General features: G+C 36.8%; 1 protein-coding gene across 5 annotated transcripts; it reads left to right on the top strand.

Annotated features, from left to right (window-relative positions):
- The first annotated feature begins 3,809 nt into the window (after positions 1-3,809).
- GDAP1 (ganglioside induced differentiation associated protein 1) lies at positions 3,810-34,325 on the top strand. 5 transcript variants are annotated; one of them, XM_072804180.1, is made up of 6 exons: positions 3,810-3,899; positions 16,622-16,669; positions 26,455-26,628; positions 27,823-27,917; positions 29,963-30,077; positions 31,106-34,325. In XM_072804180.1, the coding sequence occupies exons 3-6, from the start codon at positions 26,472-26,474 to the stop codon at positions 31,486-31,488; spliced, it is 750 nt and encodes a 249-aa protein (XP_072660281.1). In that variant the 5' UTR covers positions 3,810-3,899; positions 16,622-16,669; positions 26,455-26,471; the 3' UTR covers positions 31,489-34,325. The 5 variants fall into 5 exon arrangements, with proteins under 5 accessions (XP_072660281.1, XP_072660282.1, XP_072660278.1 ...); XM_072804177.1 differs by having other exon boundaries at positions 3,881-3,899; positions 16,622-16,814; XM_072804176.1 differs by lacking the exon at positions 3,810-3,899 and adding an exon at positions 15,500-15,745 and having other exon boundaries at positions 16,622-16,814.
- Positions 34,326-64,397: the final 30,072 nt, after the last annotated feature.

Here is a 64,397-nt window from a genome sequence, read left to right as displayed (position 1 = left end):
GCGATGCCTTGATTGAGGGGGCACAGGCTCCAAGCCCGGGCAGCTGGCACCGGAGCCCACGCGTGCCGCTCCTGCAACCCACTGCCTCCCCTACGCTTTCTGCTTCTGTGTCCCTTACAAATGTGATTTGTGTCAGAGCCTATGAAACCCGAAGAGTCATGTTAGCAGAGCGAGAGACCTGAGGATTGCCAAGCGCAGATGACCAGCCAGGTGAGCGCCAACGTGGAGGGATTATGAGCCTTGGTGAAGACCTAACCGGTGGGGAATGACTTGGGGCTAGTGGTAAAGTCAGAGGCACTCCCCTTTGGTGCACCATGTAATGCATGTGGTAATTAGTTATTTATGTGCCTACGTTCTTCATTTAGAAAATCTGTATATAGTTACTTTCCAGGAGCTGTCACCTGTGCCCTGTATCATTGTATCCTTAATAGGAATTTCTGTGGCTTGTCATGTAGTCACTTTCGCGTCACAGAAGGGGAGTGTCTTACTACAAAGAGTGAAGGGATGGAGGCAAGTGAGAATCTTCAAGTGTTCTGGTAACATTTGGGCATTCCCAACACACAGCAGTGGAAAACTCAACATTTGCCAAATTTCCAAGCTGTGTTTATCAGTCAAAGCTCCCCCTTCCTCTCCCCCCTCCCCCCCCCACCACTTTGCAAAGCTTTCCTAAGGAAAGTCACCACCAATAGCAGTTTATGATAATAGTGGGATGGGAACAGTACACGTATAAAACTTAGGACGACAGAATTTAAATCTTTTAAGGCCATAGCATTAAAGCAAATGGGCTGAGACCTCTTAAGAAGTTCTCATTATAACTCTCCTCCTGATAGAGTCTATTTGTATCCCTGGTTTTAGCCTTGCAGACTTGGAGGGAGTGGTGAAAGATGAACGGGCAGTGCTCAGCCACAAGGGGAGAAAAAACGTCATCCGGGCCCCAGAATAGCAACAGCAATAAATATGGTCATGTCGCCCTTCTGCTGAGGCCCAAACGACAGACAGGATCACATTTGCAGCACCAAACAGGCCTACTGGCGACCAGGGGCTGGCTCCAGAGCTGGGAGGAAACGTGTACAAAAACTGATGCTGACCCAGAGCCTTCATTTGGGAGCTGTGACTTAGCTGAAGAAAGAGGAGGGTGCAGAACCCATTGCAGAGCTAGAGGGGGCTCTGCACCCTTCTGGCCACAGGGGAGTAAGTTCTAAATCAGCTTTTAGGACAGCTGGCTTAGGACTCTTGAGAGCTGAGCCGTGAACTTCCTTGCACGTCTGCCTGAGAACTTGCTGTTATCTGCAGCTGCCACAGCCATCAAGGCACATGTGTAATGAGGAAGGTGAAAAAGAGGGCTCTTGTTGGTCATCGGTTATTTAAAGAGGGCCCATCGGATTTCAGCTACTTCATTGAATGGAATCAGCACCTTTGCTCCCCGGAGGTCTTGGAGGAAGGGGCATCTCCCTCCCTTTAAAACTATTCAAGTATCCCTTTCCAGACCAAGCTTCTGGGCTGTAGCTATTTCTGGGAGGCCCCGGTGTTTCATCTTCATCTGTCCCATTTCATGTATATTCCAATTTCATATATTCTATGGCCATGTCTCTTGGGTGGTACCATCTTCACATTCTTTTGCCACTTGGAATGGGAAAAACTGGGCATTTACATTTGCAGAACTTGCATATAGCAATGTGCAAGGCTGAAAAGCTTTTAAGTTGATATATGTATCTGGTTTTTTGGAAACCAAAGGATCACCTGAATTTGACCAGTTTTCCTTTTTCTATTGAACTGCTCTGCTCTAAAAGGATATAATTGCTTGTAAAGCCAGGCTCCTTTTCTCTGTGATCTTTGTGGTTCACTGGTCTCCCCAACCAGTCCCCAGTGTCACTCAGGGAGTCTTTGGCAAAGGTTCATTGTGGTCACATGTCATCCATCTCTCTCATGTAGCATTAACCGGCATAGATTCAATTTCATAGTTTCATTTGTCTCAGTTGTATGCTTAGGATTTAAATTAATCTTTTCTTTATGAACCACAGTATTGCTTTTATTTGAAAAATATGGTTATGTGAAAAATTAAAGCACATGCTGCTTTAGACTGGTATCAGTGTAAAATTCAGCACTTTATTCTATTATCACTATTATCTTATGCTTCTTTAGGATCTTATTAAGACCAACAAGATAAATGAAGTAGTTTTTGAAGCACTGGCTCTCATGTTTGTTCTCTCAACATCCCTGGTGACATTGGTGGTTAAGAAAAAAATATCATCCTAGTGTGTTCAAGTTAGTGCCAAAGGAACATAGACGACTATTTGGTGCTGAGGATATGCTGCTGCCAGTACCTTATCTTGTCCTATTTATACATTAACAAAGCAAAATCTTAGAGCAATCCTTGCAACACATTTTCTTTCTTTATTTTTTTTTAATTTTTTTTCATTTTCTTTCTTTAAATCTTATGTCTCTGAGTTTTTATGCCATTTTTCTCATGTGGCCAGAGACAATGCAGGCATAAATTAACTTCTCCACTTATTGTTTAGTGACTAAAAGAATACAAGAGCAAAGATATTGGAAAAATAAATTCCAGTGTATTATTGAATATTCTAATTTGAATTACAAAGATAAGTGACAAATGATCTTAAATCCCTGGAAAGATTCCTTTGCACATGAAAAGAGAATGTTAAAAGGTGTCTGGGAACACCACCTGAGTCACATTTGGGGAAATGGAGAGAAAAGGCACCTTCCACGGAGAGAATGGTATTCTATGGTTGTGATTAAATGATAAACGGTATACAAGCATGCTGTAAATTAGTAAGAAAGCACTTCACTTTAGGAAATACAACGAATACAAAGCTGCAATTTCACACCCGAGCTTTACGTATCTTCTATGGACTATGCTTTTCCAAGATTGTGTCTAAAATATCCTGGAGGCTTTCAGAACTGAAAACTTTTATAAATAGACCTTTTAATTATTGTAACGTTAAGAAAAGAACATTAGTGATATTATTCAAATGCAAGTCAAGCATACTGATAAGTGACTCCTTTTTTTCTCCTTGACTTCTCTATGCCTAATATTAACGTAATCAACAAAGTGTTCTTTTAGTGATCTGCTCCAGAGGGCAGAGCTTGAGGTCTAGAAATGAACCTGTGTAAATCTATGCATAGAATCTAAATATTTTATTGTTATTTCTTTCATTAGCTATTTTTAATTTCAAAAAGAAAAGAAATATTTAATTTCCACTTAATGCTGATGCTTTCATACGTATTTTTGAAGTACAAATGGGTAATGTTTACATGAACTCATTAGAGAGAATTGCCAAAAATGAAGTTCCAAGGATTAGCCAATCTAGCAGCCAAACTCCTCTGACTGGAGAACATACCACATTAATAGTTAACATTTACCCAGCATAATTACTTTTACCATCCTACCATCATTATGTTAAAATTTTTATATGCCCTATGCTAAACATTGTGTTAAATAACACTTTATAAATCGCGATCAATCCTCAGTCTATCTCAGTGAAAGTGGTTTGATTATTTTTCTTGGTTTATGAGCGAGGAAGCTAACATAGCTGGTGAATGCTGGAGCAAGGATTTGTCTCCATCTCTGACTTTGGAGGCTGAGCTCTTGATTGCTATGCTATGGTCTGCAGTGGAGGGTGACACTAAATTAAGGTGGACAAGTTACACAGTGAATGGAGTGTAACCTCAGGCACTGGGCTCCTACAATGAGAGGATCCCACAGTCCTGGATCACCGTGTCCAAATCCTTCATTGTAAAGTCAAGAAAGGAGACTGAAATCAGATTGTGATGTCATAAATAATGGAGTGCTCATGGGTTGGCCCATATCTAGGCAGAGGCAAGTGGTGAGCCTCTTTGAAGCTGTGGATTGTGGTAGGATGTGCACAAGTTTTGGAGCTGTAAGCCTTGCATTTTAGTTCCTGCTCTACTGCTTATTAGTGGGGCGGTATACGTCACATCTCAGTGCCGATTCCTTATCTCTAAAAGGGGGGTTTGTTGCGAAAATCAAATGAATACTGTTTTTAAAGCACTTTTTAAACTTTTAGAAAGGATATTAGATACTATCAGGGGAATGTTGGTTTAAATTTATTTATTTATTTATTTATTTATTTATTTATTTATTTATGCATTTATTATTATTTTTTCTAATTGCATTGTTTTTTACTGAAGTTTTCAGGTTTTTAAATTTTTTTTATTTTTATAAATTTATTTTTTATTGGTATTCAATTTGCCAACTTATAGAATAACACCCAGTGTTCATCCCGTCAAGTGCCCACCTCAGTGCCCGTCACCCAGTCATCCCCACCCCCTACTCACCTCCCCTTCCACTGCCCCTAGTTCGTTTCCCAGAGTTAGGAGTCTTTATGTTCTGTCTCCCTTTCTGATATTTCCCACTCATTTTTTCTCCTTTCCCCTTTATTACCTTTCACTATTTTTTATATTCCCCAAATGAATGAGACCATATAATGTTTGTCCTTCTCTGATTGACTTATTTCACTCAGCATAATACCCTCCAGTTTCATCCACATCGAAGCAAATGGTGGGTGTTTGTCGTTTCTAATGGCTGAGGAATATTCCATTGTATACATAGACCACAGCTTCTTTATCCATTCATCTTTCGATGGACAGATGGCTCCTCTCATTCCGAGGCTCCTTCCACAGTTTGGCTATTGTGGCCATTGCTGCTATAAACATCGGGGTGCAGGTGTCCCAGCATTTCATTGCATCTGTATCTTTGGGATAAATCCCCAACAGTGCAATTGCTGGGTCGTAGGGCAGGTCTATTTTTAACTCTGAGGAACCTCCACACAGTTTTCCAGAGTGGCTGCACCAGTTCACATTCCCACCAACAGTGCAGGAGGGTTCCCCTTTCTCCACATCCTCTCCAACATTTGTGGTTTCCTGCTTTGTTAATTTTCCCCATTCTCACTGGTGTGAGGTGGTATCTCATTGTGGTTTTGATTTGTATTTCCCTGATGGCAAGTGATGCAGAGCATTTCCTCATGTGCTTGTTGGCCATGTCTATGTCTTCCTCTGTGAGATTTCTGTTCATGTCTTTTGCCCATTTCATGATTGGATTGTTTGTTTCTTTGCTGTGGAGTTTCATAAGTTCTTTATAGATCTTGGAAACTAGCCCTTTATCTGATAGGTCATTTGCAAATATCTTCTCCCATTCTGTAGGTTGTCTTTGAGTTTTGTTGACGGTATCTTTTGCTGTGCAGAAGCTTCTTATCTTGATGAAGTCCCAATGGTTCATTTTTGCTTTTGTTTCTATTGCCTTCAAAAATGAATCTTGCAAGAAGTTCCTGTGGCTAAGTTCAAAAAGGGTGTTGCCTGTGTTCTTCTCTAGGATTTTGATGGAATCTTGTCTCACATTTAGATCTTGCATCCATTTTGAGTTTATCTTTGTGTATGGTGAAAGAGAGTGGTCTAGTTTCATTCTTCTGCATGTGGATGTCCAATTTTCCCAGCACCATTTTTTGAAGAGACTGTCTTTCTTCCAATGGATAGTCTTTCCTCCTTTGTCGAATATTAGTTGACCATAAAGTTGAGGGTCCACTTCTGGATTCTCTATTCTGTTCCATTGATCTATGTGTCTGTTTTTGTGCCAGTACCACACTGTCTTGATGACCACAGCTTTGTAGTACAACCTGAAATATGGCATTGTGATGCCCCCAGCTATGGTTTTCTTTTTTAAAATTCCCCTAGCTCTTCAGGGTCTTTTCTGATTCCACACAAATCTTAAAATAATTTGTTCCAGCTCTCTGAAGAAAGTCCATGGTATTTTGATAGGGATTGCATTAAATGTGTACATTGCCCTGGGTAACACTGACATTTTCACTATCTTAATTCTTCCAATCCATGAGCATGGAATATTTTTCCATCTCTTTGTGTCTTCCTCAATTTCTTTCAGAAGTGATCTATAGTTTTTAGGGTATAGATCCTTTACCTCCTTGGTTAGGTTTATTCCTAGGTATCTTATGCTTTTGGGTGCAATTGTAAATGGGATTGACTCCTTAATTTCTCTTTCTTCAGTCTCATTGTTAGTGTATAGAAATGCCATTGATTTCTGGGCATTGATTTTGTATCCTGCCACACTGCCAAATTGCTGTATGAGTTCTAGCAATCTTGGGGTGGAGTCTTTTGGGTTTTCTATGTAGAGTATCATGTCATCGGCGAAGAGGGAGAGTTTGACTTCTTCTTTGCCAATTTGAATGCCTTTTATTTCTTTTTGTTGTCTGATTGCTGAGGCTAGGACTTCCAGTACTATGTTGAACAGCAGTGGTGAAAGTGGACATCCCTGTCTTGTTCCTGATCTTAGGGGAAAGGCTCCCAGTGCTTCCCCATTGAGAATGATATTTGCTGTGGGTTTTTCGTAGATAGCTTTTAAGATGTTGAGGAATGTTCCCTCTATCCCTACACTCTGAAGAATTTTGATCAGGAATGGATGCTGTATTTTGTCAAATGCTTTCTCTGCATCTATTGAGAGGATCATATGCTTCTTGTTTTTTCTCTTGCTGATATGATGAATCACATTGATTGTTTTACGAGTGTTGAACCAGCCTTGCATCCTGGGGATAAATCCTACTTGGTCATAGTGAATAATTTTCTTAATGTATTGTTGTATCCTATTGGCTAGTATCTTGTTGAGAATTTTTGCATCCATGTTCATCAGGGATATTGGCTGTAATTCTCCTTTTTGGTGGGGTCTTTGTTTGGTTTTGGAATTAAGGTGATGCTGGCCTCATAGAACGAGTTTGGAAGTACTCCATCTCTTTCTATCGTTCTGAACAGCTTTAGGAGAATAGGTATGGTTTCTTCTTTAAACGTTTGATAGAATTCCCCTGGGAAGCCATCTGGCCCTGGACTTTTGTGTCTTGGGAGGTTTTTGATGACTGCTTCAATTTTTTCCCCGGTTATTGGCCTGTTCAGGTTTTCTATTTCTTCCTGATCCAGTTTTGGTAGTTTGTGGCTTTCCAGAAATGCGTCCATTTCTTCTAGATTGCCTAATTTATTGGCATATAGCTGTTCATAATATGTTCTTAAAATTGTTTGTATTTCCTTGGTGTTGGTAGTGATCTCTCCTTTCTCATTCATGATTTTATTAATTTGAGTCTTCTCTCTCTTCTTTTTAATAAGGCTGGCTAATGGTTTATCTATCTTATTAATTCTTTCAAAGAACCAACTCCTGGTTTTGTTGATCTGTTCCACAGTTCTCGTCTCTATTTCATTGAGTTCTGCTCGAATCTTTATTAACTCTCTTCTTCTGCTGGGTGTAGGATCTATTTGCTGTTTTTTCTCTAGCTCCTTTAGGTGTAAGGTTAGCTTTTGTATTTGAGTTCTTCCTAGTTTTTGGATGGCTGCTTGTACTGCGATGTATTTCCCCCTCAGGACTGCTTTTGCTGTATCCCAAAGATTTTGAATGGTTGTATCTTCATTCTCATTATTTCCATGAATCTTTTTAATTCTTCCTTAATTTACTGGTTGACCCTTTCATCTTTTAGCAGGATGGTCCTTAACCTCCACGTGTTTGAAATCCTTCCAAACTTCTTGCTGTGATTTAGTTCTAATTTCAAGGCATTATGGTCTGAGAATATGCAAGGGACGATCCCAATCTTTTGGTATTGGTTCAGACCTGATTTGTGTTGGTTCAAATTTATAAGTGTTAGTTTAGTTTTAGGAGGATATTCTTTCCATCCTGTTATTCCTCCTTTTTTCTATGAGCTCTAAACAGCCTTGGGCAAAAAATTCTTGAATTAAAACAATTAGGGACTGAAGATAATAAGCAATATTTGCATATAGACTAGTGAAATCAGACCTGATGACCTCATGGTTATCCCGCATATACTGAGCCTGCATCTTGCAGTGGTAAGAACATGACCTCTAGACCAGACTTCTGGGGTTGATAATGTGAATTTGAGAAATTTCCTGACATGTCAGTGCCTCAATATCCTCATCTATAAAATGGAGATGATACTTCTCCCTGTCTTAAGGGATTTTGCAAGTGTTAAATACAATCTACACATAAGTGCTCAAAATAGTTCCTGGCACACAGTAAACACTCCAAAAAATATTAGCAACCATCTAGGGAAAAGACATCTTAGCTTATATTATATATTAATCCATATTCATGTGTTTATTCTGAAATGTACATCATTCATCACAGTTGAGATAAATGAGAGGGAGTGGACATATATGTCAAATTTTTTCTACTGGAAATATAGCTCAAAGTGAATACTCTAGTTAAAAATAAAGATTTTAGTACATTAACCTTAGTAGTCATTCTTTTAGAGACTAGAAAATTAATCAAATTATTTTAAGTCTACAGTAACCTCACAACTAGAGCCTTCTGAATTAATAAGTTGCACTTGGTATTAAATATGATTGCTCTGGGATGCAAGAAAGACCAGAAGTAACATTTTAGAGTTTCAAAAGTACATCGGGGCTATTCTAAGGTCATTGAGGGTTTTGCTTAGAAGCTTGCAGGGGGTAAGCTACATTTTTTGAGGGGAAAGTGGAGGGGTCTTGGCATCTTGAGCCTATAAACTATAACTGGTGATTTGGCACCATGGGGTTTTATCAGGCTATTTTGTGGAAGTGGTTTCAAAGCATCTGACCTTTTTTTTCTAGATACTGGAAGCAGTCAGATACTGTAAGTTGTGTTTTCATATGCAATTCTGCTCTATAAATTTTACAGATGGGGCAAATTCAAATGGAGAATTGGAATGGTTCATCAATTTTACACTGCATTGGTAGTTTCTCAAGCCCCAAGTGCATCAGGAAAATCTGGAGGGCTTTTTAAAACACCAATTGCTCCAGAATTTCTGATTCAGTAGAATGTGCCTTTCTTTCTTTCTTCTTTCTTTCTTTCTTTCTTTCTTTCTTTCTTTCTTTCTTTCTTTCTTTCTTTCTTTCTCTTTCTTTCTTTCTTTCTTTCTTTCTTTCTTCTTTTCTTTCTTTCTTTCTTTCTTTCTTTCTTTCTTCTTTCTTTCTTCTTCTTCTTCTTCTTCTTCTTCTTCTTCTTCTTCTTCTTCTTCCTTTTTCTTCTTCTTCTTCTTCTTCTTCTTCTTCTTCTTCTTCTTCTTCTTCATTTTATTTATCATGAGAGACACAGAGAGAAAGGCAGAGACATAGGGAGAGACATAGGCAGAGGGAGAAGCAGGCTCCCTGTGGGGAGCCTGATGCGGAACTCAATCCTAGGACCCGGGGATCACAACCTGAGCTAAAGGCAGATGCTCAACCACTGAGCCATCCAGGTGCCCCAGAATGTACATTTCTAATAAGTTGTCAGGTAATGTTGATCTGTTTGTCAGGGGACCACACTCTGAGAACCACTACAATAAATCAAATACAGGGGCCATATTCATTAGAGATTAGAGCTCTGGCTAGAGTTCATTGCAATTCTTTTTACTAAATCAATGTACCCCATGAGCCAACTTTTATCTCATTCAATTAGATAATACTTAGAGTTTTGTAGATGCTTGAGAATGTCAGACAACAGGAACTATTCACATTTGAGATAAAAAAAAATTCTCAAAAGTAATTTCTAAAGAAGGACCTGCATTTTTCTTATATGCGTACTAATTACAAATTCTGTGCAATTCATGTGTGTCAGATGACTAGCATGGGTCAAAGCAGAGCAGGCTAAGTAGCTTCTGGGTGCTTAGTGTTAATGCTGCTCTATCAGGAAGAACTGGAGACAGTTCTCTTTTTCTACATTTGTGTAAAGGATTTTTTTCCCTCATTTTGGAAAATCTGATTTTGAATGAGATAGCTTAATTAGTTAAATATATTCTCTTGAGAATATCATCATTTCTGTTTTTTAATTTGTAAAGCAAAAAAAAAAAAAAAGAGAGAAAAGCAAATTATTCTTAAAAAAATAGAGACCTCTTGTGGTCATTCATAAAAGTACTTTAAAAAACAGAAACCTAGAGTATGAACAATTTGTCAAAAAGTTTCAAGATCTCTGGCTTAGGTGACATACATTTAAAAAAATATGAATTAATACCTGCCAATATAGATGAGTGATAGGACTTTGAATAATCGCTTTTATAAACATATACATCATTCCGCCATGATAGTTCTTTATGACAAATCAAGACTTGATTGAAGCAGAAGACACTAAAAGATACATATTATAACTATCTAGATCAAGGAATTTTTCCAAACTGGTTATGTATGTGTATCCAGAATATCTGGAGTATTTTTATCATAATTTTATAAGTAAAGTGACTCAGGCTAAGAAAGTTTACGTGATCTATTATTTCAAACATCAATCAAATTCACTTGCACTTCATTCCTTCAAATATTTAAATGAATTAAGAATATCAATGAATATTAACATAAAAGGCAGTTCATTTTCAGAGCCATGATCCATAGTCCAGATTTGTAAATACCAAATTCTGTCAATTGTAATTGTCTTTACACACAGAATTTCTAGGGCAGTAAACTAAACAGGCTATAATTTGTTATTACTTATTATTTTTTGTTTCTGTCTTTATTTGTCACTGTTGGTGCTGGTGATGACTACTTACTCTTTTTTTCTATGAATTAAAAAGCATTTTGGAGCATCCTTTATGCACCAAGCACTATTTTGGGTTCTTGGCGATACTGAAATTAACAACATTGGGTCCTTGGCCTTAAAAGACTCAGAATGTAACACATGAGAAAGAAATTTGTCCCAGGCTGTGTATAGCTTTAAAGTCCACAACTTTCTCTCTTTGGCTTCAAACTAGCATACTGTAGTAGAAAATAACACCTTGACAAGTAGTCTGAAAAGTCATGTTTGAGTTACAGCTCTTTCACTTACTCTAGGATTTCAGACTGTTCCCTCAATCACTAAACCTTATTTCCTCAACTCTAAATTAGGAATGGTAGCTGCCTCACAGGCTATTATGAGGATCAAATGAGACTGTAAGAAAGTGGTCCGTGATCTTTAATGCAAAAGTTCTGCATTTTGCCTTTTGTTTATAAGGTATTATTAGTGTTAAATACCAATGTAATAATGCACTCTGTTTACTATGACTCATGGTTTTGCTGCTGGGAAGATGTGCTAGAGAAAGTGCTCAGTTCGAAAGTTGGCTGATAAATGTGTGCATATCTACTTTTTCCCTAAACACAGTGAAGAGAATGAAAAGGAAATAGGGTGTGGTTGTCTGAGAAATGGAGGAGAAAGCAGAACCAATGCTGGTTGGGATAGGAAAAGGTACCATATACAGATTAACATGCAAACTTACACATTCTCAAATATACTTATGGTTCTCCTGATCGTTATCATCTTCAAAACAATTTATTCAACATTAAGTAAAATATGTGCATTTAGTGGTGTACTGGTAAATGTTTAACAACCAACTTTCCTGAGAAAACAAACACATGATAGATAGTACTTGCTGGTTTCTGTAGTGTAAATACCCCTACCATTCAAGTTATTAACATGGTATCACTGAACAAGGAGATAGAAGAGATGCACTGTAGCATACCCATATAAATAACTTCCATCATACAAATATAATAGATATAAATAAATTCAAGAATACAAATATATTAGACAAAAGAAATTCAAGAGTATAGAAAATAATAAATGTAATAAAACAGGAATTGGTGTGTTTTGAGTACTTGCTAGCTGTATTTTGTAAGTAATTCATTTAAAAGCAATTCAATTTTTTGTAATAACTGGGTTGAACATCCAGCTTATAAAATTCCTGAAAATTTAATAATCAGCTCTCATGGGCCTGTATGAGCAAGAGACGGCACAACACTGGATATATTGGTAATTGCACTAGTATGGTAGTAGTTACAGTAAAGATCATCACCTCTTCTGGGAAGACTATTTGTATTAGGTAGCTTTGTCTATATTCCTATTATAATCTCCTAGGTATCAAAGCAATCTCCACACATGTTGAAATCTCATTTCTCTTTCTCCACACTTGAGTTCCCAGTGACTACGATGTTTAAGTCTGTATCTTCTGTGTCTAGCACTGTTCCTGGGACAGGTAAGGTCAACAATGCATATTGAAGAAATAAATTGACCTGGATCCAGGTCCTGTTCTCCAGAAACCCACAGCTTATGTTATGATGTACAAAAACACACAATTACAGAATACCCGTGCAATTTAGTCAACTCTATGAGTGAACAAGTAAACAGATAATAGGGTTTTCATATTACCTACAAGTGGCTTTTAGTGAGATGGAAAATAACAGGAGTTATGGATCAATGAAAGTAGATGTAACAGTTTTTTTTCCTACTCCTATCATGATTTAAGACAAAACAAAAAACCCAGAACACCACTATGTTTCCTTATCTAATCTGCTGAATGATATTCTTTTAACACTCAAATCTTTAAGAGGTAAAAGCAGCATATATTCATTTATAGGAAAATTACTATATGTAGAGAATAAGCAAAAGCCATTTATATCTTCCAAGATTGATATATTAGTGTAGGTTAAGACGATAGCACCTGGAAGTCACAAAAAATAACAGTGGCTTGAACAATATGCCTTATTTTTTCTTCAAGTAAATGTTTGGCAGTTTGCGGACTGAGATTGGTGTGGTGGTTCTGCTCCCATGTCGTTAGGGGTTCACTTTCTCTCCTGCTCATGGCTTTGGCCATCTCTGGGATGTGGTCCCATTTCTTATGGTCCAAAATAAGCATCCAGGGGATTCCTTGGTGGCTCAGTGGTTTAGCGCCTGCCCTCAGCCCAGGGTGTGATCCTGGAGACCCGGGATCGAGTCCCATGTCGGGCTCCCTGCATGGAGCCCGCTTCTCCCTCTGCCTGTGTCTCTGCCTCTCTCTCTCTTTCTCTCTCTCATTAATAAATAAATAAAATCTTTTAAAAAAATCCCCAAAAACAAAATAAGCATTCACCCTCCCAGAAGCAAGATGAAATAAAGAGGAAGCACAGGACTAACAGTTTTCTTAGGGAAACTTCCCATAACTTTCCCTGGGGCATGTCCATTATCCCATTTATTTTATTTATTTATTTATTTATTTATTTATTTATTTATTTATTATTTTTTTTATTGGTGTTCAATTTACTAACATACAGAATAACCCCCAGTGCCCGTCACCCATTCACTCCCACCCCCCGCCCTCCTCCCCTTCTACCACCCCTACCTAGTTCGTTTCCCAGAGTTAGCAGTCTTTACGTTCTGTCTCCCTTTCTGATATTTCCCACACATTTCTTCTCCCTTCCCTTATATTCCCTTTCACTATTATTTATATTCCCCACATGAATGAGAACATATAATGTTTGTCCTTCTCCGACTGACTTACTTCACTCAGCATAATACCCTCCAGTTCCATCCACGTTGAAGCAAATGGTGGGTATTTGTCATTTCTAATAGCTGAGTAATATTCCATTGTATACATAAACCACATCTTCTTTATCCATTCGTCTTTCGTTGGACACCGAGGCTCCTTCCACAGTTTGGCTATCGTGGCCATTGCTGCTATAAACATCGGGGTGCAGGTGTCCCGGCGTTTCACTGCATCTGTATCTTTGGGGTAATATCCCATTTATTAGATGGAATCATAAAATCACATTTAGGTACAATGGAGTCAGGGAAATGCAGTCTTTATTCTCAGCACCTATGTGCTTAGCTAAAAATTTCTATTACCATCGGTGAAAGAGAAAATAGAATTTTAGGGTCAGCTGCTGGAGTTTGCTAAAATTTATTTCCTTAAATTGCAAATAGAAGAAGTGCTAGGTTAGAAGTTTTGCCTATTTTCAAGATTTTTGATGCATATGGATAAATTTCCCTTCAGAAATCATGTACACATTTTTACTCCCATGGACATCTATAAATGCTTAATATTAAAAACCAACACAATAATCAATTCATTTAATGTTTGCTGTAAGGCTTTGTGACTGGGAAGATGTGATAGAGAAAGTACTCAGTGTTTTATATGCATGGGATTTATTGTGAGAACCCTTTCAGTGGCAAGTGACAGATGACCTGCCAAGAGTGTTGAATCTATTTAGCTATTGAAGTGATTGAATTAATTAAGGAAAGTTAACTGTATAGTATGTTGGAATCTGAGGTTGAAGAATTTAAAATAAAGCTTTATTTTAAAGAATTAAAATAAAGAATGGCAATAAAGCTTTATTTTAAAGAATTAAAATAAAGAATGGCAATGGAGGATTATATAGTTGTAAAAATTTTGAGGCCTTAAGAGGCTATATTCCAGGCAATGTCTTAAGTGCTTTATATACATTCTCTTATTGAATTCCCACTGTGGGAATATATATTTATATATATATCCATATTTTACACATGAGGAAGTGAAGGCTCAAGAGAGATCAAGTTAGGGGTGGAACCATAATTTAAACCTCATTCTATTTTCAAAGTTTGCTTTTTCTCTTCTACTTTGAAGACCAAACTGATAAAAAAACAAATTTGATAAGGATCATTTTTGCTATAGCATTTGAATTAACTCACAGGTATGAAAGACATTTTAAAATCTTTAAAAATCATAAAAGAATTTATAGAATAACAAATGCAATATTGTAAAGGGGAGGAAGGGGCTCATGAGATTTTTGTCTCTTTTGACCTGAGTTACATCCTTGCCTCTCTTTTCTCATAGAGCCTTGTGTTCACTCTAAGATTGACAGTTCTCAACTCTATTGTTGTCTATTTATTTTGTTGTCTCTGCCACCAGACATATATTGAGTGTCAGATCTTTGTATTCCTAGAGCCTGGCACAATGTTTAGAATGTAATAGGCGCTCAATAAGTATTTACTGAATGAATTATACATTCATTTTACAGTCATATCAATACATATTTGCTGATGGAGAATTTTTATTAATTTACTATGCCAAATTTTAAGAGGTGTACAATAGTTAGACTAGTATAAAACTATGATTTTTCATCCAGCTATACGAGAGTTATTTATAAAACAACTGAATTTGTGAATACTATTGAGTGGCTACAACATGTGAAGCTATTTTGAGTGTTGGACATTGTATTTACTCATTTGTCAGGAAAACCTTATGAGGGAAATAGAACTATTACCTCCATTTCAAAAAGCAAGACGTGAACCCAAGTAGTTCTGCCCTAAAAATTCATGGTTTAGCAACTAGGCTATTTTTTAAAAAAATGAGATCTGTTGTCATTTATTATTATTTTGCATGACTCCACAAGCGCATCTTCTAATGAAAACTCCAAGATCCTTATACTGTGTTGTCCATCCGAGCTTCCCTTCCGTGAAGGGCGCTAATCCTCCAAAAGGAAGTTGCTGCTTTTATTATACTTGAGCAACTTCTATTCCACCCCCCCAAACCAATGAGTAATTTGCAATCAACATTATGCATTACTCATTTTAGTAATCAGGGACTCTTATTTTGGATCGCTTCGCCTGCACAAGTCCACTTGCACCTCCTATGTGACTTCCAAACGCCAGAGGCTTTCTGGCACGGAGACGCGCCCCCCACATCTTCGCAGACCCCGCCTGGCAGGCTTTTTGCCTGCAAAACTACACTTCCCAGTGGCCTGTTCGTCCGCGCGAAATCGTCTTTGCAGGCTCCCGGCGGCATCGCGGAAAACCTAATGACGCTGTGCGGGGCGGTGCGGGTGGGAAAAACACTGGGCTGACGGGCGAGGCCCCGCAGCGCTCCCGCACCCCAGGATGGCTCGGAGGCAGGAGGAGCAGACAGGGGGCGCGCCCTTGATGGCGGAAGGCAAGGCGGACGCGGAGGTTAGGCTCATTCTGTACCACTGGACACATTCTTTCAGCTCTCAAAAGGTAAAGGCCTCTGCCGGGGCGGGCGGCGCCGATCAGGTTTCAGCACCGGGACAGCTCCCCGGGGCCCTCCGGGCACTCGGCCTCCAGAACCGGGCCTCCCCGGGCGCAGCATCCCTTCGAGCGCACTTAGTCTGAGATGCAAAGGCCATGACTCAGGCTCTGCCGCGGATGAAATGCGACAGAAAAGCATCTACTTTAGGTGTTTGGGCGGAAGGCCTTGTCCCCTGGGCCTTGGAGAGCGAGGCAGAAGAAAGCGCCTTCCTGCAACCGCATCATCTTCTTTTACCCTTTGTACGCATTTGCTCTCCTCCACAAGGCCTAGCACGTCTAGATATCAGATTCTTTTTTTTAAATAATTTATTTTTTGTTGGTGTTCAATTTGCCAACATAGAGCATAACACTCAGTGCTCATCCCATCAAGTGCCCCCTCAGTGCCCGTCACCCAGTCACCCCCACCCACCTCCCTTTCTACCACCCCTTGTTCGTTTCCCGGAGTTAGGAGTCTCTCACGTTCTGTCTCCCTCTCTGATATTTCCCACTCATTTTTTCTCCTTTCCCCTTTATTCCCTTTCACTATTTTTTTGTCTGGGGAGGACACATAATTAGGTTTAGGACGCAAAGAAAGTACTGATGATGGGAGAGTCACTGTGGAATAAATCAATACAGCCAGAATTATTTTCGTTCCTCATTTTGTTGTCCTAATTTATATGATTAAGATGCTAGAATATATCTCACTTGTTAATTCCGAGGACAGGAATAGTTAAAGAGGTTGTTGATAATAATAACTTAGGGAAACACAGAAAGGCTACTTAATGGTATCCAGGGGTGTCAGTTAAAGCCTGCATGTGTTGTAGTAACCAGTGTGAACTCTTTCAGGTGCGCTTGGTAATTGCTGAAAAGGCATTGAAGTGCGAGGAACATGATGTAAGTCTGCCCCTGAGTGAACACAATGAGCCTTGGTTTATGCGTTTGAACTCAACTGGAGAAGTGCCTGTCCTTATCCACGGGGAAAACATTATTTGTGAGGCCACTCAGATCATTGATTATCTTGAACAGACTTTCCTGGATGGTAATGTTAAGGCTATTTGTGATTTCTTGGATTTACTTTCAACACAAATGTGTGTATTCCCTCCCTCCATCCCTCCATCCCTCCTGTTCTCTCTCCCTCCCTTCCTTCTCCCCTTCCTTTTTCCCCTTGGTTTCATGCTAAAAACCTTTTCCATTTCCATAAGCACACAAATACAAATTAGATCAATACCATAAATTTTGTGTAAGCCAGAGTAACTCTATTTAAAAGATTTTGTGTAGCTACAAATTTTAATGTTGGAACTTTCCTTTTACATTCACTTGTAAAAACCTCTGCAGGTGTGTGGTTTGTGGTGGTGAATTTTTAGCCTTGAAAACTCATAACCATTTGAAATGTACACTATGAGTTTTCTCTAGTCTACCAAATAGTTCCATCTTAAAAACAATAGAAGGGAAAAAGATGAATAAAACTTGGGCAAGGGAGAATAGAATGTTAGTATATTTGGAGATCTTTGCCCTGTGGCTTCTCTATAGTTTGAATTTTATATCTTTTGCAAGGAGTTATAGCACTTAAATTTGTATAGTGCTTTTAAGTAATTGACAGTGTGTTTTATGTTAAGCATTTTATAACTTCTCTTATATTTAATCTTCAAAAGAACTCATGTGAGACAGGCATGGTAGACTAGTTATTCCCATTGTTTGTGAGGAAAAAGAAACAGGGTTGCCTAAGGTAATACAGCTATTTTATGGCAGAGTAGGGCTGGACTGGAAGTCTTTCAAATCCTCGTCTTTATATTATACTAGCTATCTCCCATAGTCATTGCCATTTGCATATTGTCTTGCTTGCTCCTAATGACAATCCTTTGAGGTGAACTACAGCTTCACTGGCATAATTGAGAGAAGAGAAGGCTCCTAGCTTTCAGCTGAGTACTCTTCTGAAAAAGAAGCCGCATGAGATCCAGTTACTTTTCATCTACCACTAGTTCTGTTGAGGTTAATTGGGCAGGATAAAATTAGAATATAACCCCAAATTACTGGAAGCTGAGAAAGGAAACTACTAGGTCAAAAAATGCTTGAGGTACTTAGAAAAAATTGTATGGGACCTAAACATGTGTGGAGGGAACCCCAGGGAATTAGTTTGGCAATGTGGCTGCCTCTATTTTTATTCCAAGTGTTTGCTTCCCTAGGATTCTGATTGGAGGTTTTAGAGGTGGCCATTGATCTAAATCAAAGAGTTTAATGAACTGTTTTCTCCTTTATTATTACTTGCTCTCCCTTATGTATGTATGCTGGGGACTGTACTGAAAATGGTGGCTAATTGATTTAAGACAATTTTTCTCAACCTTGAGCTTTTTGGAAATGGACAAGTCTGTTAAATAATTTGTATTTCTTGGGAAAAGTGGTTATGATATGAATAAAAACTGTATAATAATTCTGTTTTAAATTATCAAAAATCTTAAAAAGATATAGTAAATGAAAAATCATATTTAAATATTTTGTTGGCATCCCTTGAACTACTACTATTACTAGCATTCTCCTCCTCCTCTCCTTACATTGTTTCTCCTTTAAGATATTCAGTAATATAAAATGTTACTTTATAACATAGTAATGTTAATGATTATTAGGCTTTCTTAGGCGTTTTCTTTTGCTTTGATGATGTAAAAACAAAACTAAAATACATTCTGAGTCCTACTCAAAGAAGGGAAATATTAAGTTCTTCTTGTTGCTGCTTATGGAATCAGAGGAGAAGGCACTGGGACTAAATGTTAAATGAAAGTATGGGAACTAAGGACTTTAATTCTGGCTATACCAATAGAATCAGTAAACAATCAAGAATCCCAGGTCTTAATCTGCAGCTGTTGCTAACTTGTTGCATATCCTTGGTGATTTAGTTTCTCTGTCCTCTTGGATTAGGTGATATAGTTTGGTCAATTGCAGAGATAAAACAAGTCCAGTCAATTCTTATTTCACTCTTTTCTCTTTCCCAGGAGAGTAGTTACTCCATTAAAAAGGGTTAAATGAAGAGTAAGGGACCCCAAAACCCATGGTTTGAAGATATGAAGACAGCAAGAAAACAGTTATATAAAAGCTAGTCTGGTCTATGGATGAAATTAATCCCAATGTATTAAAATAAAAAATAAACATGCATGTGTTATCACAATTACCATTAAGATAATTTGTATTTGTTATTAAGAACCCCTGGAGATTAGGAAAAGAGCCGGACAAGACAGATGTTAGCCAATTGTCAAGGATGGGGAAAGCTGAATTCTACGAATCTTGCTACTTAAAATGTGTTCCATTGACCAGCAGCATTGGGATTACCTTGGAGCTTGTTAGAAATGCAGAATCCCAGACTCTACTGTAGACCTCTTGAATCAGAATCCTCGTTTTAACAAGATCCCCAAGTGATTCATATATACATTAAAATTTGAGAAGCACTACTACTGTGTGTTAAGTAACTGCTTAAATTTTAAGCAGCACTTATAAATTACTTATACACACATATGTGTGTGTATATATATATATATATATATATATATATATATATATAAAACTTTTGAGTATCTCAGTTAAAAGGAACAAGCTTAAATTTTACATTACTGAAGAATGGCTTTAACACTTAAAAAAATAAATCTATTGTGTACTGGGCATGGTTCTAGACATAATGTATCTTAAGTAGAGCCTTTGAGATTACTTCATTAGATACCCTTGTGGAAAAAAGAAGCAAATATGGCTGGATAAAAGTAATGCATATTTTCAGATGAACAACCCACTGTATTGGAGAATATTCATTTATAAATGTGTTGCACAAGGTTGCCCATTTAGCTAAAGACTTATCCTGTATAATTTTATTATATTTATTTCAATTATTTATAAACAACTATAAACACGTAAGGTCAGAGACAGTGTCTGTCTCATTAATAGCTCTATTCCCAGTGCTTCATATGGTGAATGTTCTTTAAAAGGAGTTTATTTTTATTTTTTTAAAGATTTATTTATTTATTTATTTATTTATTTATTTATTTATGAATGATAGACATAGAGAGAGGCAGAGACACGGGAGGAGGAAGAAGCAGGCTCCATGCTGGGAGCCTGACGTGGGACTCCATCCCAGGACTCCAGGATCACGCCCTGGGCCAAAGGCAGGCGCTAAACTGCTGAACCACCCAGAGATCCCCTTAACAGGAGTTTAATAAACTTTTTTGAATGATTAAAATGGATGAACTTTTGGCATCAGCCTGGACAGGGATATCTACTGGTGTTCTTACAGGTTTCTGTTCTTTGACTTGAGCCTAACAATTCTATAAATGACTTGAATAAGCACATTGTGGAAATACTTTTACATTTGTGGATGACAAAAGCTAAGATAGTTAAAATGATGACTAGTTTGTGAAGTGCTTGTCATTGGGCAATAAAATGGAAAAATAATGAAGCAAAGTTTAACAGGGCTAAATGTAGTATGTGAATTAAAAAATCAGGGGCATTAATGAAGGATGGGAGACCTAGCTTGCTAAAAAGTTTTTGATTAAAGCTAATAATAAAAAGCTGATATGATTACAAGTTATTTAAAAGTATAGGTTCTATCTAGAACATGGCAGATTGTGAACTGGTCAGAACATACAACATTTTGTCGAATTATGGATAGAACTTTGAGGAACATTTACAACTTAGAGTAGTAAGTGAATGGATATCATGAGACATAGTTGCCCATGCTTATAATAGGAGATTTTAAGTGTATTCAGTCATGTAAAGAATAGAATGCAGTTACCTGTTATCTCCCTTGCTGCCATTTGTCATCTCTTACTAGTTTACCAGCTGGGGATTATATTACAAATGATATTTTGCTGACCTGTAGACATTTCTGAACATTTGTATATAGTCAGTATTTATATTTATATGTTTTTGGGATGAGTCCATTAAATAACCAGTAGTTTGGGGGGAGAAATTTGGTAGCCAAGGCAATCCCTTTCAAGTCTTAGCCTAAAAAAAATTATCTAAATTGAATGATGGCTATGCTTGATTTTTTTAAAGTTTTATTTTTATTTAAGTAGTCGCTACACCCAATATGGGGTTTGAACTCATGACCCTGAGATCAAGAGTCATGTGCCACTCTGACTGAGCCAGCCAGATACCTCTTAATTTTTTTTTTTTTGAAAGCAGTTATTGATGTAGATGTCAATGATATTCCTGAGGTCAAAATTTAGGTCAAAGGAAGAATTTAGAAGCACTCAATTATGGCTGCTCAACCAAGGGCTGGCAAAGAACAATCTCTTTATTCATTCTTTTAATAGGTATTTTTGGGGTACTAATTGGTGCAAGGACCTGAGATATTTCAAAGATCCCTAATCATTAGAAGCTTATTAATATTAAAGATAGCTTCATTCTGTAAACTTGATAATAATATCAAATTTAATACATGCATATGCTATTATTACTATCAGTTTTACTGAGTCCTTTCCATGTATGTGATACCTTTTTCTCTTCAGGCATGTAATGAAGAGTAGATATGCTGAAGCCTGCAATTGATTAAACTAGATGATGTGTGATACTAAGCAAACTAGGGAAACTCAGGAACAGTGGATGTAACAAGTGAATATATGCACAAATACAGATTTTAAAATCTTTTTTTTTTTTTTTTAAGATTTTATTTATCCATGAGAGACACACACACACAGAGAGGCAGAGACACAGGCAGAGAGAGAAGCAGGCTCCTTGCAGGGAGCCCGATGTGGGACTCGATCTCGGGACTCCAGGATCACACCCTGAGCAGAAGGCAGACACTCAACTGCTGAACCACCCAGGCATCCCATTATCTAGATATTTCTTATATGATTCATAACCTCTTTCAGTGAATTTAATTTGGCCACTAGGTAATAAAAAAGGGGGTCTGAAATAACTACCAAACACTAGGACATTACTTTTCTTACTGCCAAATGACTAAGTGGTAACTGGAATCAAGGATGTTATATGGTGAATATGGAATTTTGGTAAATTAATATATAAGAGTTCTGGGAAGATCTTTTTCACATCTTTGGCTTATATATCTCATTGATTCTTAGGAAATAGAATTTGGTTTGGAAATTAAGTATCCTGATATGATATTAAAGTACTGTATATAAATCTAATTAGGAAATAAATTTTATAGATAAGATTAAATATCTATTGAACCTCATTTTAAAAACATTAATTCTGAAGTAATTCTTACATTAAAAATGCAGTTATTTAGGTAAGGATTTCCAATTATTCCAATTTTTATATATTAATGAAAGTCTCTCATATATAGTTGAATAACTTTATGCCTTTTAGCACATCTACTGAAATTGTAGTTAGCACAAAGATTCTAACCAAGTGTGGAGAAAATATGGTATATGGTAAGGAAAAAGAAAATGAGTCTTTAAAACCCATGATTGTGCCAATAAAAGTGGCTTTAAAATGGTGCATATTATCTTATACACCAATGCCACCACCAAGTGATCTAAGTAAAATAAAAAATCTGCAAGGGGATAAAGATAGAAATGAAGTCTGTTTTCATTGAACTAATAATAATAAGGAAGAGCTGAAAGTTATTCAAATAGACCTGAGTAGGGTGGGTGGGGAGGGAGTGTTTCTTGAAAACAAGGCATAATTATGCCTTCTTTATCTGCCATGACTGGGGAACATAGGAAATCAGAGCAATCAATGTAGTAAAATAATGGAAACTTATGCCTATGAGCTCCTAAATTCTTTTAATTTTTTACTCTTGGGGAAACTGAATGTGATCTCCACCTCCCCCCCCCCATCCCCCGTGGCTCAAAGCCATTGTTATTCTACCGAGCAATATTGAGACTTGAGACTGTATGCAGCCGTTTGTCCCTGTTAAATAGCTGCAGAATTGCTTTTATTGTATCTTTTCTTTCTGGTTTTAAAAAACTTTTCTCTCATTATTACATCTTTCTGTTTTATTGCTATCTGTACCTGCTTAAATTTAGGTACAGTACAAGACCTGTCTTATCCCCTGCTCGTTCTTCTAGGAAGTCAGGTCATTTGCCTGACTGACATTCATTTACTCTTATTTTTTCTTCCAAATTAGTAACTTATCCTGGTTTTCAGTACAGCAACTCTATTGGCTAATGCTGGAAACTCTTCAATGCCTGCTTCTTAAAAGTCCTTTGATTCCCTACCCTGCCCCTGTAGGCCTTCTATTGCTTTTTCACTCCTGACAGAGGTAGAATAGAAAAACCAGCATTTTAAAAAAAAGTAATCTCTACACCCAATGTGGGGCTTGAACCCATGACCCCAAGATCAAGAGTTGCACACTCTACTGACTGAGCCAACCAGGTTGGCTTCCTTCCTTCCTTCCTTCCTTCCTTCCTTCCTTCCTTCCTTCCTTCCTTCCTTCCTTCCTTCCTCCCTCCCTCCCTCCCTCCCTCCCTCTCTCCCTTCCTTCCTTCCTTCTTTCCAACATGCTTTATGGAAGGACTGGGAAATAAAATAGAATGAGAGTGAGAGGGAAGATCTGTATAAAATTCAAATGAAATTCCCAGTTGCCTTTTGAAAAACTCTGGTTCCAGAGGCAGTGGATACTATCAAGGTCTGGTGTCGAGGAGGACAATAACAGCACATAGCAGGTGTTGCCATGGAGGTCCTGGAAGGGAGACAGTGAAGCTGGAGGAGAACTTTGGTTCAGTGGATATCTTATGCTCTGTCGGACAAAGCGTCTGACAAAGATAGTTACATGGTAATAGTGTCCTGAGTAGAAGGAAATTGTTTTCATGGATTTAAACATTTATCTTCCTTTGAAGAATTAGAGCTCAGCCAGATGGAGCTTCCCCAGAAAGCAATTACTAGACAGTATTTTCCCTGCTCTTACTTTCCCAGAAGGAAGTGGTATGCTCTTCTGAAGACAAGCCTCAGGCCTGGCACCAGAAAGTAGCCTGAGCCAGTGACCATAAATTTAATGACTTGGAAGCATTTTAAAATACTGTACCAGTTTTGGTTATTAACTTGAGGTTTTTGGACCCCCAGAGCAGTGGTTCTTAAACTTTTTGGTTTCTGGGCCCCTTTATCATAAAAATTATTAAGAACACTGGAGAGCTTTTGTTTATCTATATCTATCAATATTTGCCAAATCAGAAATTAAAACAGAAAAATTTAAAACACACGAATAGGGACGCCTGGGTGGATCAGCGGTTGAGTGTCTGCCTTTGGCTTAGGGCGTGATCCCAGAGTCCCAAGATCAAGTCCCACATCAGGCTCCCTTCATGGAGCCTGCTTCTCCCTCTGCCTGTGTCTCTGCCTCCTTCTGTGTGTCTCTCGTGAATAAATAAATAAAATATTGAAAAAAAATAAAACACATGAATACACAAGCCAGCATGTCATTAACTGTCAGAATGATAGAGCCATATGTCCTGTAGCCTCTGGAAAACTGTGCTTGCTGTACCCTTGAGGGACAATAAAAGTGAAAAATCAATTAAAATTGCAGTATTACTATAAAAGTAGCTTTGACTTTGTGGACTCCCTGAAAGTTTCTTGGGGAAGCCCAGGGATTCTTAGACCACATTTTGAGAACCGTTGCTCTAAGTGGTCTATGAATAGAATTCAGGAGATTTGAGATCTTAGAGGCGAAAAAGATTATCTTTATCTTCACTAATTTCCAACAGAACTTATGACTTCCTTTCGTTTCCAATGTAGGCATAAACCAAAGCAATATTAGGAGTTCCCGTGACTTTCTTACCAATAGAAATCACAGATATGTTCGTAGCATGTCAAGTTATTGCAAAGTTATCTTAAAAATAACTTTGAAACTATGGTAGTTATTAGACCTGCTGCTAGATCTTGTTAATGTATTAATAAAAGGTACTCATATTAAAATTTTATAATTTAAAATTAATTTGATAAATATATAATCAATTTCCTTTGCATTTTTATGTCTTGTATGTTTAAGAACATTATTTTGAGAAGAGATCAGTGGCACACAAAAGGTTAATAACTTTTTAGTATTTCAAGGACCTTAGAAGGACTCTAGACTTTTGTCCTCATGGAAATGTCTACCAGGCATTGGTTGGGATCCTAGTGATATACTGAGATCCTGAAAGGTCAACAGGAAGTGTGCTCTAGTCGGGTAAATCCACTGTTGACAAGCAGTATGTGGCTGACACTTCATTCTTGGTTATTCCAGTGCAGACTTCAGAATTGGACTCCTCAGCAGGGAATTAGATATTTGCCTACTGTTTGAGGGAGTAATCCATCTTATTTTTTCTTAGAGAGTCAGAAATAGTCTGTTGGCTTAGAAAACTTGTTCTACTTGGATTATGGCATTATGAGGTCTTGTCTGAAATGCTCTGCAACCTACTCTGAATTGCCAACACTTATGAATGAGTGTGGGATAGCTCAAAAGGATTCTAAATTAAATAATCCAAACTAAGAAATAAATGAATAAATTGAGGCTTCTCACTTGTTGGAATAAGCTCATTGGCATTTTTCAGGGGCAATTTGAGTGTCAGAAATAGGAAGTGATTCTCTAGGGACATAGTCCTGATTTTTGGATCACATGGTTCATCTTTTTTTTTTTTTTCTAAGACTTTATTTATTTGAGAGAGAGAAAGACAGAGATAGCAACCGAGATAGCACAAGTGGGAGGAGAGGGAGAAGCAGGCTCCCCGCTTAGCAGAGAGCCCAATGTAGGGCTTGATTTCAGGACCCTGGGATCATGACCTGAGCTAAAGGCAGATGCTTAACTGACTGATCCACCCAGGCACCTTGATGTGGTTCATCTTTATTCTTCTTGGATAGTCTCTGAAATGTAAACCCTTTTGAAGATGTTACAATGATGTTGTCTGCCTTTCATTAGCCGAGAATGCCTTAGCCTTTATGTCCTGGTTAACTGCTACAGAGCTTCTCCAGCTCAAATATTCTATAACAACTAGAAATTTGGGAATATATTCATTAATTGAAATTTACTGAACACCTACTATGAGCCAAACATTATATTAGGTACTGGGAACTCAATAGAGAACAGTACATGGTCCCAGCCCTCAAGTACTCTAGAGTCTAGAGTTTAACAGCAAATGAGGATTTATGTAGAACCCACTTTCTAGACATAAAAATATTAGAAATTCATGGTGAATTCTGTGAACTTTGTCAGTTCACATTCATATAGCATCAACAGGGTCACTTGGTATTAATGGAACCTAGGAAAGAGGAATCTCTGATTATCTTTTCATAATGAGCTTTCATTCACCTAATGAACCTTTATTAATAGCCTAAAATGTGTGAGACATTATGATAGACAGTGGATCACAGCTCCCTGCCCTGAAGAAACTCATAGGATACAAACAACCAATTAAGGTGATAAGGCTATGATAGTATATGTACAAAGGTATTTTTCATGTACGGAGGAAGGCACACCTGACCCAATCAGATATTGGTAGTTTTAGGAGGTTAGGGAATATTCTATAGAGGAGTTGGCATCTTGAGGGTCGAGCAGCAGTTTGTAAGGTTGAAAAATGAGAGAATTTTAATGTAATCATGGTTTGGACTCTAGTCTGGTACATCAGTCCTTTTCAAATTTTGAATGTCTGGTTTGGGGAGATATGTTTGAAGTGCCTTGATTTAATATTGAAAATGTTCATGAGGGGGTTTGGGTTTTTTATTTTGCTTTGGATGTCACCTCTCATTTATAACTTTTTCTTTAATGTTTGTAGAAAAAACACCCAGGTTAATGCCTGATAAAGGAAGCATGTACTACCCACGGGTACAACATTATCGAGAACTGCTTGACTCATTGCCAATGGATGCCTATACTCATGGCTGCATTTTACATCCTGAGCTAACTGTGGACTCCATGATCCCTGCTTATGCAACCACAAGGATTCGCAGTATGTAACAATCTTAAAGACTTCGAATTCTGTCTCAGAGTTCTTTTAATTCATTTTTGAGATGGGGCTCATCTCATGAAGACTTGGGGACAGGGTTGTTAGGTTTGCTTCATGGATGTTACAGATCAATCCATGCACCAGTCAGATTAATCTGTGCTTCAGCTGTTCAGCTGGACATTTATTATCTATGGGAGCTGATTTTCCATCTCTTGGTCTTGAGGGCCAAGCTTGGGTGAAACTCAGAAGAGTAGCCTGTGGAAAAATAAGGAACATAACATGTTCTCATAGAAGATGGACTAAGAATCATGAAATCTGGAATCTGCTGGGGATTATGGGGGGGCAACTAAATGTACATTTCTGGTCCTTAATTTTTGTTTCATTATGTGAGGGAACTGGACTACAGGCTGTCTAACCATTACTCTGCCTCTAAATTCAGGTATTTGAGATGTACTAAGATTGAGTTGTGATATCCAGCTCCTTCTTTTTCTGAGGACACAGATGGTCAGTGCATGGGATGTGGAGGAGAAGGGGTGTTCTTTGGCATAGGTGATTGAGATAGGAAAGTAAGGGAAAGTGGCTGTGGTCAAACTCTGGGAGTGTATAATTAGGAATACTCAAACCCAGATCTTCTAATTCTAGAAACCACATTCTTTCCATTACATCATACCTCACCTTTATAATTCTCTTACTTATGTTATTTTTCTTTCCTTTTGATACTTCTTCTCTCCTCTTCCATCCCCTCCTTCCTTTTTTCCTCTTCTCGCTTTACTTCTTGTTCCTCCTCCTTCTCTTCATAAGTATTCATATGATTTGAAACAGGTGGCCTGAATATAATTCTATCACCTAGAGTTAATATATTTTTAAAAACAAAGCCTTTTCCTTCTCTTCATATAGAAGTCCATTAATAAAAACTTGAAAGATATTGAAAGGTAGAGCCACCACTCTGCACTGAGCACTTCTGACCTGCTAGGCCTTGCTCTAAGTGCTTTCCTGGGTGCCTCACATTTAATCCTTAGCCTATGTGGCAGACACTCTGATAGTTCCATTTTAAATTTGAGGAAACTGAGGCACAAAGAGGTCTAAGGCAGAGTCAGGGCATGAGCCCTAGAGCTCATGGAGTGTCCTAGCTTCTCCTTGTTTCTTGTTTAGAAGGGAGGAAATAATTTCCTATTTCAAAAATGATTTTATTATCAGGCCAAATTGGTAACACAGAATCTGAACTGAAAAAACTTGCTGAAGAAAACCCAGATTTACAAGAGGCATACATCGCAAAACAGAAGCGACTTAAAGTAAGTAAACCAGGCTGTCCTCAGTTGACATCCACTGTTTGCATTCCATGTTCTACATTTTGTAAAGTCTCACTATTTCTAGGACATCTTCTCTTAAATATTTGCAAATCACCAGTGCACGTTAGCTTTTGCTTACGCTCTGCTTTTAGAAAGAATTTTCCTTTGATTTAATAGTCAGACCTGATGACAGTTGCTTAAAAGGCAGATTTTGCTCATGCTGTTTACCAAGGCAAGTTGTAAAATGTAAAAGCAAGTTCATAATATACACTATCAATCTGTCATTTCGGGTACTCTGCCACTTTTTAAGGCCTAGCTAGAACTTCAGGACTTTTTTTTTTTAATACCAATAAGGTAATTGGCAAATTTGTTCTTATACTCTTCTCTCTTCTCTTATTTTTTTCCTTACCTTTCACCCATTTCTTCCACGTCTAACTCCCACCTCTGGCAACCACCAATCTATTGTCTATGAGCTTGGGTTTTGTTTTGTTGTTGTTATTGTTGTTTTTAGACTCCACATTTAAGAGAGATCCTACAGCATTTGTCTTTGACCCATTTCACTTAGCATAATTCCCTTGAGGTATAGTTACGGGAGTGCAAATGGTAAAACTTCATTATTCTTTGTGGTTGAATAATATTCCATTGTATGTATATCCCACATCTATTCATTCATCCATTGATGGGCACTAAGCTTGTTTCTTGGATATTGTAAATGAAGGTGCAATGAACATGGGAGTGGATATATCTTTTTGAGTTAGTGTTTTTGTTTTCTTTGGATAAATACCCAGAAGTGGAATTTCTGGATCACCTGGTGGTGGTTCTATTTGTAGTTTTTTAAGGAACTTCTGTATTGTTTTCCAGAGTGGCTGCACCAGTTTACATTCCCACCACTAATGTGCGATTGTTCCCTTTTCTCCACATCCTTGCCAGCACTCACTTCTGGCCTTTTTGATAACAGCCATTCTAACGGCTGTGAGGTGATAGCTCACTGTGGTCTGGATTTTCATTTTCCTGATGATGGGTGATGTTGCACACCTTTTTATGTACCCATTGGCCTTCGATGTGTCTTCTTTGGAAGAATGTCAATTCAGAACCTCTGTACATTTTTAAATCAGATTTTATTGTTGTTGTTGCTATTGTGTTGGAGTTCTTTATATATTTTGGATGTTAACCCCTTATCAGATACATAATTTGCAAGTATTTTCTCCCATTGAATAGGCTGCCATTTCATTTTGTTTTTGGTTTCCTCTGTCATGCGGAAACTTTTTAGTTTGATGCAGTCCCACTTGTGTGCTTTTGCTCTTGTTGCTTTTGTTTTTGTGTAAGATTCAAAAAATTATTGCCAAGACCTACATCATGAAGCTTACCACCTCTGTTTTCTTCTAGGAGCTTTATGGTCTTAGGTCTTATGTTCAAGTTTTTAATCCATTTTGAGTTAATCCATTCTGACTTGTCTGCCTCTTAAGGAGCAGGGCTTTGTTTCATCTGTTCCAGTCAGCCTTTCTCTTTCTGAGGTGATTCTTTCCTCAGGGCCCAAGAACACACACAAGCTTCCCCCATATTGAAAATGTAGCAAACGTCAACACTCATCACCTTCCTCAACTTTCCATCTTCCTTTATCTCAGCTAAGTGAGCTGCTCAAAAGAAATGCCTGCACACACAGCACTTCTTACTTTGCACTCAGTCTCTAAGTCACTGCATTCAGATTTCTCCCTCAGCCTGACCCTTCAGTTGTTCATTCCTTGAAAGCTGTTGAAATTCCATTTGTTAGTTGGGGGCTGAGAGGAGTCTCTTTGTGCTCCTTATATTCTTTGCCATCTCTGGTCATCTAGTGTATGGGAGTTACCTGTGGACCAGTGGGTCTGGTCAGTGGAGTATTCTCACAGCCAGAGCATTTTCCCTCAGGTTTTCTTTTGCTTTAACATTATTCTCTATCTTCTCATTGCCTCAGATAAACAGGCTCCAACTTTTTAAGAGTTTATATCTGCTTTGCTCTGTGTTGTTTTTTGCAAGCATCAATAACCTATTTAGTTATTTTTGCTAATTAGTCAAAGCTGCTTGACCATGACAATGTCAAATATTTGAAGAAAATTCTTGATGAACTGGAGAAAGTCTTGGATCAGGTTGAAACTGAGTTGCAAAGAAGAAATGAAGAAACCCCAGGTAGGTTCTTATTTGTGTGTGTGTGTGTGTGTGTGTGTGTGTGTGTGTGTGTTTCTCTTTTGCTGGATCCCAGGCATGTTATATTTATGGGAATATTATTAGATTTTACCAAAAACATTCTGTAATCTGTTTTTTTGTTATTCTTATTCATGGGCAGTTTAAATTATCATGGCAACAATAATACTGACCTCAGCAAAACCCAGATGTCTAATGGTAACCCAATCAGTGTCTATGTGAAATGTGACTGGTGGAGGATTTTTCTGCCCAATTTAAAGTTATGGTTGGGAGATTCCTACTTAGCCTGTTTGACACATTTGTAATTATAGTAGTTCATTTGGTTGAATAACCTGAGTAATTAGCTTGAAAGCTTCCTCTAGTTTTACCCCAGGCAGGGGGAATACTTCCAATCTGAAGTATGAAATGGAGGCTGGCCTATGTATATCTGTAGGCTGGCTGGTGAGCATCTGTGTATTGTACCTGTGAACCTAACCGCAGGATCCAGCCATTGCCCAGGTGCATGCACTTGGACCATTTGCAACTATTCTAATTGGCAACAAAGTTGAAGACCATGTTACATGAAACGTACTTCACAATAGGAACTTTCTTTTGCTTTATGTGAGTGACGAGGAGCAGCAATCACTGAGTGACATTCCAGGCCCAATTTTATGAATTTTTCTAAGGCTCACCTGCTGTTTTCCTAAGCCAGGAGGAAAGATCTGTGGACTCCTCTGGCTTGGAGGCTCTCAACTCCTCAGAATCCTTTTCAATATCAAAGATAGATTTGAACTCAAGTAGCTTCCGTTTCACCCAAGGATGTAGGTAGCTGGCAGGTATTAAGCAAATCTCCCTTTGCTTGGGTGACATTGGCATGGACTTTGTCTTAGGATTAATTTGTCAAGAAAATGTACCACGGCCTTCATCTTTTCACTGTTCTCACACTTGCCCTTACGGCCACGATGAAAGATGCCAGCTAGAGTCTCTCTGTACAGCTCTTGCCCCTAATTCTCCATGTCCCTTTCTCTGATTAGAAGAGGGCCGCCAGCCTTGGCTCTGCGGAGAATCCTTCACCCTGGCAGACGTCTCTCTCGCTGTCACATTGCATCGACTGAAGTTCCTGGGGTTTGCGAGGAGAAACTGGGGAAATGGAAAGCGACCAAACTTGGAAACCTATTACGAACGTGTCTTGAAGAGAAAAACATTTAACAAGGTTTTAGGACATGTCAACAATATATTAATCTCTGCAGTGCTGCCAACAGCATTCCGGGTGGCCAAGAAAAGGGCCCCAAAAGTTCTTGGCACCACCCTTGTGGTTGGTTTGCTTGCAGGAATGGGATATTTTGCTTTTATGCTTTTCAGAAAGAGACTTGGCAGCATGATATTAGCACTTAGACCCAGACCAAATTATTTCTAGGCTTGTAGGGATCTGGTGGTGGCAACTCATCCAACCATTCAACTAGGCCCTTGTTCACTCTTCCAGGCCCAGTGAAGAATGACCCTGGGCAATTAGTAAAAAGCATAATTTACTTTACTCTTTGGGTAGTTTTGTGGGGAGAAGAGGTAATGAAAATGTTTTTGTGGGCTGGTAACTTTGAGATTACTTATTTGCAAACCTGAACTAATCCATCCTCAAAACATGTGCAAGGTCAAAATATGTAAATGCTGACAAAGAACTAGACCTTTAAGTCAGAATGCCAGTTCAAGTTCTGAATTACTTTTTGGGAGAAGGTTCTTACTATGAGCAGACAGTAATCATCTGTGATTGCCCATAGCTCTTCATCTGAGACAATCTGGATGTGCTGAGTGTTGAGTAGTTAGCAACATTTTCCACTGGAATTCAGAAATCATCTTTGTTTCACAACCTGGGTTCTGACAGCAGCAGGGTACAATAGTACTTCACATGATCACTCTTAGATTCAGGCAGAAATGAGAAACACAAAGGGAACAGGGAGAGGGTTAATGAAGTCTATCTAGTGAAGAACAGTAGAAGGCAACCTCCAGGCACTTCCAATGCCACTCATGGCTGCATGTCCCCTTAGTAAACATCAGACTACTTATGGCCACTGCCCGTGTATTCTCCTATATTTAAGACCTTGGGGAAATGACTAGGGAGTTACTAGGGGGAGTGGGCTGGAGAAAACTCTGGGCTTTACGCTTATAGCACCTCATCTGACCTTAGTATTATTTTAAATGCACATGATTCACACTTGTTTTAATAAGACTAACTGCTTATATACTTGGGTGTGGAATGCCCACTGGAACATGTCTGCCTAGCATTTACATAAAAGTCTTAAGTGGTTCTTTTCCTCACAGTTCCCCAACTGGATGGTACCTGTGAGATAGCACTCCTGTGGACCTTTGTGTCCAGTCAGTGGGGGGTCTTGGCTTCTACAGCTCTTTTTAGCACACAAGTGGAATATTATTAGGTGAATATTCACCTGAATATTATCAGGTGAATGTCCCAGCTAATTACTAACATGGCTTGTGGCTGGGTAGTGGATATTTTAATGATCTGGAAGTACTAAATATGCTCATTCTGTATTTGAAAAGTCTGGTGTGTTAAAAAAAAACCTGTTGCCTAGACCTTGCATCTGTTTATTGTCATTAACAAGGCCTTAAAAGGTTAAAGAGAAAGGTCTAGTCTTAGTCTGTGGAAATTAATTTAGGGGAAATGAAATAAGTTGATAGTGATGTTCACTTATATTCATTCATGTATGTCTAGGGATTTCAGGGGGGTACCTCAGTCCATCTAGAAGGGCAACCCCACTGTGCCCCATGAACAATTATACAACTACATCCTACACAGCACTCAGGAAAAGATTTTCCATGGTGACATGAAGATACAGTTTCCCTGAAGCTAGTCTGAAAGGAGTTGGGGGACAGTTTTAGGTCTCTGGCTGGAAGTATGTACAGAGAATGATGAGCTAAGTAAGGTTCCAGCAAACAATAAAAGCTTGTTTGGATTGCCTCAGATTGGCTATGCAAAACAGCCAAAGAATGTACTGAATTTTCATTAACAGGAAACAGTCATACATAGGAAATGATGACTTTTTGATGGTAAAATGAGTCTATAATTCCATTTCATGAATCAGTTGTTTTAGAAAATTCTGATGAAATGGATATTCCATTTTGCAAAATTTGCAAAATTAGTTTTCAAAAATTAGTAACATCTCCATGTAAACTCAATACAACAATAATTAACAGGCTGGCAGCTTTTCTGATGTCTTAATATTGCTCCTCAGTGCATTGTCATAGAGATTGGCTGGATTTGTTTGTTGCTGGCACACTCCAATTCGTATGTTCCTGAAAGAGCCACAAAACTGGTTATTTAGTAATTCATTGTGTTCCTGAGATCTTTATATCACCCTCTTAGAAGAATTCAGACAGGAAGAGGACACGATTGGGTTTTTATAAAAATCTACAAAGTGTATTTACCTATTGAGAGGCTGTTGATTAAGAATAAAGATTAGAAGCCTAGTGCTGGCTTTTCTTAAATTTATTTTATTACTGAGTCATAGAAAGTCTACTGGGAAGTATAATTTTCTGATATAGTTTCATTGGAAATATGCTTGTGTCAATATTAAAGATGATGCATCATAGTGATTTCACTTGTTTCACGGATACTCCTGGGTTTAGACTAATAAAATGTTTGGGGTCATAATGCCCACTAGATGTCGCTGCTCACACAGTAGTCTGAGCTGGGGCATTAGGTTCAGCAAGCCTTCTAAAATGGCCCAAGTGAAGATAAACATTAATGACCTTAGTTTCTGAAATGAAGGATCTTGATCAGATCATTCATCTGTAAAAAAGCTTGAGGCACATGTAGTATTGATTTCTAATGCTTTGGAAGGGATAAAAGTATCACACAATGTCAGGCTAAAGAGCTAAACAAATACTGTCAGCAAAATAAGCACTTCTATCTTTTTTTTTTTTTTCATGATCATTGGTGACTGGCCCATGTGCTCCTCAGTTTCCAAAGTTTGTATAAATATCAAAATTATAAAAATGCCTGAGGTACTAAATTTAAGTTGGCTATGTATGTCTAAATACATAAATACTATTTTATTGTTATTGCAATTACATGCCCTTTGAATCCATTTTTCTTTAATTGCAGATACTTGTAAATGTTTGCTTGATTTTTAGGAATTATTGATATCGACACCAGAGTTCTAGGTATTTTGGTGTTGTTGAGTGTAATAGATCAAGATACTATTCTGCCTGTAAAATCAATAAAAGTAACTGGATAATGAATATGAACTCTAAAAGTGTTAATTTTATAATCTTTTTAAAGAAAAGAGATTTCATTTAAATCAAAGCATACTGTGGTAACTGGAAAGAATAAAGTAAACAAAGGCTTTAGATATTAAAGCTATTTAGCTACAGGATGTCATATTTTCCTTATAACAATTACTGACTCATGATTTATTTAAATACACACAGTTTTATAATGAAAAGAATAACACATTGCTCTGGGGTACCTAAGTGGTGCAGACAGTTAAGTGTCCAACTCTTGATTTTTGGCTCAAGTCATGATCTCAGGGCCAGGAGATCAAGCCCCTTGTGGGGCTCCATACTCAGCACAGAGTCTGCTTGAGTTTTTCTCTTCCCTGCACCACCCCACTGTACTCTCTCTATCAATCAATCTTAAAAAAAAAAAAAAAGAATAACATATTGTTCTTGAACATTAAAGGCCTTCTTTTGCAGCTACCTAACAGGCATAAAATGACAAATATCAAGAGAATATTGTTTTTTCAAAATAATTTCGTTACATGTTTACTCAAAGATGACTTTTATGATATTTATGGATATTTTTGATATAGCTAATTCACTTATTGAATTATATATTATGAATATTCAACTTATTATCTATATTTCCAGCCTTGGCCATTATTCTAGTCATCAGATAGAAACTGAATATTATTTTTGTGTTACAAGGAACAAAGTAAATGAGAACCTAATTGACTTTATTTTCCCTGAGTTTGTTAGCAAAACAAAAAAACCACAATATCGAATGCCCATAGAAAGTCAAATGATATACAATTCCATTGTCTATTCAGAAAAGGGGAAAACACCATATTAAAGACACAAAAGTCAAATTAATGCACCAAATAGATAGGTATTTAGTCATAACTTTCATATTGTTTATGCCAAATATTTGGCTCCTTTATATTGTTATTCTTTACATATTCATCTCAGAATGCCTTTGTTTTCTAATTTTTCACAACACTTATGTTATACAAGGTAGGGTAGAAGTTTCCAAACCAAGTAAGGAAGTATAATTTCTAGAGTGAGGATAATAGTTTTAATTATGTTTTACACTGTGAAAATGGAGAGAGGGAGAGAAAAAGAGAATTCACTTCATATATTAGAAGGGCAGTACACTGATGAAAGCAGTATCTTGTATTACTTAATCTGAGTTAAGCCCTGGATTTTTGTCTTAGGAAGGAAGAAGGACTGATATATGGGTCACAAGGCAGCAGGGTGGAACAGGCTCTGAGGTATAAACAAGGCCAGGTGGAGCTTGAGACAAAATATACGTATAACAGGCCCTGATATACTCTCATTCCAGCAGGTGGTGTATCTCATTATAAAGCTCTCTTTGGGAAAGCTAGACTTTTTTGTCTTCAGCCTTTCACTCTATTTGTTATTTATACATTGGCTTCTGGATTACAAGGTATTGTCTTTAAATTCCTTTACTAGAGAAAAACCAATAGTATGGATGAAAATATAAAGATGTTAATGAAATCTAATGTACATGGAAATCAGGTTTCCCTGCTAACAGAAATATTCACATCCATATACATAAAGTTAATTCCTAACCAGATAGGTAATTTTTCAGACATACGGCTACTATGTATATGTTTTTGTACCATCAGATTAAGCTATCTTTTGAATTTAAGAATCTGATATTCAGCAGTCTCTTACAAACATCAAATGCACATCATAATAAAAATATAATGGTATACTTTTAGCAATTCCACACTTAAGCTCAATGAATAAAAAAGTAAAGATTTACATTGAAAAACTGATATGAACTAAAAATTGTTAGCATTAAAAATAGAGGTGGCTATGTTTTAAAAATGGTCAAAAATTTGTCTCATTCTCTTGCAATGTGATGTTACAAATCCTCTTGTAATTTCAAATCCTCAGATCATGACTATTTTAGGCTTCCTAGAAAGGAACTTACCAGAGATATTAGACAGTAGCTAGTAATGAAAGTCACTAGACGTCCTCATTAATACCTTGTTAATCCTCCAGGCAAAAGTCAGGACTATGCCCTCACATAAGGCCTAAGTTAGAAGAGTTTTTCAGTCTTGGCACTATTGATATTGTAGGCCGGGTAATTCTTGTGTAGATCTGTTTTTGTGTGTTGTGGGGTGTTTAGTGGCATTCCTGGCCTCTACCTACTAAATGCCAGTAGCTCCCCATTTATTTCCTGTTTTGACAACTCGGAACATCTTCAGATTTTACTGAATGTCACTTGGGGAGAAAAGCATCTCCAGTTGAACGGCTCTATTCTACATTGACCCTAACAAAGCCTAAAACCAACCCTGACAAAATCTGCAGGGGAGATAGATATTGAATGTTGGATCCAGCCAAGTTAGAGTACTTGGGAAATGTCTTGGGCTCCCATATGTCCTCCATATCAAAGCATAAAATCAAACCTATGTAATTTAAAAGTTATTAGCCAGTAATTGAGCTGCCTCCCAGAACAAGAATCAATACCCATCAGAGGGAAGATAACAGGATCCAGAATCTCTATAACATACTGCTATCAATGTCCAGTACACAATTAAAAAATTACCAGACACTGAAAGATACAGGAAAATAGGATCCAAAATCAATCAAAAAGATGATAGTAAACAGCAGCAGAATGGGATGTGACCCAAATGTTGGATTTAGCAAAGACTTAAAACAGCTAAAGGACAATATATATTCATAGAATTAAAATAAAATGTAGTCCGATTGAGCCAACAGATTAGGCGTTGGAGAAATGAAAACCACAATAAAGAACCAAATAGGAGGGGATCCCTGGGTGGCTCAGCAGTTTGGCGCCTGCCTTTGGCCCAGGGCGCGATCCTGGAGCCCGGAATCGAGTCCCGCGTCGGGCTCCCGGCATGGAGCCGGCTTCTCCCTCCTCCTGTGTCTCTGCCTCTCTCTCTCTCTCTCCTCTGTCTGTCTATCATGAATAAATAAGTAAATCTTTAAAAAAGAAAAAAAGAACCAAATAGGAAAGCACTGTAACTAAAGTGAAAAATTCATCAGATAGCTTCCACAGCAGATGGGAGACCACAAAGAAAAGATGAGGGAGCAGAACCTCAGGGACACATGAAAAATAACTCGTTTAATATATGTGTTATAGGAGCACTAGAAAGAAAGTAAGAATGGGGTGGAAACAAACATTAAATGCCAAATTTCCTAAATTTGATGAAAAATGTTGATTTACAAATTCAAGAAAATCACTGAATTCAACGAATGATAAATACCAAGAAAGCAAAACTTAAGCATTGTTGAAAATAGCCAGAAGGGAAAAAAAGTCACGTAACACTGAATTGAACAGTAAGAATACTTGCTGGGTTCTCATCAGAAACAGTGGATATCAGAAAACAATGGAAATGTCTGTAAAATGTTGATGGGGGAAAAAATCTTCAGAATTCTGTATCTGAAGAAAATATTTCTTAAAAATTAAGTGAAATAAAGACATTTTCCTGATAAATGCAAACACAGTAATAAATTAAATCCAGTAGACCTGCAAAACAAAGTGTTCCAGGCATTCTTCTGTTAGAGCAATGAGATCTGATGGAAAACCAAATCTACAGAAAGTAAAAACTAAAGAGTTCTGGGAATGGCAGATAAGTGGGTGGTATAAGAGATTATTTTTATTAGTTCATAATTTACTTAAAAGGACCTGATTGTTCAAAACACAACTAATAGCATTGTACACTGTATTTTATAATACGTGAAGAAACAAATATATCACAAAAAGAAACACAAAAGTAAAAAGTGATGGATAAATGAAATATTGTAAGGCTGTTAGATTTACATATGAAGTATGAAGAAGGATGTGTCAAGGGCAAAGTAACAAGTGTCTAGTTTGAAGTAGTACAATTTTGACTCCAAATAGACTCTGATAAGAAAGCAGTGTTGTCACTGGAAGACTACTAAAAATTAATTTTATAAAAAGCTAAGAAACCAACAGAAGGGATAGAAATAAAATATCAACGAAAAAAACAGAAGAGACAAATGGAAAACAACTAGCAAGGTGGTAGATTTAAGCACACTATTATAATTATATTAAATGTAAAAAATATAAATTACATCAAATGTAAAATCTTCCAACTGAAGGTCAGATTTTAGGTTAGATAATGCAAAACACAGAGATGCATTTTAAATTTCAATTTCAAAGTAAATTGAACATAAAAGGATAGAAAGTTCACATGAAAGGAAAGCATCAACAAAACAAAAAGTCAACTGGATGGGAGAAGATATTTGCAAATAGTATATTTGATAAAGGGGTAATACCCAAAATATATAAATAAGTTATATAACTCAAACCAAAAAAATCAAACAATTTTATTAAAAAATGGGCAGAGGATCTGAACAGTAATTTTTTTTTTCCAAAAAAGACATACAGATGGCCAACAGACACATGAAAAGATGCTTAATATCACTAATTGGGGAAATGCAAATCAAAACCACTGAGATAGTACCTCACACAAGTCAGAATGGTTAACTTCAAAAAGATAAGAAATAACAAGTATTGGTAAAGATGCTGAGAAAAGGGATTTCTTGTGCACTGTTGGTGGAAATGTAAATTGGTGCAGCCACTGTGAAAAACAGTATGGAAGTTCCTAAAAAAATTAGAAATACAATATGGTCTAGTAATTCCATTATTGAGTAGTTACTCAAAGAAAATGAAAACATTAATTTGGAAAGGTATATGTACCCCTATGTTTACTATAGCCAATATACAGAAGCAATCCACATGTCCACTGATAGATGAATGGATAAAGAAGATATGGTATGTATATACAGAATGGAATATTAGTCATAAATAGAATAAAATCTTGCCATTTGAGGCAATATGGATGGACCTAGAATGTATTATGCTGAGTTTAAAATAAGAGAAAGACAACATATAATTTCACTCATATGTGGAATTTAAGAAATAAACAAAAAACTCAAGCAGATACATAAGTACAAAGAACAAACTGGTGGTGGGATTACATTAAATGTGTAGATTGCTTTGGGTATTATGGACATTTTAACAGTATTTGTTCTTCTAATTCATTAGCAGGGAATGTCCTTCCATTTCTTTGTATTTTCTTCAGTTTCTTTCATCAGTGTTTTATAGTTTTTAGAGTACAGGTCTCTTTGGTTAGTTTTATTCCTAGGTATCTTATTGTTTTTAGTTCAATTGTGAATGGGACTGTTTTCTTAATTTCTTATTCTGCTGCTTCATTATTGGTGAATAGAAATATAAAAGGCTTCTGCACAGCCAACAAAACAATCAACAAAACTAAAAGGCCATCTATGGAGGGGAAGATGTTTGCAAATGACATATCTGATAAAGGGTTAGTATCCAAAATAAATAAAGAATGTATAAAACTCAACACTCAATAAACAAATAATCCAATTGAAAAATGAGCAGAAGACATGAATAGACATTTCTCCAAAGATGACATACAGATGGCCAATAAACACAAAAGATGCTCAACATCACTTGTTATCAGGGAAATGCAAATCAAAACTACAATGAGATATCACCCTGAAACCTGCAGAATGGCTAAAATTGACAACACAAGAAACAACAGGTGTCTGGTGAGGATGTAGAGAAAGGGGAACCCTCTTGCACTGTTGGTGGGAAGGCAAACTGGTGCAGGCACTCTGGAAAACAGTATGGAGGATCCTCAAAAAAGTCAAAAATAGAAGTACCCTATGATCCAGCAATTGCAATACTATGTATTTACCCAAAGAATACAAAAATACTAATCTAAAAGGGTACATGCTCCATGATGTTTATAGCAGCATTATCTACAATAGCAAAATATGGAAACAGCCCAAGTGTCCCTTGATCTGATGAATGGATAATGAAAAGGTGATATACACACACACAATGGACTATTAACCATAACAAGAGAATAAAATCTTGCCATTTGTAACAACATGAATGGAGCTAAAGAGTATTATGCTGAGCAAAATAAGTCAGTAAGACAAATGCTGTATGATTTTACTCATATGTGGAATTTAAGAAACAAAACAAATGAGCAAAGGGACTAAAAAAGAGAGGCAAACCATGAAACAGTCTTAAATATAGAAAACAAACTGATGGTTACAGGAGGGGAGGCAGATGGGGGAATGGGTCAAAAAGGTGATGGGGATTATGGAATGCACTTGTGATGAGCATGGGTGATACACAGAATTGTTGAATCACTATATTAAACACCAGAAACTAATATTACACTGTATGTTAACTAACTGGAATTTAAATAAAAGCTTAGAAAAACAACAAAAATTACCAGTATTGGAAATAAAAGGAGGAATACTATTACATTTCTTACCAATTTTAATAGGAAAATAAAGTATTAGGAAAAAATATGTTAATAATTTGATAACTAGATGAAGTGGATAAATTTCTTGAAAAACACAACTTAACAAAAGTGACTCAAGAAAAAATAGAAAATTAAAATAGGCATATAACTATTAAAAAACTTGAAATCCTAGTAATGTCAAAAGAATATTCCACAAAGAAAACTCAAGACCAAGATGTCTTTATTGGTAAATTCTATCATGCACAAAGAAAGAAATAATACCAATCATACATAAATTCTTTTTTCAGAAAATAGAGAATAGAATGTTATTTTATGTGATCAGTCTAACAGTTATACCAAAATCTGACCAAGATTTATAAAGTAAGAGAGTAGAGACAGTTATGGGCTGAATGCTTGAGTTCCTCCAAAGTTCATATAATACCTTGATCTTGGATCTCTAGCTTCCAGAACTTTGAGAAATAAATTTCTGTTGTTTACAGCCACTTACTCTATGGCATTTTGTTATAGCAGCCTGAATCAACTAAGACAGTAAGATAGTGACCAGTATCCCTCATGAACATAGATTAAAAAATCCTCAACAAAGTGTTGGCAGATTGAATCCATTAAGGTTTACAAAAGGATGCATCCTACAAGTACAATTTATCAAAGTGCAAGCTTATTTTAATGTTTGAAAGTCACACAATATAATTAACCACATTAACTGAACAAAGATGCAACATCATATGATCATCTCAACAAATGTAGAAAAATATTTTGGTAAAATTGAACAAGCATTCAAGATAAAAAACATTCAGCATAGTAGAAATAGAAGGAAATTTCCTTATTCAGATAAAGCTATCTATGAAAAATCCAAAGCTAACATAATTTAATGCTTAAAAAAACTAATCAGCAGTCTCTCTCATAGATCAGGAATAAGGCAACAATGTCCAAAGCCATCACTTCTACTCTCCTACTGGAATAATTGTACAATAAAGCAACTAAAAGAAATAAAAGGCATAAAATTGGAAAGGAAGAAGAAAAACCATTTTTATTTGCAGTTCATTTGATTCTATATGGAAAATCCTAAGGTGTTTTCTAAAAAACATTTAGTGAAGTTATCAAAATCATAGAATGCAGGATCAAAATGTAAAACTAATTGTTTTTATATATACTAACAATTTACATTTGAAAAGTGAAAAAAAATTTTTTACAATACACCAAAAAAGATAAAATACTTAGGTTTAATAGAAAGCGTGCAAGACAGCTACACTGAAAACTTCAAATGGTTGATAACAGAACCTTAAAAAGACCTAAATAGATTTACCATGGTTATTGATTGGAAGATTCAATATTGTTAAGAAGTTCATTCTACCTAGATTTATCTGTAAATTCAATGACATGCCAATTAACATCCCAGCAGCCCTCCTACACTTTTAAAAAGAAGTTGAGGGATCCCTGGGTGGCGCAGCGGTTTAGCGCCTGCCTTTGGCCCAGGGCGCGATCCTGGAGACCCGGGATCGAATCCCACATCGGGCTCCCGGTGCATGGAGCCTGCTTCTCCCTCTGCCTGTGTCTCTGCCTCTCTCTCTCTCTCTCTGTGTGACTATCATAAATAAATAAAAATTAAAAAAAAAGAAGTTGAAAACTTTATTCTAATATTTATATGGAAATGCAAAGGATCTAGAGTAGCCAAAACAATGCTGAGGCAGAATGAAGTTGGAGGATTTGCATTATCTTGTTTTGGGACTTAAAAGGAAGCTATGGTGTTCAACTTAGAATGGTCTTGGCATAAAGGTAAACATATGTCAGTGGCACAGTATAGAGCATCTGGAATAGGCTTTCCATGTATGGTCAACTTTCCTTTTTCTTTTTAGATTTTTTTTTTTAATTTATTAATGAGAGACACGGAGAGAGACAGAGACATAGGCAGAAGGAGAAGCAGACTCCCCGTGGGGAGCCTGATGCTGGACTCAATCCCATGATCCCAGGATTATACCCTGAGCCAAAGGCAGATGCTCAACCACTGAACCACCCAGGCATCCCAACTTTTCTTTTTAGCATGGGAACTACTAATTCTTTTTCAATGGAGGAGAGAGAGTCTTTTCAAAAAATGATGCTGGAACAAGTAGATATCCTTTAAAAAAATATAGTAATATACCTTGACAGTCATCTCGAAAAGTACACAAAAGTGTCTTTGAAATTTATGATATACAAGGTAACATCATGTAATTTCTATGAGAAAATATAAGAGCAAATGTTTGCTACTTTGTGATAGGCAAAGATTTATCAGAGAGGTCATAGAAGAGTACTCACCATAAAAAATGATAAATTAGACTTCATCAACATTATAACGGCCTACTTTCCAGAAGCCACCATTAAGGAAATGAAAAAACAAACCACAGAATGGAAGAAAACATTCACAATATATATATCTAATAAAGGGCTTAAACCAGAATATATAAAGTATTCTTGCAATGCAGTAATAACAGAACAAAAAGCTAAATGAAAAAAAGACTTAGATACTTTACAAGAGAAGATATGTGAATGGTTGGTCAATAGGCATATGAAAAGGTGCTCAATATCTTTATTCATCAAATCCAATAAGACCATTGGATTCAATTGGAAATCAAATATACAATTATTTTACAATCACACCACCTATTAATATTATATAACTCAAGCCAAATCTACATTAAACCACAATGAGGTACTACTTCATATCCACTAAAAGTGCTAAAATTAAAAACAGTGATAATAGTAATTCTTTGCAAGGATATGGAGCAGCTGGAACTCTTAGAAATTGTTGGTGGGGATGTAAAATTTCCATCTACTTTGGAACACAGTTTTGCAGTTTTATATAAATATTCACTTAACATATGATCTGACAATTCCACACAGAGATTTATCCCAGTGAAATGACAACCAATATCTACGTTTATGTGCAAGGCCTGTACATGTTTATAGCTGCTCTGGTAATAATAGCCAGTGATTGGAAACCATTGAAAGTTACGTCATAGATGAACAATAAACAAGCTATGTTATAGTCATACAATGGAATACTATTCATCCATAAAAAATAAACTATTAATTTATACACAAATATAGCTGAATCTCAAAAACATGTTATTTGAAAGAAGTAATGAGCTCACATGTGACTCAAACTGAAGGATGACCATGACTGGCCCAGAACACTGAACTTTTCTTATGTCTGAGTAAGAGTCACTTCGGATCCGTAAATCAACACTATTCTGGTGAACCAACTTTATATGATCTCGTGAAAGAAAAACTGGTCAGTGGAAGTGATTTGCCTACTAGGCCACCCTCCTGGAATTGGGACCTGTTCTTGGGATTCCAGGCAAGTCTCACAGGTGTGGAGTATAGAGTTCCTCAAGGCATCTGGTAAACTTATATGCAGGCTAGATGTTTGGAGAATGTCCAAAATAGGAGAAACAGAGATGAGGACCATGTAGATTCTGGTCTGAGCTCAAGGTTCTCTACCTGGACAGATTTGCTGGTCATGGCCAGTCCCAGGCATCTGAGGCAGACTTAGAAGATTTTGAAGAATGCCCTCTAAAGTACAGTAACTGTTAGGTTATACCAAGGAGGTACAGACTGCTTGATTTTAAGGGCAACAAGTGATGCTAGAATAATTGGATATCTACGTGCAGAAAATGAACTTTGATCCAAATGTCACATATATACAAAACCAACCCAAAATAGATCATAGATGTAAATATAAAACTTAAACACTCTTAGTAGAGAACATAGAAGAAAATCTTTGTGACATTGTATTTGGCAGAGATTTCTTAGTAACAATACCAAAAGCACAACCTATAAAAGAAAAAAAATAATAAATTGGACTTCAAATTAAAAACTTCCACTTTTTAAAAGTATTTTAAAAGTGTATTTTCATTATCAGAATGCAAAGACAAGTCGCAAATTGGAAAAATATTTAAAATTCTTACATCTGGTAGAAGATTTCTATGTTAAATATACTAAAATTTTATTATTTATATTTTAAAATATTTTATTTATTTGACGGGATGAGCATTGGGTGTTACACTATATGTTGGCAAATTGAACTCCAATAAAAAATATACAAAAAAAGAGATTTTATTAATTTATTCATGAGAGTCAGAGAGAGAGAGAGAGAGGCAGAGACACAGGCAGAGGGAGAAGCAGGCTTCCTGCGAGGAGCCTGAAGTGGGACTCGATCCCCAATCCTAGGATTATGCCCTGAACCGAAGGCAGCCGCTCAACTGCTGAGCCACCCAGGCATCCCTATACCAAAATTTTAAATGAGAATTAAATAACCCAACAAAAATATAGGTAAAAGATATGAACTGACATTTTATCAAAGATACGTAGATGAAAAATAAGCACATGAAAAGATGCTTATCATTAGTCTTTATGGAAACATGAACAGTGAAATACTCTATACCTATTGTAATGTCTAAAACCAAAAAGACTGATCTTAACAAGTGGTAATGAGGATGTGGAACAACTAGAAATCGCTGGTGGGAATGTAGAACAAAAATAGTTCAGCAATTTCTTAAAATATGGCAAATATATATTTAACCTTTCAATTCTTAGGTATTTAAACAGAACAAATGAAAGTACATTTCATACAAAGACTTGCACACCAATGTTCATAGGAGCTTTATTTTTATTTAATTTTTATGTTTTTAAAGATTTTATTTATTTATTCATGAGACACACAGAGTAAGAGGCAGACACATAGGCAGAGGGAGAAGCAGGCTCCATGCAGGGAGCCTGATGCAGGACTTGATCACAGGACCCTGGGATCATGCCCTGAGCCAAAGGCAGATGCTCAACCACTGAGCGACCCAGGTGTCACTATTTTTATTTTTTCATATTAGCTTTACATATATTTTTTCATATCAGCAAACCAGAAGTGACCCAAATGTTCAATTGGTAAAAAGAGGAACAAATGGGTGTATGGATACAATACTACTCAGCAAATAAAAAGGTATAAACAATTGCTACATGCAGCAGCATGGATGCACATAAACATATTTAAGCTGAGTGAAAGAAGCCTGATGAAAAGCCTACTGCTTTTATATTCCCATTATGTGAAATTCTAGAAAAAGCAAATTCATTTAGAGTGTGCCCAAGACTCCTTAATGTTTCCTTCAGCTTGACTAACTTTTTTTTTTTTTTTTTAATTTTGTTAGTTAACATACAGGGTACTATTGGTTTCTGGAGTAGAACTTAGCAATTCATCATGTATATACAACAACAGCCAATGCTCATCACCACAAGTGCCCTCTTTAATACCCATCACCCATCTAGCGCATCCTCCACCCACCTTTTTCCATCAACCCCATTTGTTCTCTGTCGTTAAGAGTCACTTAAGGCTTGTTTCCTTCTCTCTCTTTTTTTTCTTTTCCCCCTTCCCACATGTTCACCTATTTTCTTAAATTCCATGTATGAGTGAGATCGTATGGCCTTTGTCTTTCTCTATTTCACTTAGCATAATACAATCTAGCTCCATATGTGCCATTGCAAATGATAAGATTTCATTAATTTTGATGGCTGAATAATGTTATATATATATATATATTTATACATATATACACACACATACATACCACATCTTATTTATTCATTCATCAGTGACTAAATTTTTTTTAAAGATTTATTTGAGAGACAGAGAGAGAAAGGGAGAGAGAGAGAGAGCAAGAGCGTGAGCCTGCACTCGAGTGGGGAGAGAGGCAGAGGGAGAGAATCCCAAAGTAGACTCCTTGCTGAGCACGGAGCCTGATCCCAAGACCCATGAGATCACAACCTGAGCTAAAATCACGCATTGGACACTTAACCAACTGAGTCACCCAGGCGCTCCTAATTAGTGACTAAACTTTATGTGGGTCTGTTCTTGACATAGCCCCTGCCCTCCTGTTCCCTAGAGCATTTGCTCTAGCAAACTTAGAATTGTGAATTCTTTCTTTGCGATGTAATTCTCCCCCCAGCCTATTGAAACAGTCTTTACTTCCATTGTAATAGACTTGAATAAAGTTTATTCTAGTTAATCTAAATGTGGTGCAATTTTCTTGATGAGGGACAGACCAGTGACTGTCTAGGGATTGGGGAAGCTGTGAGAGAAAGATTACAAAGGTGTATGACAAAACATGGGCACTGTGGACATAGTATTTTGTGTTTGGGGAGTAGTGATGATTTTATGAGTATATTTATGTCAGATTGTTTCATCATCAATTATATCTCCATAAAGCTGTTAAAATTATGTATATGATCTGACCCAATAATTTGACTTTTAGAACTCTATTAAAATAATTGTGTGTGTGTGTGTATATATATATATATATATATATATAGAGAGAGAGAGAGAGAGAGAGAGACTTATGATAAGGATATATGAGGTAGAGTTTGAAAAAAAACTGGAAACAACCTTTTTATCAAGGAGAATTAATAAATTATGGTATATTCATAGTACTATGCAGCTATTAAAAGAATGAGTGGAAAGATCAAGAGCAAACTGAAAATATGTATGTATGTTATTTTATGACTTTACTTATATGAATAAATATCTAAGTACACAGGAAAAAAATTAACACTAAAGCTTAATTGTGGTTGACTCTGGAGAGGTAATTCGAATTGTGAAGGGATATATGAGGGAGGATATATAAACTTTTACTGTGTAAAAAGTTTATGTATTTTATATCAATAACTTGCTTATCTTTGAGAGCTTGATTATCTGCTTTCTCCTTCATGTCCTCTAATATTGGCCACTATTCTGGGGTGTACATTAACAACTAAAAGCTTGTTCTTTTTCTATTATTTTCCAGTTTTTTTAAAAAAAATTTATTCATGAGAGACAGAGAGAGAGAGAGAGAGAGAGAGAGAGAGAGAAAGAGAGGCAGAGACATAGGCAGAAGGAGAAGCAGGCTCCATGCAGGGAGCCTGATGTGGGGACTTGATCCCGGGACTCCAGGATCACACCCTGGGCCAAAGGTGGGCACTAGACCACTGAGCCACCCAGGGATACCCCTATTTTCCAGTTTTTAAAATAGTGATTGGTTTCCTAGTATCCTCCTCCTCCATCCTCCAAAGATGACCTATGAGGGTTTTTTTCCCCCAAGAGGGTGACATGAACTCAAGGATTTAAGCATATTTCATGTGTTTCAACCCATTGCCTGTACTATCTTATTCATACTCAAATTCTCCCATCTTTGGTCACTATTTGCTTATTCAGGTTGGTTCCTGAGTTCTACTCAGTATGTAATTTGATTACACGATTCCTGGTATATTAAAGTGCTTCAAGTGCATGTTTTACATTTCCTCTCCCAAACTTGGAATCAGCTATTTTCCCAACAAGCCCTGATTCGTGTTAATGGGAAATTGATGTGAGAGTTGGTTATTGCTATGGGGTTGATAATTGTTTTCTAGATCTTTTCAGTGGATAGAACTTGGTATGTTCTAAAATCATCTTCAAAAGCACAAAGATGTAGTAATACTTAATCTTCCAGCTAACACATTGTTAGATACTGCTGGGTATTTAAAAAAAGGATAATAGAAAAAACGGTCATTGATATTCAGTAAGTTCATACTACACTTGGAGTTTACTGATTTTGCCAAAGAATAAGAAATATTGAGTAGCATATTTTGAATCAATCCCTTGATGTGAATACCAATTATGAGTTCTTTTTATCAGTGCTGGGTTCAGATACTGTTAAGAAAAACTATTAATGAGGAGAAATGGAAGGCTGGAGTTTTTGTGTGTTCTATGATCTAGATATAATTGTAACAAATGTTCTCTGCTTAGAATTCTTTTTTTTTTTTTTTTTTTCTGAGTGAAAATCTGCTTAGGGAATTGAATTATTTAAGTGGAGAATTTTTGGATTATTAATTATGTCTACCTTTTATTTCAATTGCTCCCTATTTGGAATCTTTTCTTTCCAGCATCGTTAAGCTTTTTACTTCCAGTGGTTGCATTGAAATCTTAGAATTAATGGAATCTGAATTACATTTAAACTAAAAATACAAAACCAAAAAACAAGAACTTCTTCCTTACTTTACTTACAAATCATTCAGCTTACAAAATGGGAAACTTTCCGATGCTTTTTATAAACCTAGGTTAAGTCTGGGTCTTTTCAGGATTTAGCTTTCAAATTAAGCAAAGTTTCATGAAACGTGACATTTTGTTTCCCTGGGTGCTACACATAAACATATTTAAACAAATCCCGATCTGGAACAGCCATTCAACACTTTAGCTGGACTCTCCAAAATTAGGTTGAAGAAATTCTTAAAAATCAATTCAAATTACCTTGCTTTGTAAAATTTCACCTGTTTTCAGGTTTCTGATGGCTTTCATCCCAACTTTTAACCCCGTCCAAGTTTATTTGAAAACCAGTCTGTGTTGGCTTTAGAATTGACCTGCCCTTGTCCCAGATTCATCCCACTCAAATTGCAGCCCAGGTTAGTCCAAAACTCATCTCTAGAAATCTTTTTTTTTTCTCCTGTGAGAGAAGAATCTGGCTGTATTTTGGGGAGTAGGACTGATTTCAGAAATTATAGATTTAATAATCTGTTTGAATTTTTACAAATATTTCCATCCTTAACCTAAAAATGTGTTTTGCTAGCAAAATAGAATCCAACACTATATCTAAGTCATGACCCATTTTCTCATTTCTAGATCTCTCCATCTTCCCTTGGTCTGGGGCTTAATTACTGTTTTAACTACATCCTCTGACATTTGTGATCCATACTTCTCCATACTCTCCATGTAATTATAAGAGGTTATTTTTTTTTTTTCTCTTAGTTTGCCAGTTTACCAGTTATTTAGCTGTACCTCTTGCAGGTTCACTTCTTCCATGAAGCCTTCCAATAAAAATTTATGAAATGCCAAGAGGAAAAGTATAAGCTCACAAATGTAACAGTTTTCTTCTACCTTCTCAATCAACCCAGGTCTTGGTTATGGTTGGTGTCCCAGCAGTTAAGGTTGTAAGTCTCACATTATCACCAGCACACATGAATTCAACTCTTAACACCAAGTTACAGATTTCCTGCCTCTGTAATGATGAGAATAATGATTTCATTTATTTACCTCCCATGAACTTACTATTTGGAATATAATCAGCTGAATTCAGACAATGCACTGATAACTATTTGCTTTTTAAAACATTCTGTTATTTTAAAAACAGCTTTGTTTAATTTTGTCCATTAAATGTGCCTTACATTAACATTTTCTTGCCCAAAAAGATTGTGTGTGTTGACACCTCTTACAACTTTTGGGAATTCACTTCAATAGGGAGAATAACAACCAGCAGTAACATACTGTATTACACAATTTCTTTAAATTCCTCTCAGGCAACCTCTTTTCAACCACTATGTTTTGTTCCAGAACCCATGCATGAATAATTTTTATATTTTTCCAAAGTAAAAGTTGTTTTCTTCAGGTCGTTTCTTTCCACTAGGAAGTCATGTTTTCCCTATGAATGGAACTTAAACCTCAATTGTTCAATTCTAAATTCAAAACCCACAGAATTTGGTCTAAAGAAAGCAAAACACATTTATTCTTTCATTCCTAATTGCTTGAAATTCTATCCAGGTTTTCTAAAAGTTGATTGAGTCTTACCAACATTTTCTGTGAACCACACATGGATTTGGAGTTTATAGGCAAACCCCAAACCTCTAGAAATAAACCCCGCATCAAGAAAATTTCATTTGGTTTCAGGTTTCACTACAAAAATTCAATATAACTTTATGAAAAAAGCACTAAAGCAACACAGGATGGAGATGATCTTGCCACCAGTGAAATGCCATGTTTCTGTATTATTGCACACCAGTACTAATTTATAGCTTAAGTCTTGAGTGAAGTCCACTCCATATTTTGCAGCCAATCCAACTACGCACATTTTATTTGTAGCTAAATTTACATCTTGAAGTTACACAAAGAAGTATACTAAAGAACAGCCTTATATGGAGGTGGATCTGTTCTAAATCATAGCTGAATGATGTTAAGGCTAGCAAAACAAATGATCTGGATGCTAGCAAGTAAAATATTAATTTATTAACTTCAGAATTAAAAGCACAGAAGCAAATGAGACTTCAGGGATCTTTGTTCTCCTCCTGCTTTTTTACTATGGTACTTCTGCAGAAATTAGATATGAAATCCAGGCATATAGATGCCATAAAGAGACTTGGTACATACAAATTTTCCCTGATCCTTCCCATATACTTTCTTTACCATTGGAACAGAGATGTCAAGGCTCAGAGAGTGACAAAGCCAAAAGACAGAAGTAGCTGTATAGCATGCAGGAAATTTGCTACTGATTAGGAATATCCATATGGAACTTATATTAATTAGCAAGAAAAATCTATAGGATTCAGACATGGACATTTGGGAATTTGTTATAGATGCTAGCATTATTCTTACAAATACAGAATGTATTTTATACTCATTTTCTATGTGGTTTTTATTAATACCAAAATATAATATCAACATTTTAATACCAAAGTATTAAAAAAACTTTAAATTTATAAGGAGAAAATAATATATTCAGCAGTGTCTTAGAATTGCATAATATGGGTAGTATTCTTAACAACTTGAGATTTATAGTACATAAACCATCTTTAGATCTACCAGTTAAGGGATGCCTCGATGGCTCAGTCAGTTAAGCATCTGCCTTCTACTCTGGTTGTGATCCCAAGCCCGGCATTGGGCTTCCTGCTCAGTTGGGAGCCTGCTTCTCCTTTTCCCTCTGCCTACCACTTCTCCTGCTTGGGTTCTCTGTGTCAAATAAATAAATAAAATCTTAAAAGAAAAAGATTTACTAGTTAAGCCTATGTACTTTAAATGATTTAAATAATTTTTCCTTTCTAGTAAAGAGATTACCAAAAACATAAAAGAGAAACTGAATATGTCTGGCATCAACAAAAAATGAGAAAAAACTATTTTTTTTTAATTTTTTTATTTATTTGTGATAGTCATCACAGAGAGAGAGAGGCAGAGACATAGGCAGAGGGAGAAGCAGGCTCCATGCAGGGAGCCTGACGTGGGATTCGATCCTGGGTCTCCAGGATCGCGCCCTGGGCCAAAGGCAGGCGCTAAACCGCTGCGCCACCCAGGGATCCCGAGAAAAAACTATTTTTTAATATCATCTCCCCAGTTTCCCAATAATTGGCTTTGAAATCTTAGCACAGTATTTTTCTCTTCTTTGTTGAGTGAGCTCGGTAAGTTTGGGATAAGGAATGATGGGCATAAGACATGAATATAGGCCTCAGGGAATTTTAGATGAGAAACTTGGACCCAAATTTTTGTGTAATGTGTGTAAGTATCCTGAATCAAAATGTCCTAAAGAGCCTAGAAAGATTATAATGACTATTTAACATCTATTTGTTGGTAATAAGGAAAGAAAAAAATATGGGGCTAAAATTTAAAAAGAAATTTCTGTGGACTTTGACTACTATCTCAGTGTCTTCTGTTGATCTAAGACAATATATATATATAGTATATTTGATTATAAAACTGAAAAAACAGATGATTAAATATTTTTTGCAGATGATTAAATATTACCATAACTAATAGTTTAAAAAATTATTATAAACCTCAGTTAAACACTTAAGTTCAATTGAATGGGGGCAATGTCTTAACTCACACGTGTTTTTATGAATACCTTTCTGTGCTAAATAACTCTTAAGTTTCTGAGAAATATACTTGAAGAAAATAGAACCACCAAAGTATTCGTAATGCTGTTTGGATATTTTGTGAAACCTATTTTTCTTCTTATATATTTGCCTCCGACCCCTATTCTTTAGAAACTCTGTTCTTTCCATAGCAATGTTAAGTAAAATTCTCATGTACATGTTTGCCTTGAATGAAGAGAATTAATAAACCATTTGGATAGAACCTTCTAGTAGCTGTCCCTCCAGTATATCTTCTCACAGGTCCTCTTCTCTGCTTCAATGTTCAGGTTAAATGCATTTGTTGTCTTCCCTAGGCAGAGTTAATCATTCCCTCCTCTATTTCTAAAGCACTCGATTCATTCCTCCGCTGTACTACACTCACATATATGTACTTATATCGACCAGAGGGTTGAGTACAAAAGTGTGATGAGGTGATTATCCAGAGAGGACACTGAAAGGTAAGTGGAGTGAAGCTGAGGTGGGACTGAGGAGTGATATTACTGGTGAAGGGTCAAAAGGTAGAGATCTGGAAATTGGAATCCAAGGAACGTTCAGACCTAGAGGGAACTATCATGATAACAAGGTTGGGTCAAGAAATACAATGGTGAATATAAATAATAGTGAAAGGGAATATAAGGGAAGGAGGAAGAAATGTGTAGGAAATATCAGAAAGGGAGACAGAACATAAAGACTCCTAACTCTGGGAAACGAACTAGGGGTGTGGAAGGGGAGGAGGGCGAGGGGTGGGGGTGAATGGGTGACGGGCACTGAGGGGGGCACTTGACGGGATGAGTACTGGGTGTTACTCTGTATGTTGGTAAATTGAACACCAATAAAAAATAAATTTATTAAAAAAAAAAAGAAAAAAGAAATACAATGGTGAAACCCCAAGTTGAGAGATAACCTGAAGTTGCATTAACGTCAAAGAAAATGTGTGCCTGGGGTCCATGTATTACTTTAGCTGGCTTTATCATCTCTCATCACTCCTGTGTGTGGACTCCCTTGGTCATACCTGTCTTGGCTAGCCTGTGACCCTCTCACAGGCATCCTCTGTATTCACCTGAGTTCACAGTGACTTGTCCAGTTCCTGGTGTCCAAACAATGAGTATTAAATGACTTGAAAAATTCTGGAAGCTACTGTTTACCTTATTTTACAGATGATAAACCTAGGGGCTCATCAAAGCTTTTAGCATGTTAGTCAATATGGACATAGCTACAATAATACTTTGGTTAGAATATGGTGCAAGTTAATTCTTAACAATCTTCTTTTCAGCCCAGAGAACAGATCGTGCCTTAAAACTATTGTATACAATTTATATGTAAAGGCTCTATTCCATGTTAGTGAAGAATCCAAAGTCAGAGGTGAATTAAACACACAGACAAAAAGCATGAATTCATGCCTTCTCTTTTTGTGCAGAACACTGAGAAAACTGGACAAGAAGAACAAATTACTCTCTTTTGTAGCAAAGACCATTTCACCTTATAGCAGTCCTAAGGCCATGGTACTGAGAGTATGGATGGAATATTTTGAGATGAAACGCAGAGTCACAGTTCTGCTTTCAAAGAGATACCACTGGTACCAATGGCACATTGCCTTTTAGTAATGCCTTATTCCATGTTGTAAGTGTAAGACTGTGTAAGACTGGGACACTCTAGCACTGGCAATGGGTAAACTTCATCTTCAGTCAAACCCAAATAAAGAAAAATTTCATCATACCTGTACTGGTATCTCTAGTCATTTGGTCTTAGACTTAATGAAAGTTTGTTTACAGAGCCATACAAACACATTTATTTAGCATCTAGTATATGCACCACACTGCTTTTGATATCAGAGTGATAGAGACACAGGTTAAATAAAAGAACTGGAAGACATACTTAAGATGTAAGCAGTGTTGTCAAACTGGTGCTAATAACTTATTGATGGATGGTGAAATTAATTTAGTGGCTTGTGATTGGCATTGAAAAAAAGGACAAAGGGTAGAATGGAACACAATGCTTCCATTGTGCACCCCACGTATAGTAAGGAGTACTGTTCTGCAATTTTTTCCCCATGTGTATGCATGTGTATACTGGGTAATGATATAAAAGATATTCCTTACTGTGTATCATAATCAAAAGAGTTTGAGAACCACTACCATAAGGAGTTCTGTTACAGAAACAGTGGAATTTACATTATAATTTTTTTTTAAAAAATATTTTATTGATTTACTTATTTGACAGAGAGAGACAGCACAAGCAGGCAGAGGGAGAGGGGGAAGCAGACTCCTCGCTGAGTAGGAAGCCAGATGTGGGGCTCAATCCTAGGACCCTGGGATCAGGACCTGAGCCGAAGGCAGATGCTTAACCAACTGAGCCACCCAAGCCCCTCTATATTATAATCTTTTGGAAACCCAAAGTTCTTCTCTCCATGTAGCTTTTTATTTTTGAAATTCCTAAAAGATATTTTTAAACATCAGAAAAATTGAAATAAAAGCCCATGCAATTATTGGTTTTCACAATTCCAATGTAATATTATCTCATAAAAATAAAAAAATAATTTTTGTGCTGAAAGCAAAAATACTTTTTCCTCAAGTATAAACAAATTACTTTTTGAATATGTGAAAAGCCTTGAAGTTAATCTTTAAAACTCCAATTTCATAGAGGCTAATGTTCCATAAAATTGCTATCAAAATATATCTGAACGGATATACTACCGATCCTCCTCATTCTTTTTTGTTGTTGTTTTTGTTAAGCTTGGTTTAGGTAAAGAAAATCTCAGTCTCAATGTATAACATTCTTCAAGTTAGTGAAAGCAAAATTAATGGATATGTAGAAATTTACATAAATAAAATACCTCTGCAATATAGCAGTGGACATTTTCGAAACAAGTATATACATGACCAAAATGGCCAAAGACTGTGTTAAAATATAATTTTATACCTTGAAATTATGGGAGAAAGAGTCACTACTCCTTGAAATTATGGGAGAAAGAGTCACTACTGAGTTTGTTTGGCTTATTTTTTTTTGTTGTTGTTTGGCTTATTAAAAACATTTGAATATTTAAGTTTGGTTACATTCAGGTATTTTTTAATGGTATAGGTGCTTTGGCTGAATTGTTTAAGGTTTGTTAGTATTGGATTTCCCATCCTATCGGTTTTGTTATAGTACTGACTGAATGTTATTGTTTCACTTGAATAAAATTTTAAAAGGAAGAAATATAAGAAGGGAGATTACAAACAGATTTAAAAAGTCTAATTCTTAATTTTTTCCCATCTGGTCAGAGAAAAGCACAGGGCATGTTTACATGTTTTATTTGGGTGAGTATCCCCAACTACCCATTCTACATGGGAGAGGACTAGGATTGCAAATGAAGCCAGATGGTGGCATTTCTTTTCTAAACAAGTCCGCCAAATATTTATAAGTTTTACGTGCTTACTTTTTCAGCTTTTGCTGATGGAGCTTATCCACTGAATCACACCAGCAGTTCCAGTAAAAGTATATGGATTATGGTCAGTAGTATTTGGGTAAGACATTTAGGCAGATTTCTCATGTTGCACTGTCTCCATTGTGTGCGCTCCAGTGACTTTTAGACACCACTTGATAGAACAGCAAGGATGAAGTTCAATCATCTGAAAGATACTTCCTATGTTTAAACGTGAACCTTGATGGAGTTGCTTTTCTGTTTAGATTCAGTTAAGATTTAAAAACTTAATACTCTAATTTGGTGCTATGTATAAGGTTTTGAGGCTTATGATATCTGGAAAGTTTTGGAGTATTTTTAGTCTATTATACATTTATAATGATCAATATTTAAATGTGAACTATTTTAAAAGAGAAAGAAAATAGGATAGTGCTTTGAGTTTATAGTACACATTAACTCAATGCAAGAAATCTTGGTGACAAAGAGATTGTGAGACATTAATTTGTAATTAATAAACATAATGACAGTCATAATTTCTTGAGTACCAAATACACTAGAAAATACATTAAATAACATGTACATACTCTCATTTGATTGCTAGGTGAAAATTATTTACTTTGCGCATTAACTAAAAACAAAAATCCTAGCTTAGCTTACTTAGGCTTATTAATAGCATTATTCTAAATAAGGACAGTAGCTGTCATTTCCTAGATGGTTACTAGGTACAAAGCAGTTTATATGAATTAGCATGTTCAATAATGACAAAAACTATCTAAGGTATATATTTTTGACATCCTTATTTTTACAAGTGAACACACAGAGATGTAGAGAGCTTGAGTCCCTCACCCAAGGTCACACTGGTAGTGATGGAGTCCAGACTCCAGTGGCAAGTGTGTCTGACTTCAGAAATTATATTCTTAACCACCATACTGCTGCACTTTTTTTTTTAAGATTTTATTTATTAATGAGAGACACAGAGGGAGAGGCAGAGACATAGGCAGAGGGAGAAGCAGGTTCCATGTGGGGAGCCCCATGCAGGGACTCGATCCCTGGGATCACAACCTGAGCACAAGGCAGATGCTCAACTACTGTGTCACCCAGGTGCCCCAATGCCATACTTCTTAAAGCTTCTTACTTTTGAAATCTATGCTTATTGGTATTATCAACTGATCTTTCAGGAAAACTTTTTCTTTCCTCAGTGACATTTGAACCTGTTAGAGTTATCTCTCCTCCCCATGCTCTTCCCTTGCCCTTTGAGAATATTCTTGGGACACTGAGGGTACACAGTATTTGTTGAACCAAACCAAATTAAAGTTTACTACTACCTTGGTCTTGGGGCCCTCCTTTATGCTTTGCTAGTATCTTTTTCATGTCTTTATACTTGCATTTATGTTTCTCTTGGATTTACAAATAATAGTCTCAAGCAAATAGCCACATTATTTTTCAAGATTGTTTGACCAGTCTTGATATAGCAGAGTTGAAGGAGTTTAGTAAATCTTGCCATTGAGCAAGGACAGAGGTTGGGGGACTAACACTTGAGTGAGCTTCTTGGGGGCAAAATTTGTCCTAAGGAGTAGAATTTCAGTATTTCAGCACTGGAGGCCAGTCATGAATATAACACTGAGAACATTAAGGGGGAGCGATTGGGGTTCAAAATGGTGTGATCTGGCGAAGAATAGAATGGTGTGATCTCCTCAGACATTCCAAATTGTGAAAGTTTCCATTTGGGACATTTTCCAAGGAGCCAAAAATATATTGGAATCAATAAATGTCAGTAGCTTGCATAGGCTTTTGAACCATTTTAATGTAGGAATATAAAGCCCTTGGTGTAAACAATAACTAACCAGTCAATCAGATGACATGCCTTGGATCATCCAAGATACTCACCTGACCTCATCTTAGTTTAAATCCTGTTTTTAATTGCTACTGAGCTGTAATTCTTAGCTGGTGAAAGGCAGAAGAGGTAAAAATATGTGTTGCACATGTCTTCAGCAACATGGCAATACATTGAGAATATTTGTGGCTTAAATTAAAATTTAGGACAGTCAGCACCATTTAATGAATTCTAGTTTAGCAATGATAAATAAACAGTGACTCAACAACACTGTTTATTTTTTATGCTTGAGACTTTACTTTGGAGTGGGCCCTATAAACACACATGCACTTCTAACAGGACTGGCATTAATATAATACTCCGTGATACCGAGAAAATCTGGTCTGAAACATCAGCTCTGCCTTAAATGAACAGCTCCCTTCGCTTGTTACAAGAAACTATGGAAAATTCTACTTAAAGCTGCAGACTCATTTCAAGAGCTTCTGTACTAGGTATACCTTTAAGGTCACTTAATAAATTCTGCAACTATTATTCTTACTTTGAAACCAACAGATGGGAGATAGAATGTGTTATCTGTTTCCTAATTGTTTTTCTGCCTGGTAAAGCTTAAAAATGGTAGAGATTTTACATAATAATTAAACACCACTTTGTCCTTTACTTCTACCATGGATTCTTTCAGCAAACTGTGGGTTTTGACTAATTGCTACCAGTGAAGTCTGAGAGTTTAACTCACCATGAGATAATTCATGTTTCAAAGCTAGAATGAGGCTTCTATAATGAAAGTATTACTAGCTGTGTGCATTTAACTCATAAAGATTTACTTAGAATAGTGGCTACTAAACAGGCCCACCAGGTATATATTAGCTGCTTATTCCTGGAGTCATAATTTTGTCTGTTGATGTAGTGTTTAATTGTAGTTGACATAATTGAAAAAAATTCTGTATCAATTCCTCTTGTGACATGAAATTTTAGGCTTTAGTAATAGAAAGTCCTAGAGAAAAGTGTATATGTTCCAAAATCAGAGAGAAATTGTAGCTCTTAGGGAGTAATATCTTTCTGGAACAATTTCCCAGTGATACCTGGACAAATACAGGCTTTACTCCTGGGAAAAATATGTGTCCTCATCCTGCTTTTTTATTCTGCTGGCAAACTGGCCTAGACAACCAGAAAAGTACTTATCCCTTTACCTCTTTTTAAAATCAGACCTGATTGCAAACCTACAATATTATCTTTCTCCTCTGGAATTAAGCCTTATCCACTTCCTCAGTTTTTCAGAATCAAATGGAATTCCCCAAACTAAAATACCTAGAGGCCAAATTATACCTCCATCCAGACACAGCCTGCCTAAGTCTTCTCAAATTTTACAATCCTTTTACACTTGTGAGCAACCAAAAATCTCTCATAAACTAGGACTGTAATGCTTCAAAATAAGAGAGGAAGGGAAGGGCAACCTGGGTGGCTCAGTGGTTTAGCGCCACCATCGGCCCAGGGCCTGATCCTGGAGAACTGGGATTGAGTCCCCCATCGGGCTCCCTGCATGGATCCTGCTTCTCCCTCTGCCTGTGTCTCTGACTCTCTCTTTGTGTCTCTCGTGAATAAATAAATGAAAAAAGTTTTTTAAAAAAGATTTTATTTATTCACAAGAGACAGACAGAGAGAGAGCAGAGACACAGGCAGAGGAAGAAGCAGGCTCCATGCAGGGAGCCCGATGGGGGACTCGATCCCAGGTCTCCAGGGCCACGACCTGGGCCAAAGGCGGCACTAAACCGCTGAGCCACCCGGGCTGCCCCAATCAATAAAATCTTACAAAAACAAAAACAAAAACCAAAACCAAAAAACAGAGGAAGGGAAAAAGGGGGAATATGTTTGCTTCTTTCTCTTCTTGGAGGAGACTTAGGACATTTTTTCCTTATAGATGGGCAATGTTGTTTTGCATTCTCTGGTGGTTTGTAATACACTCTGCACCAGAGATTACTGAATTCTTCCAGGGTATGTCCCAGTGGAGGTGGGTGAAAGGGTAAAATGTAGCATCATTCTTCCAGTTCTCTGCCCTGTGCTGATTTCAGGACTCACTTGCTAATGGTATCTCTTATGAGTGGGCTAACCTGGGTTCCCAATTTTTGAGTCCTTCCAATGTAGCCATGAGTGTTCACACTAGGTTCATAGGGTTATAGAGCAGAGTCACTAAGCAAATGCATCCTTAATTGGTCGCTAATCTCATTGGATTCCCTTCCCAGGTGAACTGAGATGGATCCTTTATAATAAGTTAAAAAAGTGTCCCGCAGGCAATTCTGATATGGAATAAGACTTTTGAATCTTGTATGGGAGCCAAAATTAGAAGCAGATATGATTAGCTTTATTTAATGTTCCACCTCCCTTTGGTCTTTTCTTCTTTGTCTTCTAAAATTATGTACATTTACTCAATTGAAAATATTCCCTAGCTTTCTGTAACAGTAGCCACTTTATCATAGAGAACAGAAGAGACACAGTTGACTATAAAAGAATTTGACAGAAGATCCACCTGTCTCTTGAACTGATTATATGCAGCCACCAGTAGAACACTGATGTCAATTCTGATGCCAACTTATCCACTAAGACCTTAGTGTACAGCCAGGAAACTATGAAGCTGGATGGAAATAAAAGCTCCTATGGAGAGGAGAGAGAGAGGAGTAAGAAGAAATCTTGATTACTTATATTTGCCCAAATTTATAACCAGAAATGATTGGAATATCTTGAAAGGGCAATTTAGATTTTTTACCACCAGCAGAAATGGAGACTTGGGTACTAAGTTAGATTCAGTTAGAGACAAAGCTCAGGGTTTGTGATCATGAAATATTAGGCTAGATATTATTTAAAATAGATATCTATTGTTCTATATTAGTGTTTCTTTTGAAAATTCTTCCCAGAATTTCTTAGGGTATTTAAATAATTTTTTTGAACCTTGAGAAAACTCGGTAGAGAAATGAGGAAAATGGGGGAAGATATATCATAATTCACTGCAAGAATTAAAGCTTAACAGTCAACATAGCAGCATTACTAGTTCCAAAGAATCCACTGATGTCAAGTCAAAAACAAGGATAGGAAATACAGGCATAACAGAGCTGAAAGTTAAGTTGGACAATGGTGGGAACCTGGCCAAGGGCAGGTAGCTACAGAAGAAGCAGTTCAGTGGTCAGAGCTGAGTCAGGCTTGCTTCCAGCTGTTTGTCACATTTATAAGCATATGTTAGTGGTCCTATTGGTAATGACGAGCTGTCCTTGTAAATAAAGTAAATATCAATGTTTTAACACGTAGTATGTTTTATAACATTTCTTTGAGTGGTGTTCTAAGAAATTACAAATTTGGGAAGCAGAGTAACTCCCCAAAGTGCAAATTTTGACTATATATTGGTGATAAACTTGCTAGGAGATCAAAACATATTATGAGAATACTATCTAGTAGTGTTTGCTACAGTCAACAGTTCCTTGTAAATACTACTAAATTAGCATTTCTTATTTATTAAACAAAAATTTTTGTATCCATCACAGTATATAAAGAGTAAGAGAATCTTGGAGGTATTTTAAGAACATTTAGAATTTTGGGAATTCTAGTTTCTTATTCCCAAATCTCAACATGAATATCTGTCAGAAATTTGGAAACACTAAGAGATAATTTCTTTTTTTTAAAGCACTTAAGAAAATTGAGGTAAAATTCAGGGCATTTTCTTTATCATTCAAGATTACTAAAGGTAAAGCCCCATAGGAACATGAGTTCATAATCTACAATAATACAATAAAACAATTGGGTTCAGTCATGTATACCACCCAGATAGTCTCAATACCACATCACTGTTTCAAGGCTATACCCTTGGGGTAGCTTCTAGGAGTAGGAAATGCAAGTGGAATGCACGTTCCAAGAATGGGGGTGGGGTGAGGAGCCTCTGATTGCCTGAACTCTTGATGACCTCCACCAACACAAGGCTTATTCAATATTTGAAAATCACTCAGTGTAAACCACTATACTAACAGTGTGAAAAAGAAAAACCACATAATTAAATAAAACAAAGCATAAAAACATTTGACAAAATTCAATATCCATTCATGACAAAAACTAGCAGCATACTTAGAAAGGAATTTCTTCATCTTGATGGAGAGCATCTACAAACCAATCCTAGAGCTAATGTCATACTTCATGATGAAAAGTTGAATACTTTCCCTAAGGAACTAGGCAATAACTCCTATTTGACATCATACTAGAAGTCTAAAGTTGTGTGATAAGGAAAGAAAAAATTAAAAGTCATACAGATTGGATAGAAATAATCAAAACTGCCCTACTCAGATGGCATGATTGACTGTATATGCTGACATGATTTGACAAATCCCAAAAGGAGTAAAAAAATCTCCTAAAATTAAAAAAAAAGGAGTTTATATCCAAGGTTATAGAATATAAGATAAACACACAAATAAATTTTCCCCATTCTCACTGGTGTGAGGTGGTAACTCATTGTGGTTTTGATTTGTATTTCCCTGATGGCAAGTGATGCGGAGCATTTCCTCATGTGCTTGTGACATTTCTGTTCATGTCTTTTGCCCATTTCATGATTGGATTGTTTGTTTCTTTGCTGCTGAGAGTTAAAAATAGAACTACCCTATGACCCAGCAATTGCACTGCTGGGGATTTATCCCAAAGATACAGATGCAATGAAACGCTGGGACACCTGCACCCCGATGTTTATAGCAGCAATGTCCACAATAGCCAAACTGTGGAAGGAGCCTCGGTGTCCATCGAAAGATGAATGGATAAAGAAGATGTGGTCTATGTATACAATGGAATATTACTCAGCCATTAGAAACGACAAATACCCACCATTTGCTTCAAAGTGGATGGAACTGGAGGGTATTATGCTGAGTGAAGTAAGTCAATCGGAGAAGGACAAACATATGTTCTCATTCATTTGGGGAATATAAAAAATAGTGAAAGGGAATAAAGGAGAAAGGAGAGAAAATGAGTGGGAAATATCAGAGAGGGAGACAGAACAGGAAAGACACCTAACTCTGGGAAACGAAAAAGGGGTGGTAGTGGAAAGGGAGGTGGGCAGAGGAATGCGGTGACTGGGTGATGGGCACTGAGGGGAGCACTTGACCCGATGAGCACTGGGCGTTATGCTATATGTTGACAAATCAAACTCCAATTTTAAATAAATAAATAAATAAATAAATAAATAAATAAATAAATAAAATTTATATGGAATGGCAAAGGAATTAGAAGAGCAAAAAGAAATTATGAAGAGAAAATAAAGTTGGAGAGATTATATTTCAAGGCTTACTACAAAGCTAAAGTGTTCAAAATGGTATGGGATTGGCAAAGGAGTAAGAAAATTGCTCAATGGAATAGAAGAATCCAGAAATTGAACCACATAAATATAGCCAATTGATTTTCAACAAAGTTGCAAAGGCAAATCAATCAATATATATGATAGTATTTTCAAGAAATAGTGTAGGAACAATTAGAAATTCATATTTAAAAGAATCCTAAACTAAATATCATACCCTTTGAAATATAAATTCAAACTGGTTTACATATATTAATGAAAAAATATAAAATTACAATTTTTTTATATATTTTTTATTTATTTATGATAGTCATACAGAGAGAGAGAGAGAGAGAGGCAGAGACATAGGCAGAGGGAGAAGCAGGCTCCATGCACCGGGAGCCCGACGTGGGATTCGATCCCGGGTCTCCAGGATCGCGCCCTGGGCCAAAGGCAGGCGCCAAACCGCTGCGCCACCCAGGGATTCCAAAATTACAATTTTTTGAAGAAAACAAGAAAAAATCTCTATGTCCTGAAATTAGAGAATTAAACATGACACAAAAAGCATGATGCTTAGAAGAAAATCTTGATAAATTGGACTTCAGCTAAAGTAAAAGCTTTTGCTCTATGAATGACACCAAGAGAAGGAAAAAACAAACTGTAAATTGGTAAATAAGATTTGCGGGCACATATTGAACAATGGACTTAAATCCAGAATATATAAAGAATTCTCAATACTCAACAGTAAAAAATAAATCAATTAAAAAATCAGAAATTGACTTGGACATTATATCAGAGGATATATGGATAGCAAATAAGAACATTACAGTTGTTTCATATCATTAATCATTAGAGAAATTGAAATAAAACCATGAGGAATGGTACTAAGGGACTGGGAACTGATTAGTCTGTCTTTGGGCACAGAAAAAAAGCCACAGTTTAAAACTGCAACTGGTGTATACAAGAGTCAGCCCTAGAACTTCACTAAATGGTAGAGGAGCAGTGGGAACTCTCTTTGGGTTAGAGGGATTGGAAAGCGACATGGTTTATGTTCCCTCTCTACCTTGAAAATGCAGAACAGGGTAGGGTCTAGATGCCATCGCTGGCTTGCTGCTTTATCAAGTCCTAGGTCTCTTAGCCCACTTCACCCCTGGACACACTGGGACACAGAAAAAAAGCCATGGTTTGAAAAAGCAACTAGCATATGAAAAGAGCCAGTCCCAGAACTCCACCAAAGATGAGGGGGCTGCTGGAAATCTCTCCAGTGGGAAGGGTGACAGACAGTCTAAGCTCTCCCTTCCATCTTGAAAGCACAGAGGAGTACACAGTCTGGGTGCCCTCACTGGCCTGCTAGCTCAGTGATCCATGGCCCCTAGTCCACACCAGCTCCAGCTACACCATCAAGGCAGCCTCAGGGTAGTGCATACCAGGACATCCCTGGTTAATTCTTAATACAGCTCCAGCCTTTGTGTGGTGACACAGGTACAAAGCGCCCTGGAACACTCTAGGTTCATGTCACTTTAGCTTCAGGATGGCTCAACCCCTGAGCTGAGATCAGTTTTGGATCCAGTTGCCCGTGTGGAATACTTCAGAACATTCCTGT

This window comes from Canis lupus, chromosome 28, assembly GCF_048164855.1.
Source record: "Canis lupus baileyi chromosome 28, mCanLup2.hap1, whole genome shotgun sequence".
NCBI lineage: Eukaryota > Metazoa > Chordata > Mammalia > Carnivora > Canidae > Canis > Canis lupus.
The sequence above is the reverse complement of the archived record's forward strand: the minus strand, read 5'-3'. Positions and strand labels throughout refer to the sequence as shown.

Bases quoted from the DNA above. Each gene is read 5' to 3' on its own strand.
- GDAP1 (XM_072804176.1), top strand. From the start codon at position 15,629: ATGGCTCGGAGGCAGGAGGAGCAGACAGGGGGCGCGCCCTTGATGGCG. The intron at 26,629-27,822 runs GTATGTAACAAT...TTTTATTATCAG, and splicing joins TGCAACCACAAGGATTCGCA to GCCAAATTGGTAACACAGAA. The intron at 27,918-29,962 runs GTAAGTAAACCA...TTTGCTAATTAG, and splicing joins CAAAACAGAAGCGACTTAAA to TCAAAGCTGCTTGACCATGA.